Genomic DNA, 60,779 nt, shown 5'->3' with positions numbered 1-60,779 from the left:
AATAGTTGTTTGGAGCACACAGTGCTTCACACTGTTTGAGTGAAAGAGAGATGCGTGCTGGCAGCTAAAAAATATATTTTTTCAGATTTGCGGATAATTACAAAAAATACTAATGTCATCATCTTATTTGGGAAATTCTCCATATCCGTTGTGATACTTGTTTTGTCTGAGTACTCTGCAAACCCATACTTAATTCCCCCTAGTTACGCTCACTTTTTTGGCAGAAACTAGCTACCACTTATTTGTTGCAAAGTTGTTATACTACACTCAGTGCATATTATAAATGTCAGGTTTGAAGATAATCACTATTTAGCTAAAGTTTGTGATGTGAAACTCAGGCTTTCTGAAGCCTTTGGGGCTTTCACCAAATTGTGCCGAAAAACAGTTCATTACTCAGAGCTTTTAATACCCATATTCACATTAGTGACACCTGCTGGTCAGCAATGAAAAGCAGTATATGAAGTTTACATGCAAGTGTAGAAAAGGCTTTAATATTTCCTCACACTTTTTAGTTAACTGTTCCTTTAATTGCACTTTTAGTTAACGGTCCCACCAAGACACTCTAGACCCAAACTGCTACAGACCTGTATCTATCCAACCCTGCCTTTCTAAGGTCTTCGAAAGCCAAGTCAACAAACAGATTACCGACCATTTCGAATCCCACTGTACCTTCTCTACTATGCAATCTGGTTTCAGATTGCACCTCAGCCACGCTCAAGGTCCTAAATGATATCATAACCGCCATCGATAAAAGACAATACTGTGCTGGCAGTATTCGTCTGTAGTCCGGACCGCTGGCAGTCTCTATGGGGGTGCCACAGGGTTCAATTCTTGGGCCGACTCTCTTCTCTGTATACACCAATGATGTCGCTCTTGCTGTAAGTCATGTTTAGACTTTTCATTAAATACTTATTTTCTCTTGTGCCCTACCCAATCTGAATACAATGTCTGACTTTTCTGGAGTCATAAAATGTGCCATTCGTTTATTTCTGTGTTTATGTGACTAATGCTACTACTTTTTGGAAAAATCCAGACAGAAAATATTTACACAAGAAGCAATCTAATATCACCCAGTCAAAACTCTCCATCGTTTAGTGATCCACATCTACGCAGACGACACCATTCTGTATACTTCTGGCCCTTCCTTGGACACTGTTTTAACTAACCTCCAGACGAGCTTCAATGCCATACAACTCTCCAACTGCTCTTAAATGCAAGTAAATTCTTGCATTTAAAAATATCCTTGCCAACAAAGCCAAAGCTTGGCTTCTCCTCTTGGCCTTTCGGCCCAAAATTCAAAACCGGATGAAGCCAACCCTCTTAGCACGGAGCGCCTTGACAAAATTGTCAAAAACTTTTGCACCTTTGACCCCATTCCAGGGAAGCCAAACAACACAGACATTCTTATCAGACATAAAATATGTCTTGGATGACTACCCAAACACTACGGGTACTGAAAGGCTTGGATGGCTACCCAAACACTACGGGTACTGAAAGGCTTTAACTGTTGAATCAAACATTGAATTGACACATGACAAGGTTCATCCGTCTACAACTATATTTTAACATTATAGATTACAGTTACAGTTTTTTGGTTTTCCCTTACATGTAAAACCTGTTTTCAAAATGCCACCAGCTGTCCATCACTACTGTAAATAAAAACACAGCATCTTGTTTACATTCTTTATTGTAACCACAATGTCACAAATCATTTGCATCTACCTTTCCAATTACTTTTAGAGTTTGGGATTTACAAATGTGTGCTTTTCATGTCATTTTTAATTAATTCCAGTTAGGATTTAAGTATAACATTTGAGTGGTGGCTTTAGTGAGAGGTGTGTAATGCTTTAATATTCAATAATATCTGCCCTCCGAATTCATACCGAAGGAGAATTTTTCACGCCCTTATTAGTTACATTGTTTAAGTTTCAACGTGCAGACTGGCACTAAGAACAGCGGGAAAGTTTCCCTAGTCAACGCCATTATTAGCGCAATGCCCTTCCCCATGGGCTAGGTCCATCTTCTGTGCGCGGCTCTGTCGCCCATCCCATACCTCATGCCCCCTACCTTGAACCTTGCGCGCCCACGGCTATTTCAGTGGATACAGCTGGAGAACTGCAAGGCAATCCCATTGTGCGCCACTCGGGAGCCATGACCTATATGACCAATAAATATTGTCCTGCTTATTGTCCTGCTAATAACAGGGTTAATAATATATCTGTGAGAAGATCCAAGGGGCTTTTATATAATTCTAAATTAATAATAATAATAATCACTTTGTTTAAAAAATAATATTTTGGAGATGATTTTGTTTTCAAATAACGTAAAATGAGCAAGAAAAAGGTCATTCTTGAACATGGGGTGAAACATTGTTACTAATTTGTAATTAAATTGTTACTAATTTGTAATTAAAGTCAGTTTGTTATTTAGAATTATTTATTTTGGTTTTTAGAGGGAGAGAAACCAAAAACCTTCAGTCATCTTATGGATCTGCCAGTTGAGGCCGGCATGTGTATTGAACCAGCATCTGTTGCAACACAGCTTGCACTGTGATGCAGTGTCACCATTGTGCCACTAAGGTGCTGTACAATATAACCGGTCGGGAGAGGCCACAGTACTACAGAGACACAGAAGTGCCTTGGGACCCAAAAGCATAATCAGTGTTCTCACTCCCCCTTGGGCTGGTCTGGAGCAATGAAGTAGTGACTCAGGGTACAGTACTAAACCACAAATTACCTCTAAATCCCAGAGAATAGTCACAAAACTTTTAGTGGAGCAACCAACTGTACCAAGCAGTCAAACATAGAAATGGCTTCAATTTTCCCACCATTCATTTTTCCCATAGGGAATTTTAGAAACACTTAAAATAAGGTCTGTGTTTTGTGTAGGTTTACACTGGCTTGACGTTTTGACAACCAATGTAAATCTCTCTCGGACAATATGACTTTTATTATTATATTTGGCTCGATTTACGTTCAGATTCGAAAATGCTAATTTACATCAAAGGAGACATCATGCAAGACTACAAATCCCTGCAATCTCCAGCACATCTTCTCTAGCTGACACCTTTGCTAACAGGTAGTGTCAATTTAAAACTTGCACAAGACAGTTCAAATAATTGTCAATTTAATCCAATGAACCATTGCATTTCTGTTCAAAATGTTGTAACAAGACTGCCCAAATGTGTCTAATTGGTTTTTAAATAACTTTTCAAGTACTCTCCTCAAACAATATCATGGTATTCTTTCACTGTAATAGTGACTGTAAATTGGACAGTGCTGTTAGCTTAAATTATTGTTAATCTTTCTGCCAATATCAGATATGTCTATGTCCTGGGAAATGTTCTTGTTACTTACAACCTCATGCTAATCGCATTACCCTACGTTAGCTCAACTGATCCTGAAGAAATTAAAGAAATGTAGCCAATTTCTTAATTACTACTTTTAACTACCATTAGATAGTTATTCCTTGAGATTCTTACCTTTGCCACGATTTGGAAGTCTCATCCAGATCATCATGGCATTTGTAGCTCTTCATGATAGCCACATTAGCATCTAATTAGCGGTTCATTTTTTTTGTGTGTGTGTGGGGGGGGTAAATACAGGCGAATATATCGCGATTTTAGAGATATACACGGTTATCAAAACGTCTCGCCAGGGTAAGCGTACCTACACGAAACAGCCCTTATTTTAAGTGTTTCTAAAATCCCCTATGGGAAAAACGATTGGAACCACTTCCTTGTTTGACCTCTAGGTTTTATGGGTATTATGACTCATTCTGTGGTACTCTGTTGAGTCTTAACATAGCAATCAATGGTTCAGTACAGTGTATTGATACATACTGTACCATAGATCTGGCAGACGACTGCGATGAAATTTCTCTGGACCGCGACCACAGATTATTTATAGCATGCGTCATTAGATGAGCACAGAAAAAAAAGAAGCAACAACAGTGTTTCGCACTCATACATATTTCTCAGCACATCAAGGTTGTTTATATTATTGTCTGTTTACACGGTGTATACTGGTTTGGGATTTAAAAAGGTACCTTTGCCGTTACATGTAGCCATTGTTAGTTTGTATTAGCAACGTGGAAGAAAAGATTCGGAGCTTCAAAACGAGAGGCCTGCTAGCTACTGTTTGCTTGTTGCAACAATAACCAGCTACAAGAAACCCTCACGAGTTGGTCTTGTTTGAGCAGAAACGTTTTCCACAAATTTCAGGTACGTTAATATTCGTTACGTGTATATCTGAACGTTGTCTTTCGTAACACGTTGTATAACTAGTTAATTAACTTGCATACAGTATCTTAGTACATTAACTATCTACGTGTGTGGTCATAGATTGCTACAGTTGTTACCTCCCCTGTCCATCTGCTAGCTAGCTAACGTGGTCAAGTCAAATAGGGTCTTTGGTCAAATTAACAACCTTAGCTAACCAAGATCAGCAGGTGTGTCAAACACACAGGCCGGTCGGATTTAACTAACTAGTAATGTTATGTGGAGTAAACTGAAACGTAACTGTTCGGTAATTAACTAACTATGTTAGCAGCATGTGTTGGCTAGCTAATGTTAGCGTAGGCAGCAAGTTGTGGTACAATAAATGCAAACAAACTTGCATCAACGGGGTGGAAATCCACGGTTCTCGTAAGACGAACGCCGTTTATTATGACCATGTTTAAATTATCTTCCCCTCTAGTGCTCAATCATCATGGCTGATGACTTTGACATAGAAGCAATGCTCGAGGCTCCATATCGAAAGGTGGGTTTTGGCCTAAGGTATTGTTTGTGATTGTAATGCACTTTATTGTAAATACTGTGGTGGTCTATGTCACTTCTTTGTCCCAGACCCAACATTTCTAGCCTATTCTATGTGTGTTTCTGATGTGATGCTGCAGTACCTTTTCAGACTATGAATAAATGCCCATCTATCTCTTTTTGTAGACTTGCCTAACGATATCTCACCTCTACTTCCATGAATTCCAGTGTGATCTGTCAAAAAATGAAGGTAGTAATTGCCCAATGTATTGCTGTACTGTGGTCCCCTTGGTAACATAATTGTGGTCATTGAATGGCCAGTCTACAAGGCGAATGCAGTGGATGCACAATAACATTTGATTAAGGGACTGGGTTCTTGATCAGGCCTAGTTGGCATTCTCCTTTATCTCAACAACTGGGCTAATGTTTTGTGCATGGACTGTGCCGAACCTGTCAACAAATGCCTAAACCATCTTCTGAGCATGTGGGTGTTAACCAAGAGTTTGACAGCTGTCAAACAATGTCTGTCACATATCTGAGAAGTTTGTCAAAAAGTAGAAAAGTGTTCAGAATAGATTCCATATTTTAGCCTACATGGCAGACGATTGTAGGCCAAACCTTCTGACTGTTTCACCTCACATACAGCCTTTCTGCTTTGTGATAAACTGCAGAACTTTAGCCAGCTTGATTACAAAAACACAAATGCCCATCGGGCCTGGTCGAGAAGCCAGTTCCTTTAATTTAAAAGACATACCATGGAGAGAGTATTCAAATATCTGTATGCATGGTGTGGTTGTTCCACATGATTGACTTTACCCTGCTATTGATTTAAGACCGATAAAGTGAAATCGGCCTCTGTAATGATAAAGGTTTGGTAAGCTGACACATTATTGAAAACATGATTGCATGTCCTTTACTTTCAATACATGAGATGTGTATGGTTAAGTACAGGACGCAGGTATGTTAGTTCACAATGTTCACTCTCATTTCTCATTCTAGTGAGGAAGGAAGTGTGGATTTTGTCGTTACACTGCATTCACCAACAAGTTATACATTTTACATAACCAGTATAACTGAAAATTGCTTTTTCTCCATGGTTGACCAGAATGTAATTTTTTTGCATGCTCATTCACGAGGAGTACATGTTTATTTATTCATAAGTCCATTATATTTGCCACACTTTGATGTAAGGCCTATATTTAATAGAGTACAAACAGTAGGAAACATGGAACTCTTCTATGCTGTCGCGACAGTACCAACTAGGGAGTTTCATATACCTCATCTTATATTTAATCATGACTTTCCTTGGTAGTTGATATTACTAAGCAGTGTGAATCCCTGTTTGCTTCAGGGCGAGATGTGTGACAGAGGTGGCATCGAGCTCTTACAGTCCACGAACGAAAATTGGTGAAGATCACTGGAATGGCATCCCCCCCACTGGAAATCGATCAGTTTTGGGTTGCTAGCATGGCCACGTTGGTCTTAGGCAAAGAATAGCCTTGGAACTGATCTGGATGGGGCTGCTTAAGAAAAATGCACCAGAGATATGACTTTAGATATGGATAATTACTCATAGAACTTGACTAGATGCTAAATGTCTCATCGACAGTATGATTGGAGAGAGAGAGAACAAGTGAATAGACACTATTTAAAAGCCCCTAACTGTAGATCTCAGTCCCCATGTAAACTTTAGCATGAATACTTTTTAAACAATTATTATATTTTCTCTTGTTCCCCCCACCCGTTTATCCTGACAACTTCAAATGTTGCCTCTTCGTCATCATGCTGTTCTTCTATCGACCCTGCTTAGGATGAGATCAAGCACAGTAGTCCAAATGGGCACAAGGAACACAGCAAGAAGTAAGTGAAACAGACATGGTGTAGTAACAAGCAACGCTCACCCAAATCTATTTATTATTTTGACAATTGTTCTAAAATGTTTATTGATCTTTACTTATTCACTGCCTCACATTGAGTCATTCTCTTTCCTCAGGAAAAAAAAGAGCAGGAGTCGAAGCAGAGACAGGAAGAGGAGCAAAAGCCGGGATCGCAAGAAGAGCCATGACCACAAGCGGAGCCGCAGCCACGAGCGAAAGCAGAGCCGCAGCAGGGAGAGGCGCCGGAGCAGAGAGCGCAGCGGCCACTACAGGGATCACAAGACCACCTTGTATGTATGCATGCCTCATCTGGTGTCAGTATTTCCCTTCAGTCTGCATCACCCTAGTTTTAGAGGCTGCTGCCCTATGTACATAGTCATGGGACACTGGTCACTTTAATCATGTTTACATTCTGTTTTACCAACTTCATGTATATACTGTATTCTAGTTGAGGCCTTTCCTATTTTAACTATTGCTGTACATATACTATTCTTCAGATACACTACATATTCTATCCATGTTGTCTTTATATATATATATATATATATATATATATACATACATACATACATACATACATACATACATACATACATACATACATACATACATACATACATACATACATACATACATACATACATACATACATACATACATACATACATACATACATACATACATACATACATACAAAATACTCCCACTCACTCACTCACTCACACTGTAACACTTCACTCACTCACCACTCACCACTCACCCACATTATAAAAGACACCACTCACAGTCACACCACCACCACCACCACCACCACCAATCACCACATACAAGACCACCACCACCACCACCACTCACCACCACCACCACCACTCACCACCACTCACCACTCACTCACCACTCACTCACCACCACCACCACCACCACCACCACCACCACCACCACCACCACCACCACCACCACCACCACCACCACCACCACCACCACCACCACCACCACTCACCACTCACTCACTCACTCACTCACTCACTCACTCACTCACCACATACCACCACATGGGGGTGGAAACACCACTGTTCACCACCACCACCACTCACTCACTCCACTCACTCACTCACTCACTCACTCACTCACTCACTCACTCACTCACTCACTCGGAAGTTTACATTCACTAAGTTGACTGTGCCTTTAAACAGATTGGAAAATTCCAGAAAATTATGTTGTGCCTTTAGAAGCTTCTGATAGGCTAATTGACATAATTTGAGTCAATTGGAGGAGTACCTGTGGAAGTATTTCAAGGCCAACCTTCAAACTCAGTGCCTCTTTGCTTGACATCACGGTAAGGTCAAAAGAAATCATCCAAGACCTCAGAAAAAAATTGTAGACCTCCTCAAGTCTGGTTCATCCTTGGGAGCAATTTACAAATACCTGAAGGTACCACGTTCATCTGTACAAGCAAAAGTACGCAAGTATAAACACCATGGGACCACGCAGCCGACATACCGCTCAGGAAGGAGTCGCGTTCTGTCTCCTAGAGATGAACGTGCTTTGGTGCAAAAAGTGCAGCTCTATCCCAGAACAACAGCAAAGGACCTTGTGAAGATGCTGGAGGAAACAGGTACACAAGTATCTATATCCACAGTAAAACAAGTCCTATATTGACCTAACCTGAAAGAACCCTCAGCAAGGAAGAAGCCACAGCTCCAAAACCGCCATAAAAAAGCCAGACTAGAGTTTGCAACTGCACACTGGGACAAAGATTGTACTTTTTCAAGAAATGTCCTCTGGTCTGATGAAACAAAAATAAGATTGTTGGCCATAATGACCATTGTTATGTTTGGAGGAAGAAGGGGGAGGCTTGCAAGCCGAAGGACACCATCCCAACCGTGAAGCACTGGGGTGGCAGCATCATGTTGTGGGGGTGTTTTGCTGCAGGGGGGACTGGTGCACTTCACAAAATAGATCGCATGATGAGGGAGGAAAAGTATGTGGATATATTGAAGCAACATCTCAAGACATCAGTCAGGAAGCTAAAGCTTGTTCACAAATGGGTCTTCCAAATGGACAATGACCCCAAGCATACTTCCAAAGTTGTGGCAAAATGGCTTAAGGACAACAAAGTCAAGGTATTGGAGTGGCCATCACAAAGCCCTGACCTCAATCCCATAGAAAAGTTTTTGGCCGAACTGAAAAAGCATGTGTGAGCAAGGAGGTCTCCAAACCTGACTCAGTTACACCAGCTCTGTCAGGAGGAATAGGCCAAAATTCACCCAACTTATTGCGGGAAGCTTGTGGAAGGCTACCCAACACATTTGACCCAAGTCAAACAATTTATAGGCAATGCTACCAAATACTAATTGAGTGTAAGTAAACTTCTGATTCCACTGGGAATGTGATGAAAGAAATAAAAGCTGAAATAAGTCATTCTCTCTACTATTATCCTGACATTAAACATTCTTTAAAAAATGTGGTGATTCTAACTGACCTAGACAAGCGATTTTTACAAGTATTAAATATCAGGAATTGTGAATAACTGAGTTTAAATGTATTTGGTTCAGGTGAATGTAAACTTCAGACTTCTACACACACACACACACACACACACACACACACACACACACACACACACACACACACACACACACACACACACACACACACACACACACACACATATATATATATATATATCAAAAGTTTTAGAACACCTACTCATTTAAGGGATGGATTTTCTCCATCTTTGTCTCAGCCATTGATGGAAAGCTATGCCTTTCTGGTCAATTTAAAATCAAGCTGAATGTGAATGAAACTCACATTACCTTGTACAATTTTATTGCTCGCATAAACTTATTTGGTAGATGTTGTTGCGGGTGTAGCAAAATGCTTGTGTTCCTAGCTTCAACAGTGCAGTAATATCTAACAATACACACATCTAAAAATGTTAAGCATGGAATAAAAAAAATAGAAATGTTAAGACGAGGAATGTCCAAGTCCGGAGTATGAATGTATGTCTCATTCAAGGGTTTTTCTTTATTTTTCATATTTTCTACATTGTAGAATAATGGTGACGACATCAAAACTATGAAATAACACATATGGAATCATGTAGTAACCGAAAGTCTATTTATATTTGAGATTCTTCAAAGTAGCCACCCTTTGCCTTCACTGCTTTGCACACTCTTGGCATTCTCTCAACCAGCTTCACCTGGAATGCTTTTCCAAGTTCCCACATATGCTGAGCACTTGTTGGCTGCTTTTCCTTCACTCTGTAGTCCAAACTCATCCCAAACCATCTTTTGGGTTGAGGTCAGGTGATTGTGGTGGTCAGGTCATCTGATGCAGCACTCCATTAAGCTCCTTCTTGGTCAACTAGCCCTTACACAGCCTGGAAGTGTGCTGGGTCATTGGCCTGTTGAAAAACAAATTATAATCCCAGTAAACGCAAGCCAGATGCAGCGTATCGCTGCAGAATGCTGTGGTAGCCATGCTGGTTAAGTGTGCCTTGAATTCTAAATAAATCACAGACAGTATCACAAGCAAAGCACCATCACACCTCCTCCTGCTGGTAACTCTAATAAACATATCCTCTATGCAGAGGTAACTCTGGGTCTTCCTTTCCTGTGGCGGTCCTCATGAGAGCCAGTTTCATCAGTGTGCCTTGAATTCTAAATACATCACAGGCTGTCACCAGCAAAGCATACCCACACCATCACTCCTCTTCGTCCATGCTTCACGGTGGGAACCACCTACTCTGCGTCTCACAAAGACACGGCGGTTGGAACCAAAAATCTAAAATTTGGACGTATCGGACCAAAGGACAGATTTCCACCGGTCTAATGTCCTTTGCTTGTGTTTCTTGGCCCAAGCAAGTATTTTCTTCTTCTCTTCTTATTGGTGTTCTTTAGTAGTGGTTTCTTTTCAGCAATTCGACCATGAACGCTTGATTCACACAGTCTCCTCTGAACAGTTGATGTTGAGATGTGTCTGTTACTTGAACTCTGTGAAGCGTTTATTTGGGCTGCAATTTCTGAGGCAGGTAACTGTAATGAACTTAACCTCTGCACCAGAGGTAACTCTGGGTCTTCCATTCCCGTGGTGCTCCTCATGAGAGCCAGTTTCATCATAGACCTTGATGGTTTTTGAGACTGCACTTGAAGAAACCTTCAAAGTTCTTGAAATGATCCGCATTGACTGACCTTCATGTCTTAAAGTAATGACTCACTGTCGTTTCCCTTTGCTTATTTGAGCTGTTTTTTGTCATAATATGGATGTGGTCTTTTACCAAATAGTGTGATCTTCTGTATATCACCCCTACCTTGTCACAACACAACTGATTGACTCAAATGCATTAAGAAGGAAAGAAATTCCATAAATTAACTTTTAAGACCAGGCAGGCACCACAGGCTAATAGGCATTTAAAAAAAAAAATTTTTACTCTCATCAGACTGAAACTTTACCAGTTGAAATTATACATAAATACAATATGTTATTGTACTACAAGTTTTATTTATAAATGTCTTTTAAATATGCAAATGAGGCAAACCGTCCTTAAATATGTGCTACTTTGCATATTATGAGAATCTGTTTCTCAACACATTGCTTCAAGGCTGAATGTTTCTTGTTTTTATTGTGATAAGACACTCAATGGTCAGACTTTTACAGTTCAATTTATCAAAATATTGCAATTTCATGGAATTGTATGTATGTATGACGGATGCATATTTTGTATATATTTACACATAAAATGACAAAACGACAAGATGTATATATAAAAAAATAATCATAAAAAAATGCCTCTGAAAAAATCTGACTACAAAGACCTAACAATCTGTGGAATAATGTGAATGTACGTCCATTGAAGACTGAGAAAAATAAATTGGCACGCGGAGAACATGTCATTTTGACAAAATGGCTGATTAAAGATAGTTTTGCTGCTCTAGGGATGTAATTATTGTTTAGATAACCTTATTCACTATTATGTATTGATTTACGTATAATTTCATCACTCTTTATGTGGTGTACAATGCAGAGAACGCTGGAAGAATGATCATTTAATTACGATAGTGAATTATTGTAATGTTTGTTTGTGTCAATTAATCCCATAAAAGATGGGTTGGCGGCTTATGTCTGTCGACATTAGTCATAACCGCAGGTCTAAATATTAGCATGTTACCCGTTGTAAATATTAGCATATCTGCATGTAGTTACTTTATTTAAAACTAATTTCTCTCTAATCACATTAGGCCACAGCCCTATGACACTGTGGGCCTATGTGACAGTCTCATTGTATAGGTATGTTTTCCTATCACTCTGTTTTATTAACTTTGAATACATTTTCTGGAGCAAGGAAATAAATATTATTTATACACAGCAAGTCACCTGACTAATGGTCTACTCTCCCTTTTTATTTACCTGTCATTCTCCTGTCATGTCTCTATGAGCTGAGATGCAAGGAAGGAATCCCTTGGACTTATTTTCTTGAGCTGCATAACCAAGTCCAAGTTCGTGGGCTAGAAGAACCATCCTCACATTTCTATCAAATGCCACATCTCCCCTGGAGCACTCCTGCAGCCTGAAGGAAGTGGAAACACATCTCAAATTCATCACGATCACCTTCACAGTCCGCACATTCTATCACGACTGAATCCCTGGTTGGTGGGGTCTATGGTGATTTTTCAGTCCAGTGTTTAGACCCTTAGGGCAAATCAAATTGGTATTTTTGTGACGTGGAATAAAAGACACTGTTGGCTGGCTGATTGCTGCTAGTTGTCATCTTCATCTCGACTAATTTGCGTCTTTCAGTCTCTACTAAGTACACACCCCTGAGGTGCCCCAGTGTTGAGGATAAGTGTGGCAGACGTGCCTTACCACCTTGGGGCGGCCCGTCAAGAAGTCCAGGATCCAGTTGCAGAGGGAGTGTTGAACGCTGAGCTGTAGTCATTAATTGTTTTTATTTAGCTAGGCAAGTCCGTTAACAAATGATTATTTACAATGACAGCCTACCGGGGAACAGTTGGTTAACTACCTTGTTCAGGGGCAGAACAACATATTTTTACCTTGTCAGCTTAGGGATTCGATCCAGCAACCTTTCAGTTACTGGCCCAATGCTCTAACCACGTAGGCTACCTGCCACCTCAAATGAACAGCATTATCAAATGGTTGTTCCTTTTGTCCAGGTGGGAAAGGGCAGTGTGGAGTGTGATTGAGATTGCGTCATCTGTGGATCTTTTGGGGCAGTATGCCAATTGGAGTGGGTCTAGGGTTTCCGGAAGGATGGTGTTGATGTGAGCCATTTTCAGCCTTTCAAAGCACTTCATGGCTACCGACGTGAGTGCTACGGGGCGGTAATCATTTAGGCAGGTTACCTTCGCTTCCATGGGCACAGGGACTATGGTGATCTGCTTGAAACATGTAGGTATTACAGACTCAGTCAGGGATTGGTTGTCAGTAAAGACACTTGCCAGTAGGTCCACTCATGCTTTGAGTACACATCCTAGAAATCCATCTGGCCCAGCGGCTTTGTGAATGTTGACCTGTTTAAAGGTCTTGCTCACATCGGCTACTGAGAGCGTTCTCACACGGTCATTCAGAGCAGCTGGTGCTCTCGTGCATGCTTCAGTGATGCTAGCCCTGAAGCTAGCATAAAAGGCATTTACCTCATCTAGTAGGCTTGCGTCACTGGGCAGCTCGCATCTGGGCTTCCCTTTGTTGTCCGTAATAGTTTTCAAGCCCTCCCACATCCAATGAGCTTTGGAGCCGGTGTAGTAGGATTCAATCTTAATCCTTCATTGACTCTTTGCTTGTTTGATGGTTCATCTGAGGGCATAGCGGGATTTCTTATAAGCGGCCAGATTAGTGTCTCGCTCCTTGAAAGCTGTGGATGTTGCCTGTAATCCATGGCTGCTGGTTTTGGATATGTACGTATTGTATAAACTGCCTTAATTTTGCTGGACCCCAGGAAGAAAGCAGCAGCTTAATGGGGATCCATAATAAATACAAATGCGTACGGTTTCAGGGGGGACGATGTTGTCGATGCACTTATTGATGAAGCCGATGACTGAGGTGGTATACTTCTCAATGCCATTGGATGAATCCCGGAACATATTCCAGTCTGTGCTAGCATAACAGTCCTGTAGTGTAGCATCCACGTCATCTGACCACTTCCGCATTGAGCGACTCTTGTACTTCCTGCTTTAGTTTTGGCTTGTAAGCAGGAATCAGGAGTATAGAATTATGGTCAGATTTGCCAAATGGAGTGCAGGGGAGAGCTTTATATGCATCTCTGTGTGTGGAGTAAAGGTGGAATAGAGCTTTTATTTGATTTATTTTCCCCTCTGGTTGTACTGATTTAAGTTTGCCTGCATTAAAGTCCCTGGCCACTAGGAGTGCCACTTCTGGAAGAACATTTTCTTCTTTTCTTATTTATGGCCTTATAGAGTTGATTGAGTGCGGTCTTCGTGCCAGCATCTGTCTGTGGTGGTAAATAGACAGCTACGAATAATATAGATGAGAGCTCTATTGGTAGATAGTGTGGTCTACAGTTTATCATAAGGTACTCTACCTCAGGTGAGCAATACCTCGAGACATCTTTAATATTAGACATCGCACACCAGCTGTTTTTGACACAAAGACACACACCCCCACCCCTCGTCTTACCAGATGTACAGTTTAAGTCTAAGGTTTACATACAACTTAGCCAAATACATATAAACTCAGTTTTTCACAATTCTTGACATTTAATCCCTGTCTTAGGTCAGTTAGGATCACCACTTTATTTTAAGAATATGAAATGTTAGAATAACAATAGTGATTTATTTCAGCTTTTATTTCTTTCACCACATTCCCAGTGGGTCAGAAGTTTTACATACTCAATTAGTATATGGAAGCATTGCCTTTAAATTGTTTAACTTGGGTCAAACGTTTCAGGTAGCTTTCCACAAGCTTCCCACAATAAGTTGGGTGAAATTTGGCCCATTCCTCCTGACAGAGCTGGTGTAACTGAGTCAGGTTTGTAAGCCTCCTTGCTCGCACACGATTTTTCAATTCTGCCCACAAAATTTATACGGGATTGAGGTCAGGGCTTTGTGATGGCCACTCCGATACCTTGACTTTGTTGTCCTTAAGCCATTTTGCCACAACTTTGGTCGCAAATGTGTCTTCCAAATGGACAATGACCCCAAGCATACTTCCAATCTTTAACTTCCTGACCGATGTTGCTTCAATATACCACACCATGATGCTGCCACCCCCGTGCTTCACGGTTGGGATGGTGTTCTTCGGCTTGCAAGCCTCCCCTTTTTCCACCAAACATAACGCTGGTCATTATGGCCAAACAGTTCTATTTTTGTTTCATCAGCTCCTTCCTGAGCGGTATGACAGCTGCGTGGTCCCATGGTGTTTATACTTGCGTACTTTTGCTTGTACAGATGAACGTGGTACCTTCAGGTATTTGTAAATTGCTCCCAAGGATGAACCAGACTTGTGGAGGTCTACAATTGTTTTTTCTGAGGTCTTGGCTGATTTCTTTTGATTTTCCCATGATGTCAAGCAAAGAGATACTGAGTTTGAAGGTAGGCCTTGAAATACATCCACAGCTCCAATTGACTCAATGATGTCAATTAGCCTATCAGAAGCTTCTAAAGCCATGACATCATATTCTGGAATTTTCCAAGCTGTTTAAAGGCACAGTCAACTTAGTGTATGTAAGCATCTGACCCACTGGAATTGTGATACAGTGAATTATAAGTGAAATAATCTATATGTAAACAATTGTTGGAAAAATTACTTGTGTCATGCACAAAGTAGATGTCCTAACCGACTTGCCAAAACTATAGTTTGTGAACAAGAAATTTGTGGAGTGGTTGAAAAACAAGTTTTAATAACAACAACCTGAGTGTATGTAAACTTCCGACTTCAACTGTAGCTCCTCTGTTCTGCCGGTGCATGGAAAATCCCGCCAGTTCTATATGAGCTGTGTCGTCATTCAGCAATGTCTCGGTGAAACCTAAGATATTACAGTTCTTAATGTCCCGTTGGTAGGGTAATCGTAATCGTAGGTCATCAATTTTATTTTCCAATGACTGCATGTTAGCAAGTAGGACGGATGGCAGTGGGAGTTTACTCGTTCGCGGCGGATTCTCAGAAGGCAGCCCAATCTGTGTCCTCTTATCCTTCGTCTTTTCTTCACGCAAATGACAGAGATTTGGGCCTGTTCCCAGGAGAGCAGTATATCCTTCTCGTCGGACTCGAAGGCATACCTGTTAATCGAAATGCATTCCTGGTGACTACCTCATGAAGCTGGTTAAGAGAATCTCAAAAGTGTGCAAAGCTGTCATCATGGCAAAGGGTTGCTACTTTGAAGAAACTCATATAAAATGTATTTTGATCTGTTTAACACTTTGTTTTGGTTACTACATGATTCCATATGTGTTAAGTATACCATTCATGGGGAGACTGCACATGTGCGGCAAATCTTCCCCAGCTAGTGGGGTGTGTAGGTGCTAATACTGTTGTATGCCTGAGGCAAGAATGCCTTCTGTTGGCATGCAGTGTTTTCTACCAACGCAGTCTGTCGGCTATATAGCAGACTAGTCATTTTTAGCCGGTTACTTTTTAGGCTTCTCTTCAAATCGCTAGTCAGAAAATAGTCTGCAGAGCCCTATCCTGCTAGAATGAACAATATGCATCTTCTAGCGATCTATTGATGGGACAGTCGACCTGTCAGTCACAAAGTGTATTGCAGATAGCTGAGAATAATGCCAATGAAATGGAAGCTTGAAAAAAAGTGCAACTGCCAACCCTACCACTGTGTAGTGAGGTCAAAAACAAGAGCCGCTGTATAGTGGATAGGTATAACAAACGTAGAGGAATTCTTCCTGATCAACCCGTTCTACCTAGAGAGATGTCTATGTTGAACTGAGAGCATGGAGTTCTTTGTGAACTGCCTCTTATAGGCTAGGGTGCTACTCCAAGGCTTTCCAGTCCTCCAGCCTACCATGGGGCTTGAGAGGTCAGAATTTCACTGTGATAGCAGCAAAGGACTTTGTGTCTGTGTCTGCCCTGGTTTTGGGACTTCGCCTGGGTATTAAAAGTCGGCTTTCCGTTCTCCGTCCCCCTTGGTCCGGCGGGACATTGGACCACTCGATGCCGAGTTTGGCCGCGGCTTGCTTGCAAATGTCGATGAGCGTGTAACCTGGGAGGGGTTGGCAACCTTGTTACCGTCTGTGCTCTTGGCTAGGTGCCTGGGGACAGGTGCTGTGCTTGAGAGGGAAGTTGCGGGGGCTCCCCCTCACTTGCTCCATCCTCGGGATCAAAGTTGGAGAAGCTGCTATTAGCTTGAGCCTCCTATCTCCCCTTCTCACAAGATTGTGTCTTTGTTAAATGAGGGAAGATAATTAAGGTTATCCATCTCCTCTGCCCAGCTTTGTACAGACGAGCACTTGTCCCCTATCCTGGGGGGTGGCTCGGATGCGGGGGTGCACAGAGCAGGAACAATCTTTTTTAGTCTCCTTCTCTTGCTAACCTTCGACAGTGTACTGCAGTGCAGACACGACTCTGGGTGGTCTACTGTTTCTTGAGTATGCTTGTGTCCTAAACAGGCAAAGCATAGAGATTGCTCTTTCTCTGAGATGCGAGAGCAACAGGGGGTAGAGCTGGGGCTCAGGTGCCTGTCTTGGGTCATCCTGGCAAGGGTAAGCGGTAGCAATGACTCTGTGGAGAGGTTAATGGCACCCAGTAAGCCGGAGAGCACCGCAAGGTGGAGTTGCTCTGTAGGCTAGCAGTGGTGTAATGTGCTTAATTTAAAATACTTTAAAATACTACGTATCAACTTCTTAGGGCTGAAATCCCATTAACGGGATCGATATGACAACAGCCAGTGGGCGCCAAATTCAAAACAACAGAAATCTCATAATTAAAATTCCTCAAACATACATGTATCTTATACCATTTTAAAGGTTATCTTGTTGTTAGTCCCACCACAGTGTCCGATTTCAAATAGGATTTACAGCGAAAGCACCACAAACGATTATGTTAGGTCAGCCAAAGAGTGGAGTCACAAAAAGCAAAAATAGAGATATAATTAATCACTAACCTTTGAAGATCTTCATCAGATGACACTCATAGGACTTCATGTTACACAATAAATGTATGTTTTGTAAAGTTCACATTTATATAAAAAAATCTCAGTATACATTGAGCGCGTTATGTTCAGTAGTTCCAAAAACATCTGGTCAATTTGTAGAGAGCTACATCAATTTATAGAAATATTCATCATAAATGTTGATGAAAATACAAGTATTATACATGAATTAAAGATATACTTCTCCTTAATGCAACCGCTGTGTCAGATTTAAAAAAGGCAAATCATGCTATAATCTGAGAACGGTGCTCATAGAACAAATACATATACCCGCCATATTGGAGTCAACAGAAGTCAGAAATAACATTATAGATATTCACTTACCTTTGATGACCTTCATCAGAATGCACTCCCAGGAATCCCAGTACCACAATAAATGTTTGATTTGTTCGATAATGTCCATTTATGTCCAAATAGCTACTTTTGTTAGTGCGTTAGGTAAACAAATCAACACTCACGAAGCGCGTTCACTAGTTGCAGACGAAATGTCAAAAAGTTCCATTACAAACCGTAGAAACTTGTCAAACGATGTATGGAATCAATCTTTAGGATGTTTTTAACATAAATCTTCAATAATATTCCAATTGGATAATCCCTTTGTCTTCAGAAAAGCAAAGGAACGGGAGATACCTCTCATGTGAAATGCGTGTGACCAGACCTCTGACTCATTTAGCTCTCATTCGGCCCCACTTCCCAGCAGAAGCATCAAACAATTTTCTAAAGACGGTTGACATCTTGTAGAAGCCTTAGGAAGTGCAAGATGACCAATATCCCACTGTATCTTCGATAGGGGCTGAGTTGAAAATCGAAGAACCTCAGATTTCCCACTTCCTGGTTGGATTATTTTAAGGTTTTTGCCTGCTATGTGAATTATGTTTTACTCACAGACATCATTCAAACAGTTTTAGAAACTTCAGAGTGTTTTCTATCCAAATATAATAATAATAAAATGCATATATTATCAACTGGGACTGAGGAGCAGGCAGTTTACTCTGGGCACCTTATTCATCCAAGCTACTCAATACTGCCCCCCAGCCATAAGAAGTTAAGTAGTTTTTTTTGGTATCTTTACTTTACTATTTATATTTTTGACAACGTACTTTTACCCCACTACATTACTACATTCCTATCCTACGCTCTGCGGTGGAGTCCTTGAGGGTCCACCTGTGAACAGGTAAGTAGTAGAGCAGAGGTCCTAGTCAGTAGCTGAAGAGAATAGAGGCTCTTAATCATATACGTAAGGAAGCCAAAAAGAATGGAAGCTGGGAGCGGACTACGGACCCTAATGTGAAGTGTAGTGGTCCACTATTGGCCGTTGCTCCTGTCTCTCTACGAGAGATGTGTGATTGGATATTCATGGACTCCACTCCTAAAAGCGGACGCTACCCATAATTGAGAGACCTAACGAGTAATTGAAATAGAATTCATTCTAGGTAATGCAATACAACATCAACGTCACACTGGCTTCTTATCTGGTGAGCTCTCATTGGCTATTGCTTACCACCGTTGTCAAAACTTGTCGTTGCACATCTCACTACAAGAGCATTGCATATTTTGTGCTGATAAAATAAAAGGTTGGAAAATATCTGGACGGTTCAAAGACTGGATCAGTGGCACTCAGATTGTGTCTCTGAGTGAGGAGAATTAACGCTTACATAAAACGAGTGTCAGTGACGGCCGCGTGCCTCGAGTAGGCAATGACATGGGGATTTTGTCTTCAATCTCTAAAACTTGTCTGCCAAAAATTTTGTGGTGTACATCTGGCTTAAGGGTTTGGTTCAAGAGAAGAGATACGGAATAAAGAGTTCCAACCCTTGACTAGGCCAAGATAGAAGTGTTTAGAAAGAACAGAGCCATCACATGTTCCCCAATACCCCCCACTCCCACCTACAGTGTATTGACTGGCATACTTTAAGGTCTGGGTGCCTTTTCCCTCTTATGAGATCAGTAGTAGTGGACTGAGATTAACCTTGTTTTCAATTGCAGCTCTGGGCCGAAATTTAATGGTGGTTCCAGAGGGAAGATTGGCCCCCCACCTGTCATCAAGCTAAGGTTTCTATTTCACAACTTTTCTGTTGCTTGTGTGGGTAGTTTTGTGCTGAGTATGTGTGAATGTGATGAAGCAACTCAAATAGATGCTAATGGAACCCTTTCTTTCAGCCGAAGACGTTCCAGAAGCCGAAGCCCTTTGAAGAAAGAGAAGAGTCCTGTGAGGCAAGTGTTCCTTGGGGAGATGACGCAAAAGAGCTCAATCAGGTTGACTTTCCACTTTTAAAGCTTGTGTACCCTTGTTCGACAAAGTAGGCTTACCATTTTGATAATACCTTGTTGATAGACATACAGTGGGGCAAAAAAGTATTTTGTCAGCCAACAATTGTGCAAGTTCTCCCACTTAAAAAGATGAGAGAAGCCTGTAATTTTCATCATATGTACACTTCAACTATGACAGACAAAATGAGAAAAAAAATCCAGAAAATCACTTTGTAGGATTTTTAATTAATTAATTTGCAAATTATGGTGGAAAATAAGTATTTGGTCACCTACAAACAAGCAAGATTTCTGGCTCTCACAGACCTGTAACTTCTTCTTTAAGAGGCTCCTCTGTCCTCCACTCGTTACCTGTATTAATGGCACCTGTTTGAACTTGTTATCAGTATAAAAGACACCTGTCCACAACCTCAAACAGTCACACTCCAAACTCCACTATGGCCAAGACCAAAGAGCTGTCAAAGGACACCAGGAACAAAATTGTAGACCTGCACCAGACTGGGAAGACTGAATCTGCAATAGGTCAGCAGCTTGGTTTGAAGAAATCAAATGTGGGAGCAATTATTAGGAAATGGAAGACATACAAGACCACTGATAATCTCCCTCGATCTGGGGCTCCACGCAAGATCTCACCCTGCGGGGTCAAAATGATCACAAGAACGGTGAGCAAAAGTCCCAGAACCACATGGGGGGACCTAGTGAATGACCTGCAGAGAGCTGGGACCAAAGTAACAAAGCCTACCATCAGTAACACACTACGCCGCCAGGGACTCAAATCCTGCAGAGCCAGATGTGTTCCCCTGCTTAAGCCAGTACATGTCCAGGCCCGTCTGAAGTTTGCTAGAGAGCATTTGGATGATCCAGAAGAAGATTGGGAGAATGTCATATGGTCAGATGAAACCAAAATATAACTTTTTGGTAAAAACTCAACTCGTCGTGTTTGAAGGACAAAGAATGCTGAGTTGCATCCAAAGAACACCATACCTACTGTGAAGCACGGGGGTGGAAACATCATGCTTTGGGGCTGTTATTCTGCCAAGGGACCAGGACGACTGATCTGTGTAAAGGAAAGAATGAATGGGGCCATGTATCGTGAGATTTTGAGTGAAAACCTCCTTCCATCAGCAAGGGCATTAAAGATGAAACATGGCTGGGTCTTTCAGCATGACAATGATCCCAAACACACTGCCCGGGCAACGAAGGAGTGGCTTCGTAAGAAGCATTTCAAAGTCCTGGAGTGGCCAAGCCAGTCTCCAGATCTCAACCCCATAGAACATCTTTGGAGGGAGTTGAAAGTCTGTGTTGCCCAGCAACAGCCCCAAAATATCACTGCTCTAGAGGAGATCTGCATGGAGGAATGGGCCAAAATACCAGCAACAGTGTGAGAACCTTGTGACAACTTACAGAAAACGTTTGACCTCTGTCATTGCCAACAAAGGGTATATAACAAAGTATTGAGATAAACTTTTGTTATTGACCAAATACTTATTTTCCACCATAATTTGCAAATAAGTTCATTAAAAATCCTACAATATGATTTTCTGGATTTTTTATTTTGTCTGTCATAGTTGAAGTGTACCTATGATGAAAATTACAGGCCTCTCATCTTTTTAAGTGGGAAAACTTGCACAATTGGTGGCTGACTAAATACTTTTTTGCCCCACTGTATGTAGCATAAATGGTATCATAACATATGTCACCATACTGGGATTTAGAACGTAGGCCCACAGTAAATTTGACCGAAACTTGCAGACAGGAGCAAGCACAAGATTTTTGTTCTGGGTTATCCAGATTACCATTTTGCTGACAAAATATAGTAAAATAAATACACAAGTGCTTTTACAGTGCTTTTACTACTTTTACAGTGCTGATACAAGATTGGGGCCACTGGAAAACAAAAAATGGCTTTAACACATAAGAGTAATTCAATGCTTTGTTTCTACAGGCAGCCAATAGACAACCTGACTCCAGAGGAAAGGGACGCTCGCACAGTGTTCTGCATGCAGCTGGCAGCCAGAATCCGACCACGTGACCTGGAGGAGTTCTTCTCTGCAGTGGGAAAGGTGAGTGTCTTTACTTGTAATGTCATTGTCATTCTTGCCGAAAAAAAATGTGGCCACCAATTTGCTAAGCATTTGCACCAGGTGAGATGTTTGCTCCAGTTTTTTTCAGAAAGCTATTTAACACCAAAGTAAACATGAAACTTTGCAATTTACTATAGTTTTTTATTTATTTATTCTAACCTTTTAGTTCAAGCCTCAATATTTTATTTAGAAAAGATGGGTGTTAAAAATGTCAATGTATTTTGGTGTTATTCACAGCCAACAAGAGCAATGGATTTAGCAATGTCTTCTCTTCTTATGCTCCATCCATTCTAAAACAGATTATTTTGTTAATTTTCAAGGTGAGAGATGTGCGCATGATCTCTGACAGAAATTCGAGGAGGTCGAAGGGGATTGCTTACATCGAGTTTGTGGAGGCCAACTCGGTGCCACTGGCTATAGGATTGTCTGGCCAGCGACTTCTGGGGGTGCCAATAATTGTTCAGGCCTCACAGGTAATGGTTAGTAATCATCTCACAGAGATTTTATTCTTTCTATTTATTTTAACTAGGGCTGTCAATGTTAACGCGTTAATTACAGTTACATTTTGAAATCTTAATGCCGCAATTAAAAATAACACATTTAAAGAGCAACTGCCTCTCAAAAACAACTTCTCATTTAGAAAACTGCCTATGTGTCATCAATATGAGTCAGAAACATTTATTCTATCAAAATTGACTACAAAGTGTAAATAGAATAATTATATTGAATTCAAAACCGCTACTGGTCTTGACTGCTTCACAACATAAATGAAGGTTGTAATACCTGATCGTAATACCTGTGGTAAATTTGAGTTGACTTTGGATATTCTTATTGGGCTCGTTGGGAACCATTGGCAAATTACACAATGTACATGGGAAAATGTGTTAACTGTAAATTGTAGACATGCCTATACAAATATTAAAAGCATTTAATGAGAACTAAAAGGTGTGCAACATGAAAAGATTGTCTCAAATACATTTTAATTTATTGACAGTCCCTAGCCCCGGAGATGATCTATCCAAAGTTAAATTAATTTTGCCACGGTCACACACCAACCGGCTGAAGCTAATTGGCTAAATAATTTGGCTAACTTGTCCCACCTACGAACACACACATGAGTCACCCACATCAAACCACCCCCTGAATTCAGTCATGGCCACTAACTAGCATTTCTTAATTAACCAAATCTTAAACGAGGCCAAATCATGAAGTGCAGTCACCCTTTAATCACATATCAATTTTTTTAGACCACAGTCTGTTTCCGCACACATTCCTTTGAGCTCACACACTCTTTGCTCTCGACAGCTAGCAACCTTTCTTGTGGTGGAGAGACCATCCATTATGCGTGCAGCTTTCAGCTACAAATGTTAAGGAAAACTTACAGAAAGTTCAACCATAAACACTTTCTCGGGTACTTCTTTAAATCACAGCAAAAACATATTTGCTCAGAAGAAGCTAGTCAGTTATGCTAACATTAGCTAGCTGGCTAACCAAACAAGAATATTTAGAATGCCATGGCTGATTGCCTCTAGATTCAACACTAATTTCCCACAATGATTTGAATTAAAACAGAACTTCAATTCCATTTAGCTATTGTTTTTGTTGTCTCATTTCTAGTACAGTAGCAGCTTGTGACTAGTTCATGTTGGGCATGGATAAGAAGTAGCATAGGCAAGATCTAATAGCTGTATGATATTTTACATTTATATCACACCTGAGGCGAGTTCAACAAGGCTTCTGTTTGTGGTGAACATGTTGCCAGAGTAACAATTTCAGTTGAATGAACATTGCAAAATGTTATGGTGAAGCATCAAACATTTACTTTTTGTAAGGATTACTGTGACTTTTTAGCAACAAATTTTTTTTTCACCTTTATTTAACCAGGTAGGCAAGTTGAGAACAAGTTCTCATTTACAATTGCGACCTGGCCAAGATAAAGCAAAGCAGTTCGATACATACAACGACACAGAGTTACACATGGAGTAAAACAAACATACAGTCAATAATACAGTATAAACAAGTCTATATACGATGTGAGCAAATGAGGTGAGATAAGGGAGGTAAAGGCAAAAAAAGGCCATGGTGGCAAAGTAAATACAATATAGCAAGTAAAACACTGGAATGGTAGATTTGCAATGGAAGAATGTGCAAAGTAGAAATAAAAATAATGGGGTGCAAAGGAGCAAAATAAATAAATAAATTAAATACAGTAAGGAAAGAGGTAGTTGTTTGGGCTAAATTATAGGTGGGCTATGTACAGGTGCAGTAATCTGTGAGCTGCTCTGACAGTTGGTGCTTAAAGCTAGTGAGGGAGATAAGTGTTTCCAGTTTCAGAGATTCAGAGACAATGTTCAAACTGAAAATGACAGCGTAGAAGAGGGGCCTCTTGAACCTAGACTTGACGTTCTGGTACCGCTTGCCATGCGTCGTGCCCTTTTCATGACTGTCTTGGTGTGCTTGGACCATGTTAGTTTGTTGGTGATGTAGATACCAAGGAACTTGAAGCTCTTCACCTGCTCCACTGCAGTCCAGTCGAAGAGAAATGGGGCGTGCTCAATCTTCCTTTTCCTGTAGTCCACAATCATTTATTTTGTCTTGATCACATTGAGGGAAAGGTTGTTGTCCTGGCACCACAAAGCTAGGTCTCTGTCTCGTTGTTGTCAGTGATTAGCCATTTGGCCACTGTTGTGGCCAACTTACAATTTATTTTTTTTTACCTTTATTTAACTAGGCAAGTCGGTTAAGAACAAATTCTTATTTACAATGACTGCCGAGGAACAGTGGGTTAACGGCCTTGTTCAGGGGCAGAACGACAGATTTTTACCTTGGCAGCTCGGGGATTCGATCTTGCAATGTTTCGGTTACCGGCCCAACACTATAACCACTAGGCTACCTGCCGCCCCAACTTAATGATGGTGTTGGAGTCGTGCCTGGCTGTGCAGTCATGAGTGAACAGGGAGTACTGGAGGGGACTGAGCACGCACCCCTGAGCGGCCCAATGAGCGTGGCGGATGTGTTGTTACCCTTACCACCTGGGGATGGCCCGTCAGGAAGTCCAGGATCCAGTATCCAGTTGCAGAGGGAGGTGTTTAGTCCCAGGGTCCTTAGCGTAGTGATGATCTTTGAGGGCACTATGGTGTTGAACGCTGAGCCGTAGTCAATGAATAGCATTCTCACGTAGGTGTTCCTTTTGTCCAGGTGTGAAGGGGCATTACGGAGTGCAATAGAGATTGCATCATCTGTGGATCTGTTGGGGCGGTATGCAAATTGTAGTGGGTCTAGGGTTTCTGGCATAATGGTGTTGATGTGAGCTATGACCAGCCTTGCAAAGCACTTCATGGCTACAGATATAAGTGCTACAGGTCGGTAGTCATTTAGGCAGGCTACCTTAGTCCCTGTGCCCAATAACTTTATGGTGGCTGCTTGAAACATGTTGGTATTACAGACTCAGACATGGAGAGGTTGAAAATGTCAGTGAAGACACTTGCCAATTGGTCAGCGCATGCTTGGAGTACACGTCCTGGTAATCCATCTGGTCCTGCGGCCTTTTGAATGTTGACCTGTTTAATCAATAAAGTAAAAATTTGACGTACGTATCTGATCATCGTGCTTATTACTGGCAGATACAGATGTCAGAATCTCCTTTAAAGAGCCACAGGATGCCGCTTTAGTGGTTCCTTACTAGAAAATCAACCATTGATTAACAAAACATTTGTTGATGATCCTCGGATTCTATGGGGCGCCATCAAAGGTTTTAATAAAAACAACGCAACTGCATTTGCATCTGGGCTGAATCAATCACAGCTAAAGAAGATATCAGAATTGGAAAAGTTGTTAACAACGTTAGAGCATTCTCAACAAACACTTTTTTGGATTAGGTAGCTACTACTCTCTTCAAATTCGTGTCAGAACTAACTCTATTATTAAGACAGAGCGAAATTGCTATCCATCGAGTTGGACTCGCAGTAATGATCAGTTAGCGGATATTGCAACTATTGAATCTGATTCGGGTGAATTTTCAACCAAAGATTTTCCCGTTTCGATAAAGAATACACCTCTGATTGTAAATCCACACCAAGCCAGATATATCTTTTAAAAAATAATTAAGAACTCCTCTTCTCTCAACTGATGAAGCCGGTGTGCTAGGAGCCCAAATCTCTCTCTATGAACTCAAAAGGGCATTTGAAAACATGAATAAAGGCAAATCACCTGGTTGTGACTGTATTCCTCTTGAGGTCGATTTAAAATGTTGGGTTCAATTAGGTCCACTGTTACCTGACATTATTATTATTAGTATTTAACCAGTCAAGTCAGTTAAGAACAAACTCTTATTTACAGTGATGGCCTACCCCGGGCAACACTGGGCCAATTGTGCGCCGTCCTATGGGACTCCCAGTCACGGCCAGATGTGATGCAGCCTGGAGTCGAACCAGGTACTGCAGTGACGCCTCCTGCACTGAGATGCAGTGTCTTAGACCACTGCGCCACTCGGGAGCCCATAACACCACCATTAACAAAGGTTCATTTAGAAGGGCTTAAATACAGCACTAATTTTCGCCCTCTATCTTTGATGAACTTAAACTTTTATTTTTTTATTCTGTTGTCTCGAAGCTTACTTACCCAAATTGATACATCTGGACCAAAGCAGTTTGTTAAAAAAACGTATCCTCAGATAACAACCTTCTATTACATATCTTACATGCTTCATCAGAAACCAAAGCTCCTTGCGCAGTTCTATCTCTCGACGCAGAAAAAGCTTTTGTTAGACTAGATTGGTCGATTTTGGAAAGGTTTTATTGATATGATTAAAATACTGTATATTATGCCAATCCCACAGCCACAGTAATAACATGCAATACCTGCTCTATTAATTTCAGAATAACGAGAGTAAGGTGATCCCATCTTACCACTGCTGTTTTTATTGCCTATGAAGCCATCTCTACAAAACGGAATCCCAATCGGTTCCCATTTTAAATATTTGGGAATAGATATATTTCCTTCCTTTGATAACCATTGCCAGAAAGTTTAACAGCACGCTCAAATCAATTCAATCCGACCTCAGTAGATGGACTAATATCCCAGTTCTTTTACCGGCAGAACATTGTCAAAATAAATTAATCGCCACGGCTGAATTTCTGTTGTCTCCCCCTTCCAGCTATTGGGGTAAAATTCATAGTGCGGTTTCAAAATATATATGGCAAGGTAAGCAAGCCCTGATATAAAATTAACACATTTGAAAAGAGGTAGATGTGTAAGAGGACTATCTGTATCAAACTTGAAATTGTATTTCCAGGCACTAGCATTTCGTCCCATCCCAAATTGGTTTACAAATTATAATTTCGCACCCTGGCTGAGTATAGAGAGAAATATGTTGTCTCCTATTGCCCTGCAAGAGGTGGTCTTCACGAATATATCCCAATGTAAACTACGCTTTGGTCCTATTATTGCTCACACAATGTAACTGGGAATCAAAATTGCATGCCCATACTCCAATATTTCACAATAATGCCTTGCGATCTGGAGGGCAGCCTTTTGCATCCCCCAAATGGTCCATATGTGGAATCCGTACCCATGCCATTATCATGGACAGTATTGGTTTGAGAACATTCCAAGATTTGAAAGACATATACACCATTTCGGACTACAGCATTTTCAGATGGGATGGACTAAAAAGGGGGGGATTATTTATGTAAAATATTCTTTTATGGCATCATGCTCTCTTAGCATCTCTGTCCCCAAGATATGTGAGCTGTTGGTTATAAAAGTGGCCATAAGCCCCCAAAAAACTATCAAACTCCTCATTGATTGACCTTTTCCTGACTAACCGTCACCACTGCCCTATTGTTTGCTTTTGAGATACCAATTTGAAAAACGCTGACCCTCAAATAATTGTGCAGAGAATTAAAAACAAAAAAATGTATTCACCGCTCCAGGCTTTCCTTAATTATCTGTATTATTCAGAGCTTTTTTCTACTAACTACACCCTGTTTTGGAACTTGAATTTTTCTCATCCATTTTTACCTCTGGCTGATAAACATGCCCTGTTCAAAAATCAAACTAACTCTTGGTACTCTCAGACCTCCTCTTGATAAGGAATCAAGCCTGGGCCAAGGCTCAACAAACTGGCTAGTTGCTGATTTGCAGCTATTTAGGCTATTGAGAAATAGGAGCACTGTCTTGGTTAAACAGGCCAAATCATACAACTTCCTTAGCGCTATGACAGACTGTTAGTGATCCCTCTAAATTACATAAAGGGGTGCCCCAATGTTTGATACTCGGCCCACTACTGTTTACAATGTATATCATATACAGTGCCTTCAGAAAGTATTCGGACCACATTTTGTTACTTTACAGCCTTATTCTAAAATTCATTTTCATCAGCAATTGACACACAATACCCCAAAATAGCAAAGAGAAAACAGTTTTTTTTAGAAATGTTTGCATATGTATTAAAATCAAAAACAGAAATACTTATTTTATATAAGTATTCAGACCCTTTGCTATGAGACTCAAAATTGATCTCAGGTGCCTCCTGTTTCCATTGATCATCCTCAAGATGTTTCTACAACTTGATTGGAGTCCCCTGTGGTAAATTCAATTGATTGGACATGATTTGGAAAGGCACACACTTGTCTATATAAGGTCCCACATTTGACAGTGCATGTCAGAGCAAAACCCAAGCCTTAAGGTCGAAGGAATTGTCCGTGGAGCACCAAGACAGGATTGTGTCATGGCACAGATCTGGGGAATGGTACCAAAACATTTCTGCAGCATTAAAGGTCCCCAAGAACACAGTGTCCTCCATCATTCGGATCCACCCCTTTTTTTAAATTTTCACCTGAAATGACATACTCAAATCTAACTGCCTGTAGCTCAGGACCTGAAGCAAGGATATGCATGTTCTTGATACCATTTGAAAGGAAGCATTTTGAAGTTTGTGGAAGTGTGAAATTAATGTAGGAGAATATAACACATTAGATCTGGTAAAAGATAATACAAAGAAAAACACATGCCTTCTTTGAAATGCAAGAGAAAGGCCACAATGAATTATTCTAGCCCAGGCACAATTTAAACTTTGGCCACTAGTTGGCAGTAGTGTGTGTGCAACGTTTAAGACCGATCCAATGAACTATTGCATATCTATTCAAAATGTTGTATCAAGACTGCCCAAATGTGCCTAATTGTGCCACCAAGACTCTTCCTCGAGCTGGATGCCCGACCAAACTGAGCAATCGGAGGAGAAGGGCCTTCGTCAGGGAGGTGACCAAGATCCCAATGGTCACTCTGGCAGAGCTCCAGAGTTCCTCTGTGGAGATGGGAGAACCTTCCAGAAGGACAACCAAGTCTACAGCACTCCATCAATCAGGCCTTTAGGGTAGAGTGGCCAGACGGAAGCCACCCCTCAGTAAAAGGCACATGACAGCCCTCTTGGAATTTTCCAAAAGGCACCTAAAGACTCTCATACCATGAGAAACAAGATTCTCTGGTCTGATGAAACCAAGATTGAACTCTGACCTGAATGCCAAGCGCCACATCCCTTGGAAACCTGGCACCATTCCTGCGGATCAAGGGAAAGATGAACGGAGCAAAGTACAGATAGATCCTTGATGAACACCTGCTCAGGACCTCAGACTGGGGCGAAGGTTCACCTTCCAACAGGACAATGACCCTAAGCACACAGCCAAGACAACGCAGGAGTGGCTTCGGGACAAGTCTCGGAATGTCCTTGAGTGGCCCAGCCAGAGCCCGGACTTGAACCCGATCGAACATCTCTGGAGAGACCTGCAAAAAGCTGTGCAGCAATGCTCTCCATGCAACCTGACAGAGCTTGAGAGGATCTGCAGAGAAGAATAGGAGAAACTCCACAAATACAGGTGTGCAAAGCTTGTAGCGTCACACCCAAGAACACGCGAGGCTTTACTCTCTGCCAAAGGTGCTTCAACAATGGGTCTCAATACTTATGCAAATGTGAAAATTACAAAGCAAATAAAAACGTGTTTTCTTCACCTATAATCAAAATATATTATACCTAATTAGCTTCAAATTTGAACTTGAATTTCTTAAATTTCTTATGATTAATTAATTAAGTTATGATTAATCTCTGCGGTTAACTCTGTTTATTCTTTTAAATAATTTGACAGCCTTTTATTTAAACAGCCTGAGGCAATCTGCACCGTTTCCCTACGTTCACTTTGTGTGTGCTTTCTTTAGGCTGAGAAAAACAGGGCTGCTGCCATGGCCAACAACCTGCAGAAGGGCAACGCTGGCCCGATGAGACTCTACGTCGGATCCTTACACTTTAACATCACAGAGGAGATGCTACGAGGAATATTTGAGCCCTTTGGAAAGGTGAGAGGCGTTGTACAATGTACCATAGGCGTTGCATAAATGTCAAATTTGGGGAAGCTGTTTTTCCACACACACCATATGCATTGCATGCATCCATCACATTTGCAGACTAACATAAGGTAAAATGCCTAATGTGATGAATAGATTTGTGAACCGTAGGCCAAGTAATTGTTATAAGTATATATAACTCAATGAATGTTTGCAAAAATTACTGTTCTGAACAGAATGCAGGTGAGCGATTGCAGGGGTTAAAATTCTCCATCACTGCAATAAAAATCTCTGGGGGGTGGTTTAGAGATGACATAACCTAATCCAGAAGCATGTCTGTTCTACGAAAAATATTCCCAAATATTCCCATATTCTTCTCTGTTAAGCTGTGTGCACTGAACTGACATGCGTGACTGTTACTGACGAACAGCTCTTTGCGCAATACCAAGTGTCGGCTGGAGTGGTGTAAATCTCACCGCCTTTGGACTCTGGAGCAGTGGAAACGCGTTCACTGGATGGTGATGAATCACGCTTCACCATCTGGCAGTCCGACAGATGAATCTGGGTTTGGCGGATGCCAGGAGAATGCTACCTGCCCCAATGCATAGTGCCAACTGTAAAGTTTGGTGGAGGAGGAATAGTGTTTTGGGGCTGTTTTTCATGGTTCGGGCTAGACCCCCAGTGAAGGGAAATCTTTATGCAACAGCATACATTGAAATTCTAGACGATTCTGTGTTTCCAACTTTGTGGCAACAGTTTGGGGACGGTCCGTTCCTGTTTTAGCATGACAATGCCCCCTTGTTCAAAGTGAGGTCCATACAGAACTGGCCTGCACAGAGCCCTTACCTCAATCCCATCGTACACCTTTGGAATGAATTGGAATGCCAGCTGCGAGCCAGGCCTTACTGACACCACGATGTTCAGAAGAAGGGAATGAAATAGTCTATAATGTGGCACTCAACCCAACTGTGTAGCCTACTGCAGCTGCTTGCAAAGCAATTCAAAGCCACTACTTTTAGCATTCAGGTAAGAATGTAACTTTCCAGTGCTACTATTTTTGCCATGTAATGCTGTTATTAAAACAAAATCAGACAACCCCATAGTAGAGTAGTTTACCTATTTACACAGTCGGCTTGTTGTGTGTTCTGTAAGATATATTCCTCTCCAGGCGCATTCAAGTTACAATAGGGAGGCGAACCTGCATTCTGACAAGCAGTTAATGCACAACAATTCTTAATAAATGTACAAAATGATCCTCTTTCCCTAAAAGCATGATAGTCATCATCACTTTCTTACATGGAAGGGGAGGTTAACCCTGCTCCGTGTTTTGCATTGAGCAAACCTAGAGCTGAGCAGAAGCGTTTATTAGGATATGCATGCAGGGCCTGGGAAAAATAAATATTTACCCATTTCATCCAATTCTATGTCATTTCACATGACTGGAGAAATTAGCATCTTTTTAATACCACAACATGACTGAAAAGACAGGCTACCCGACAAACTGAGATAAATAAAAACAACATTGTCTTGAATGCAACCAATTGCGTAGTCCTTCAAAAAGAAGGGGGAGACAGATTATAGGTCTACAATACATCAGTGCTATGTAGACTTTAATCTGTAATCCATTTCCTTCCACCAGATTGAGAGTATTCAGCTCATGATGGATAGTGAGACGGGGAGATCCAAAGGATATGGCTTCATCACTGTAAGTAGCACATTCAATCCAGTCAATGGATGCACACAATACTACGATTATTGTGAATACTCAGAATAATGAAATTGTTCGATTAAAACATTTACATGCTTTGCAAGTAGAACAATTTCCCTTACAATCCGATTTCCATGGACATATATTATAATCTGATGGGAAATAAACGTTATATCACAACGACCATATTGTTAATGACTGGGAATTCCCAGGGATCTCATTATACGATGTTATCACGATAATTAGGTGCGGATACGATATATATTGTGATTCTATATGCATTTCAATTCTATATGTACACTATTTATACAAAAGTATGTGGACACCCCTTCAAATTAGTGTATTTGGCTATTTCAGCCGCACCCCTGGCTGACAGTTGCACACGTGCGATCTCCATAGACAAACATTGGCAGAAGAATGGCCTAACTGAAGAGTTCATTGACTTCGAATATGGCACCGTCATAGGATGCCACCTTTCCAACAAGTTAGTTCATCAAATTCCTGCCCTGCTAGACCTTACCCGGTCAACTGTAAGTGCTGTTATTCTGAAGTAGAAACCTCTAGGAGCAACAACAGCTCTGACCGCGAAGTGGGAGACCATACAAGCTCACAGAACGGGGGTGCTGAAGCGTGTAGCGCATACACATCGTATGACCTTAGTTGCAACACTCACTAACGAGTTCTCAGACTGCCTCTGGAAGCAATGTCAGCACAATTACTGTTCGTCAAGAGCTTAATGAAATGGGTTTCTATGGCCGAGCAGCCATACACAAGCCTAAGATCACCATGCGCAATGCCAAGTGTTGACTGGAGTGGAAACACGTTCTCTGGAGTGATGAATCACGCTTCACCATCTGGCAGTCCAACAGAAGAATCTGGGTTTGGCAGATGCCAGGAGAACGCTACATGCCCCAATGCATAGTGCCAACTGTAAAGTTTGGTGGAGGAGGAATAATAGTCTGGGTGCTGTTCTTCATGGTTCGGGCTAGGCCGCCAGCGAAGGGAAATATTTAAGCTGCAGAATACAACGACATTCTAGACTATTCTGTGCTTCCAACTTTATGGCAACAATTTGGGGAAGGCCCATTCCTGTTTAAGCATACCAATGCCCCTGTGCACAAAGTGAGGTCCATACAGAACTGGCCTGCACAGAGCCCTGACCTCAACCCCATCAAAGACCTTTGGAATTAATTGGAATGCCGGATGCGAGCCAAGCCTAATCGCCCAACATCAGTGCCGACCTCACTAATGCTTTTGTGGCTGAATGGAAGCAAATCCCCGCAGAATTGTTCCAACATCTAGTGGAAAGCCTCCCCAGAAGAGTGGAGGCCATTATAGCGGCAAAGGGGGACCAACTCCATGATTTTGGAATGAGATGTTCGACAAGCAGGTGTCCACATACCTTCGTCATTGCAATTCAATACTGCAGTTTTAGTGCGATTCAGTGTTCCGAACATATTGCTTGTGCTCATTGTGGTTCAACCATGTGCCAACATTATAAGCAAGAAAACATTGAATGTTGGGTTCAACTTGGCTTTCCATGGAATGCGTTCTATTATAACATTAGCTAACGCTACTTGGACAGTGTGTTTGTGTCAGGAGCACCTTCCAGTATAAAAAAAAAACGCCAATAATGCATGTAGTCCATTTTTAGAGCCCACATTATTCTGACATATTTTAGAATGTAGTTATAATGTGGTTGTCAATGCTTAATGCCATTGGGAAGACAATTCATTATTGTTATTGTTAATGCATACTTTTTTGAATGCATTTTTTGGGGAGAGTGCTTTTTCTATATTACTACAATTAAATATAAAATTGAGGTCCTTGAAAATGACAATTAAGTGCTTAAGAAACTCCTTGAATTTGACTCTTCAATGTCTTTATGAATCCTGATTGGTGTGCATGTAAACATAGTCAATTCATTTTCTTTCCAGTTCTCAGACACAGAGTGTGCCAAGAAGGCTTTGGATCAGTTGAACGGCTTTGAGCTGGCTGGCCGGCCGATGAAGGTGGGCCATGTGACTGAGCGCACAGACGCCTCCAACGCCAGCTCCTTCCTGGACAACGACGAGCTGGAGAGGACAGGCATCGACCTGGGCACTACTGGGCGCCTGCAGCTCATGGCCAGACTGGCTGAAGGTAAAGCCAGAGAGAGCCCAGGGCCTGTATTCACAAAGAATTCTGAGGAATCATGTAATGATTGGTTCAAAATGTACAGAATGAGGATCTGCAAGGAAAGGGAGATGGTCATGTCATTTGTAATTGATGAAAGCAATGTCAGCACAACAATAATTTAAACATTTCTCAGTGTTTTAGAATTAGTTGCTTATTAGGCCTGACGCTGCTCCTCATCTCTGATTCTGAGCTGAGCACGCAATATCAAGTGCGCCTTTAGGTATTTAGTGTGGTGTCAATCAAATGATACATAGGCTGTACGAAGTGCATGCTTGGAGAAGCAGAGAGCAAAGTAATATTTTGATGAAAATGAACTTAATTTAGTCATTTGCACTGCTGGTATGGAGTAAATAAAACGAGGCTGCATTACACACTACAATGGATGAGCCCGGACAGCTTTTTTTTTGTGCTGCCGAACCAGTGGCTGTGCAGTGTAGGCAGTTCAGGAGGAGAGACAAAGGCTTTTTCCCCAAATATATAAAATAAATCATTCTAAATGTAATATCGTGCGCGCGGACTAGCCTATATATTCTGTTCAGTTTGAGAAGGAGAGCGCTTTAGATGGTAAGTAGGACCGGAGGTAAACTTTGATAGCGTGCTACTACTATAATTGATATGATTAAAAGCAATGTTTCTTGCTCATGATGTATTTATCAGAGTTATTGACCTCACAATAATCCAGATTCGAGTAACTTACATTGTGGTGCTGAAACTTGAAGTGGCAGCGTGGCGAAATCTAGCGGAAATCGACAGCTCATCAAATCAAATTTTATTGTGCACACACATATTTAGCAGATGTTTTGCTGGTGTAGGGAAATGCATGTGTTCTAGCTTCAAAGGTGTCTAACAATTCACAACAATCACACACATCTAAAAGTAAAAGAATGGAATGAAGAAATATATAAATATTAGGACGAGCAATTTCAGAGGGCATTGAGTAGAATACAGTATATTCATATGAAATTAGTAAACATTATTAAAGTGATTAATGATAACATGTCCTATGTACATTGCATTTGGAAAGTATTCAGACCCCTTGACTTTTTCCCAATTTTGTTACGTTACAGCCTTATTATATGACAGACTGTTAGTGATCCTTCTAAATTACATAAAGGGGTGCCCCAATGTCTGATACTCGGCCCACTACTGTTTACAATGTATATCATATACAGTGCCTTCGGAAAGTATTCGGACCCCTTGACTTATTCCACATTTTGTTAAGTTTACAGCCTTATTATAAAATTGATTAAACACACAATACCCCAATAGCTATTTTCAGGTCTCTCCAGAGATGTTGGTTTGGGTTCAAGTCCGGGCTCTGGCTGGGCCACTCAAGGACATTCAGAGACTTGTCCCAAAGCCTCTCCTCAGTTGTCTTGGCTCTGTGCTTAGGGTCGTTGTACTATTGGAAGCTGAACCTTCGCCCCAGTCTGAGGTCCTGAGTGCTCTGTAGCAGGTTTTCATCAAGGATCTGTCTGTACTTTGCTCCGTTCATCTTTCCCTTGATCCTGACTAGTCCCCCAGTCCCTGCTGCTGAAAAACTCCCCTACAGCATGATGCTGCCACCACCATACTTCACTGTAGGGTTGGTGCCAGGTTTCCTCCAGACGTGACACTTGGCATTCAGGCCAAAGAGTTCAATATTATTTCTCATGGTCTGAGAGTCTTTAGATGCCTTTTGGCAAACTCCAGGAGGGTTTTCATGTGTCTCTTACTGATGAATGGCTTCCGTCTGGCCACTCTACCATAAAGGCCTGATTGGTAGAGTGCTGCAGAGATGGTTGTTCTTTTGGAATATTCTCCCATCTCCACAGAGGAAGTCTAGAGCTCTGTCAGAATGACCGTCAGGTTCTTGGTCACATCCCTGACAAAGGCCCTTCTCCCCTGATTGCTCAGCTTGGCCAGGTGGCCAGCTCGAGGAAGAGTCTTGGTGGTGATATCTCTGAACTCTATGGACAATTCCTTTGAACTCATCGTTTGGTTTTTGCTCTGACATTTACTGTCAGCTGTGGGACATTATATGTGACCAACTGGCTCAAATCAGTGTTATGTAGAGCTACAAAATGGAATAACATACACTGCATTTTTGAGGAACAATGGGAAAGTAATTCTGCTTTGAAAGCTGATAAACTCATATAATCACTTTTGAGAAAATGGCCTTTGAATGTTTTGGTACCTACTGGAGAGCTCTCCTTTGTCTACACCCATTCAGCATTGTTTACACCCTCTTAAGCCAGCCCCACCCATCTCTATAAGGATTCACATGTGAGCTCATGTGCTAAACAGTGAGTAGTATAGTAAAGATTAGGACTAAAAGTGGTAAAAGTAGTAGCCTACAATAAGGAAAGATTCCAGGTAAACAAAGTGTCCAGATAAAAAATATTTTATAGATATCAGATGACGCTTACCCAGACACACTTGTCAAATTTGATGGGTCATGTGAAAGAAATGCTTTAACCTCCAGCCACATTTTGCCAAGTGGATGGGTCTCTACATAAGGTGTAAACGGTACTTGCATCGTAGCAATATCAGAAATAGATGGTGTCAATATAAAAAGAATAATATACAGTATGTACAAGAACAATATCAGTGATAGATGAGGTAGTTATATACTTACAATCACGTGCAAAGTGGCTGAGCAGCAGGATAAAGAAAAAATTGTAGCAGCAACGTATGAAATCCAATATTATTGGTCATATACACGTGTTTAGCAGATGTTATTGCGGGTGAAGCGAAATACTTGTGTTTCTAGCTCAGACAGTGCAGTAATATTTAACAATTTTATAACATATACCCAATAAACACAAATTTAAGTAAAGGAATGAAATTAAGAGTATATAAATATATGGATGAGCAATATCCGAGCGGTACAGACTAAGATACAGTAGAATAGAATACAGTAGACATAAGAGATGAGTAAAGCAGTATGTAAACATTTATTAAAGTGACTAGTGTTTCATTTATTAAAGTGGCCAGTGTATTCAAGTCTATAGGCAGTATATAGGCGGAAGACTAATGTGATAGTGACGTCAAATGTGCTAGTGATGGCCTAGTGGTGTGTGTGTTAGGAGAGAGTCATTTGAATAGAGGCACTGCAGATAGTGCTGATGACGAGTCCCTCCGAACCACACATGATCAAGGGAATCTATTTTTGGAGATCCTGTTTCTGTCCTGCCCATGACTTTGGTGCAGGGCATTTGATGTCCAGATCCTCTTTGTTGCAAAACTCCCTGATCTTCTCAAAAACATAACTATATCTAGCTGTGTCCAGTCCAGGTGGTGCTTGTACAGGCCGATCATCTATGGAAGGATGATCTTGCGCAGCAGCTGAAACCTGGTCCAACTGAGTCGGAACACTCCTTGGTGACAAAAACACCAGACTCCAGAGCATTGACGCTGTAAAACAGGAAATAACCAAAAAAATTAAGACATTACATCCTTGCGCAACATCAATTCACCTCCCAAATTTAAATAACCTCATACAATGCAATGAAAATTATATTCAGCTGAAGTGCTGGTACTGCTTGAACTGTGGCAGCGGCCTGAAGTACGGAGTCAGGTATTGTTGCCAGCAATCTCAGGCAGTGTTCACTGGTCTTTCTGAAGTGCTGCTTGATGCGGCCAAAGCACCAGTCAGGGGGCAAACTTGATGTGGCCTGTGATCAGGAAGTGAAGGTCCAGACTGATGGAGCTTGTGTGTGGTCCGCCAGGCCCAATACCAGAGCACAAACCTGTTCTTGTTTTGGCCACTACAGTTGCGAGGAATTAAAATGTAGATGGGACCTAGCGGTAGAATAGTAGTGCACCTGCAAACAACAAAATTACATTAAGTTAATGAAAAGAAAATGTAATGTAAAACGTAATATTTTTTTATGCAGCATTATCATGTCAGTTTCACTTACCTACAAATGTGCAGACCAGCAGCACTGCATACAGAAACATCTTGTAAACTGGAAGTTAAAATGATAACACACAGCCCGACTACACATACCTCTGGAAAATTACAGAAATAATTTGAGATCAATAAAAGTAGTGCCAATCATGTTGGAGGTCAATTAATTAATCAAAATGTGTCACATGGGATGGCAGCAGCTTTCCACCAAAGTGTTTGTCCTGGGAGGAGAGTCAGGCGTGTTCTACTAATGCTGAAAGATAAATTCCCGATACAAATATTTTGGCATTATTATACAATAGATATCCGTAATCACCGTCAGACACACCTGGCTAACTTGGTGGGTCATCATCTGGCGAAGTGGAGTCTTTTATTTAGACATGCTAGCTAAACAATGAACCATAATCCTAATACATAGAGTACTAGCAAGACAAACCAATTGCCATAGCTGGCTAAAGTTAACCAAATTGGTTCAATTTTTTGGCGATGTTTACTGACACAGACCATATTCAAACGGTGTTGAGCGTTCGTAAATTAATAGGTTATTTTACGCTCAGGTACACAGACGAGAGTGCTCTAAAACAGTTGTTGCAGTGACGGTCTATTGAAATGCATACTTGCATACTGGAGTCTTTTGTTTGGCCCTAATGTGTCTGTTACATCTTCATTTTACCATCACCCACTGTCCTGGCACTACGTCATGTCCCCCCTCGGGTGTTATTCCCCACGCCTCTTTTACTTGTATGCAATAGTTAATAGTTAAGCATTGTGTCACTCATAAAGTGAACGTCTGCTTTTCTCAAACCTAACGTGCCTGGTAGTGACATGGGTCGACCTGTGACGACCCCAAACAGACTCAACCCTGTGGTTTTGTTATGTGTTGCCCGGCCATGCAATCCCTCCTTGATGCATCTTTGAAAGTCTCTCTTTCAAAACTTAATTTGTGCGTTCTACCTGCCCTCTCGATCGAGGATGGTACGGGCAGTGTAGTTGCCAGTTTATGTTCAAAAGACAAGCTACGTCCTGACACACTTTTCCTGTGAAATGAGTGCCTTGGTCGGAATCTAATTGTTTCGGGAAATCCCCATCTGGGAATGATTTCTCAGTCAGAATTTTAGCTGTGTGTTGTGCAGTTCCTTTTTTTGTAGTGTTGGCTTCAACCCATCATGAGAAACGATCAACAACAACCAGCACATCTTCATGTCCTTTACATTTGGGCAGTGTGATTTTGTTAAGCTGTAGATGTCTGAAAGGTCCTGGTGGGGCAGGCGCTCGTCGTGTCTGTACTTTCCCTCGGCCCTTGGTGTTGTTTTCCATACAAATGTTGCAATTCGCCACAACATCCTCAGCCTCTTTCAGCACACCAGGATTCCACCATTTGCCCACAAAACGGTGAACTATCTTGTCCACACCAATGTGTGCCAAAGAGTAGATCTGTGTCACCAAGTAGGGTAAGAGTGCATTTGGCGCTACACATCTCAGGTTGTATTTCCACACACCTTTGTGATTGAGTTTGCACCCTGCAGCCATCCATTCCCACACTTTATCATTTGGTGCACTGCCATTCCTCATAAATATTTTATTTTCCAACATTCTCGATGCCAGAAATCCAGCAATAATGACATACACCAGGTTTCTCTTCTGCTGAATGAATAATGTTGTTGGTTTCAATTAGAACCTGCACAACTCTGATGACAGCAGGTTTATTGTGTTGATTGATGTCTCTGTCCAGTTGTGAAAGCCTGTCGATGATGTTGCCGTAGTTTTGTTTCTCCCAATCAGTAGTTGTGGGAAAAAAAGTTTTTTGAAATCGTTGTGTATGGATTGCACCATCTGATGTGTGATTGCCCATTTTTGGAGGAATTGAGTGCATCTTCATCTTCCATGTCAGGTAACCCTCTGTGTCTAACCACCTCTGCTTTGAACCTTTCTTCAAATTCAGCAAATGGTTGTTTCAGTTTTTGGACACATATCTCCCCAATTGGTGGTTGCATTGGTCAGACCCTTAACTTATTGGTGACAGGGGGCAGTATTTTCACGTCCGGATGAAATGCACGCCCAAATTCAACTGCCTGCTACTCATCCCCAGAAGATAAGATATGCATATTAGTGGTATATTTGGATAGAAAACCCTCTGAAGTTTCTAAAACTGTTTGAATCATATCTGTGAGTATAACAAAACTTATGTAGCAGGCAAAACCCCGAGGACAAACCATTCAGATTTTCTTTTTAGGTCACTTTCTTTTCAATGAGTTGACATTGAGAATCCAGATTTCTCAGGGACCTTCTTGCAGTTCCTATTGCTTCCACTGTATGTCAACAGTCTTTAGAAATTGGTTGAGGTTTTTCCTTTGTGTAATGAAGAAGTATGGCCATCTTGGACGAGGATAACTTGAAGTGTACTGTTAGATAGTGGCGCGTGACCAGAAAGCTAGCTACAGTTTGTTTTCCTCCTGTATTGAACACAGATCATCCCGTCTTCATTTCTATCAATTATTTACATAAAAAAATAACTAAAGTGGTATTACAAAAGTAGTTTCAAATGTTTTGGCAAAGTTTACAGGTAACTTTTGAGATATTTTGTAGTCACGTTGCTCAAGTTGGAACCAGTGTTTTTCTGGATCAAACGCGCCAAATAAATGGACATTTTGGATATATATCGACGGAATTAATCGAACAAAAGGACCATTTGTGATGTTTATGGGACATATTGGAGTGGCAACTAAAGAAGCTCGTCAAACGTAAGGCATGAATTATATTTTTATTTCTGCGCTTTGTGTCGCGACTGCAGGGTTGAAATATGCTTCTCTCTCTTTGTTTACTATGGTGCTCTCCTCAGATAATAGCATCGTTTGCTTTTGCCGAAAATACTTTTTGAAATCTGACATGTTGGCTGGATTCACAACAAGTGTAGCTTGTGTCCCACATATCCCAGAGAGGTTAAGGAAATAATGTATGGCTCTCCATCCATCGGCCAGATCTTGCTCTCCACCACCCACAGCTCTATAAAACTTTACGCCATGTTCACGGTTGTTCAAAACAAAGGCTAATTACTGTAACCCATCATAAGGATGTAAATTGTAGAGTTTCTTATCACTTCAAATGGTCCCACGTCTTCCTACCCACATCTCGTGGATGCTTCAAAGACTTTGACCATTCGTCCAACTGTTTTGGAGATGCTGATTTATGTGTGATTACTGTCACTGGAGGTCTGTCTTCACTTCCTTTAACAGCCTGTGTTCTGGTTGGCCTAAGGCATCGTTCCTCAACGCTGTCAGAATCTGTTGACTCAAAGCCAGGCAGTGCTGACCAGATGCCTGAAACCCGATCTGCCTTGCACAATTCAATGCGAGGGTAGATGGAGGGAACAGAGGACCCACAGGTGGGGTCAAATCTAGCCTTCAATATCGCTTGTTTCATAGACTGCTAAGAATCATGATCTACTTTTACATAATGATGTTCAGTGGCAAAGGTAATAATGCTCTCAAGAGAGCGGCCTTATGTGAGCTTAGGGAGGAGATAGTTGCTTTTCTCTGCGATTGCCGCCACAAGAAAGCCAACACATACAGAATCTAGCATCAGGAGGATTTCTAAGGGATGTGAAAGATTCAGCAGACTGCTGACATTACACCTCTGGCTAAAAGATTACTGTAGCTCTGCTGGAGTCACTTTTATTCATATCTTTGATACCTTCTTGAAGTAGAAGATTCTCTCAAGGAATAACGGAGTCCATCCAAATCATCTTGGCTCCTGGACTCTGTCCACGCATTTCAAGGCTGTGTTGATACAATGACTGGTAAATGATCCAAGACCAGCTCAGTTAATCCCTACCATTGTAACAATGAGTCGTCATAATGCTGCATCAAATGTACATGATCTTAGGGGCATTGGCAAACACAATGTAAGTCATTTAATTTATGTTCCCCTAATTGCACCTAATACGTCTGTTTATTCTACAGCTATTGTAAGCAGTAATCATGAGCCTATAAACCAGAGTTACATTGTTAGCACTGAGGTGGTGTGCAATAGTAAGAAGACCACTCAGTGCAGGCTGAGCTGCATAATCACTCCAATGTAAATAACATGAGTAAGTCTACCTCTGATAAGCTTCCCAGTAAAGCATTAAAAGCAATCAAGCAACCCAGAAAAGTGCTAAAAAAATAGCCCATATTAACATATGTCGCCTAAGAAACAAGGTCCATGAAGTCAATAACTTGCTTGTAACAGATGACATTCATATTCTGACTATCTCTGAAACTCACTTAGGTAATACATTTGATGATACAGTGGTAGCAATACATGGTTATAACATCTACCAAAAAGACAGTAGGCGGTGTTGCGGTCTATATTCAGAACCACATTCCTGTAAAGCTTAGAGATGATCTAATGTTATATACAGTTGAAGTAATATGGCTATAGGTTAATTTACCTTACCTAAAGCCCATTTTGGTGGAAGCTACTATAGACCACGAAGTGCTAACAGTCAGTATCTGGATAATGTGTGTGAAATGCTTGATAATGTATGTGATATCAACAGAAGTATATTTTCTGGGTGATTTAAATATTGACTGGCTAACATCAAGCTGCCCACTCAGGAAAAAACGTCAAACTGTAACCATTGCTTGCAACCTGGATCAGGTTGTCAAGTCAACCTACCAGGGTAGTTACAAACAGCACAGGAATTCAATCATCAACATATATTGATCACATTTTTACTAACGCCGCAAGTATTTGCTTTAAAGCAGTATCCAAATCCATAGGATGTAGTGATCTCAATATAATAGCCATATCTAGGAAAACCAAAGTTCCATAGGCTGGGCCAAATACAGAGAATAAGAGGTCATACAAGAAGTTTTGTAGTGATTCATACACTGCTCAAACAAATTAAGGGAACACTAAAATAACACATCCTAGATCTGAATGAATGAAATATTCTTATTAAATACTTTTTTCTTTACATAGTTGAATGTGCTGACAACAAAATCACACAAAAATGATAAATGGAAATCAAATTTATCAAACCATGGAGGTCTGGATTTGGAGTCACACTCAAAATTAAAGTGGAAAACCACACTACAGGAACTGAGAAGTGGTCTGTGGTCACCACCTGCTGAACCACTCCTTTATTGGGGGTGTCTTGCTAATTGCCTATAATTTCCACCTGTTGTCTATTACATTTGCACACCAGCATGTGAAATTTATTGTCAATCAGTGTTGCTTCCTAAGTGGACAGTTTGATTTCACAGAAGTGTGATTGACTTGGAGTTACATTGTGTTGTTTAAGTGTTCCCTTTATTTTTTTGAGCAGTGTATGTTGATGATGTAAAGAATATTTGAATGAAGAGCAACCAGACACTGCACTTGACACATTTATGAAACTACTTATTCCAGTTACTAATAAGCACCCACCCATTAAGAAAATTACTATAAAAACTGTTCAATCCCCCTGGATTGATAAGGACTTGAAAAATGGTATGATTGAGAGGGATGAGGCAAAATGTATGGCAATTAAGTCTGGCAGCCCAACTGATTGACAAACCTACTGCAAATTAAGAAATCATGTGACTAAACTAAAAAAAAGAAAGTACACTATGAAACAAAGATAAATTATATAAAGAATGATAGTAAAAAGCTTTGGGGCATCTTGAATGAAATTTTTTGGGGAGAAAGCCAACTCGGCTGCTTCATTCGTTGAATCAGATGGCTCATTCATCACAAATCCCACTGATATTGCAAACTACTTAAATGCCTTTTTCATTGGCAAGATAAGCAAACTTAGGGATCACATGCCAGCAACAAACGCTGACACTACACATCCAAGTATATCTGACCAAATTATGAAAGACAAGAATTGTACTTTTGAATTCCGTAAAGTCAGTGTGGAAGAGGTGAAAAAATGATTGTTGTCTATCAACAATGACAAGCCACCAGGGTCTGACAATCTGGATGGAAAATTACTGAGGATGCTGGCAGACGATTTTGCAACTCCTATTTGCCACATCTTCAATTAACAACACTGTCATCTCACGTTTGGCTAAGAAAAAACCCAGAAAATTCAGTCATTACAATGCCAAACTTTTTTCCAAATTAACTCCATAATATCGACAGAAACATGGCAAAGGTTGTTTAGAATCAATCCTCAAGGTGTTTTTCACATATCTATTCGATGATAAATAATTTGTGGCAGTTGCCTTTCTCCTCTGAAGCAAATGGTAAAATGCACGCAGCTAGAGATTACGCAATAATTTCGACAGAGGACACCAAGCGGGCCCCTGGTAAATGTAGTCTCTTATGGTCAATCTTCCAATGATATGCCTACAAATACGTCACAATGCTGCAGACACCTTGGGGAAATGACAGAAAGTGTAGGATCGTTCCTGGCACATTCACAGCCATATAAGGAGACATTGGAACACAGCTCCCTCAAAATCTGGGCCATTTCCTGTTTGAAATTTCATCTTGGTTTCACCTGTAGCATAAGTTCTGTGGCACTCACAGAAAATATCTTTGCAGTTTTGGAAACGTCAGAGTGTTTTCTTTCCAAAGCTGTCAATTATATGCATAGTCGAGCATCTTTTCGTGACAAAATATCTTGTTTAAAACGGGAACGTTTTTTTATCCAAAAATTAAAAGAGCGCCCCCTATATCGAAGAAGTTAATTAGCACAACAATTTTCAGCTGTGCTGTCATAATTACAAAAGGGTTTTCTAATGATCAATTAGCCTTTTATAATGATAAACGTGGATTAGCTAACACAACTTGCCACTGGAACACAGGAGTGATGGTTGCTGATAATGGGCCTCTGTACGCCTATGTAGATATTCAATACAAAAATCTGCCATTTCCAGCTACAATAGTTATTTACAACATTAACAAAGTCTACACTTTCTGATCAATTTGATGTTAATTTTAATGGGAAAATTGTTGCTTTTCTTTCAAAAACAAGGACATTTCTAAGTGACCCCAAACTTTTGAACAGTAGTGTATGTGGATACCAAAATATGTTTCAATTGCAATAGTTTTCTGGAAGAAATTGGGCATTATTTGAAAAAAGTGCAAGGGTGCCAATATCTTTTCAACAGAAAATAAATCTTGTCTTGGTCAGATTTGAATTGAGCTAGCTAGCCCAGTTTGAATGCAAATCCGAGGTTCAGTAATTTTGGGCTGGTTTCTAAGGTTATTTTGGTGTGGCAGGTATCCTAGTGGTTAGAGCTTTGGGCCAGTAACCGTACGGTTGCTGGATCGAATCCCAGAGCTGACGAGGTAAAAATGTGTCATTCTGCACCTGAACAAGGCAGTTAACCCACTGTTACCCCAGTAGGCACTCATTGTAAATAAGAATTTGTTCTTAACTGACCTGCCTAGTTCAATGAAGGTTAAAAAATATTAATAATGTTTTCCGTTTTTGCCTGTTGGCTCTCCAAAGTTCCCAATTTCTTTGGGTTTGATTGCGCAGCTGCTATAACTGTAAGCTATACACTAGCGAAAGCGAAGACTCTATGGCCCAAATATATTAAATTGTGTCAGCTGAGCTCATAGTGGAACTCATCATTCATTACGTTATTCAGTATGTGCAGCACTAAATCTGGTGGGAATACTGACCCGACAGGGAAAATGATTGGAGCGGTTTCCAGGCAGGCTGGTGGGGCAAAATTATCACAGACTTATTATAGCTTTTGAGCATTAAAAAAAACTAAAAGCTACATAATTCAGCTTTAAGACCGTATCATAAAGTGTGAACAAGGATGAATGTCAAGTCTTCTGTCTTTCAGGCACGGGACTGCAGATTCCCCCAGCAGCACAGCAAGCCCTGCAGATGGGTGGGGCCATTGCTATTGGTGCCATGGCCGCTGTATCAGGTAATAAAATGATGATTAATTGGACAAGCCTATCTGACTGCCATTATTGCTTTTCTCTGAGCTATTTGGAGAAGGCTAATATCATCCAGCATTGATCAAATCTGTTGGTTTGCAGGTAAGACACTGATTGGTTGATTTGGTGTGAGGAGCTGGTCTGTTGTGAGACTCGTGTCAGAATTAGGCTGGATTGAACATAAATAAATAATAAGGAACATTAATAAATGTAACATTTCTAGCACATAGTTTAGTTATTTTAATGTGATATGATGCATTTTTACACTTTTTAAAAAAAACTTTTAGCTGCCATGAATCCTGCCATGAATATGAACATGAATACAGCTATGAACCTACCCTCACAGCCACTTGCTACACACTGTTTCCAGCTCTCTAACATGTTCAACCCTCGGTCGTAAGTATTTAACATTTAATCAAGTTGTTCAATCTAGCATATTCGTATCTCAAGGAGGCCAGCTGATGAAAGTACACAAACTTAAGACTTCTTAGACCTTAAGATGTTATTTGTTCCCATAGACTGGTTCCCAATCACTAGTCCTTTGTGGGTGATAATTTCCCATCTGATTTTACAGTGAAGATAACCCAGGCTGGGATGTTGACATTCAGCATGATGTCATTGAGGAATGCAACAAACATGGAGGAGTTGTGCACATATACGTTGACAAGAATTCCACTGAAGTAAGACTTTTAAGTGTATTTGAATGGTTTTGAAATGGTTGCTGTCTTAAATAGCAACTCAATAAAGTTATAATTTTTTTAGGGCAACGTGTATGTGAAATGTCCATCCGTTCCTGCTGCCATGGCTGCAGTAAACGCATTACATGGTCGATATTTTGCAGGTAAGAGGGACTGACTAAAGAATGTGGTACTCAATTATGAATTGTCATTGACGCAGTCATTTAAAAATATATATGTTTTTTTCTAAACTGTCATAATATCCTTAACATTTTCTTCACAGGTAAAATGATCACAGCGGCATACGTCCCTCTCCCAACATATCACAACCTTTTCCCTGACTCTGTGAAGGCTACCCAGCTCCTGATCCCTCTTACTCACTGATGATCTCTCACAGCAAGACACGAAAAACCCAGATTGGTGGGACACTGTATAATAGATTTTTTTCCCCTTTAATTTTCTCTCTTTAAAAGTTTGACATTTTACAGTCTGTGGTCATTTTTTCATTCCTGCAAGTTATGGCAGTATGTTTTTATTTTATGTTAGTAGATGAAGTAAAATCTTCTTTTTTTTGGCTTTCCATATGCAAAAAATAATCATAGCTTTACTTGCATAGCCACGTCCAAACATGTGTTGGGCATTGAGGGTGGAGTTTCAGCCAGTCTAAGAGTTTATTGGTTAATCTGGACAATTTACCATTTTATATTTTGTGAAGCTTATTCTTGTTCATACATTCTTGTGCTTGAAAGCTTTGATGGGCATGTTTTCCCTGATGAAGTGTACAACTTACAGTTGAAATCGGAAGTTTACATACACTTAGATTGGAGTCATTAAAACTTGTTTTTCAACCACTCCACAAATTTCTTGTTAACAAATGTAAAAATTATAGACCTCCACATGTCTGGTTCATATTTGGGAGCAATTTCCAAACGCCTGAAGGTAACACGTTAATCTGTACAAACAATAGTACGCAAGTATAAACACCATGGGACCACATAGCCATCATACCGCTCAGGAAGGAGACGCGTTCTGTCTCCTAGAGATGAACGTACTTTGGTGTGAAAAGTGCACATCAATCCCAGAACAACACCAAAGGACCTTGTGAAGATGCTGGAGGAAACGGGTACAAAAATATCCACAGTAAAACGAGTCCTATATCGACATAACATGAAAGGCTGCTCAGCTAGGAAGAAGCCACTGCTCCAAAACCGCCATTGAAAAGCCAGACTACGGTTTGCAACTGCACATGGGGACAAAGATCATACATTTTGGAGAAATGTCCTCTGGTCTGATGAAACAAAAATAGAACTGTTAGACCTTAATGAGTATCGTTATGTTTGGAGGACAAAGGGGGGAGGCTTGCAAGCCGAAGAACACCATCCCAACTGTGAAGCACGGGTGTGGCAGCATCATGTTGTGGGGGTGCTTTGCTACAGGAGGATCGTGTGCACTTCACAAAATAGAGGTAGGAAAAGTATGTGGATATATTGTAGCAACATCTCAAGACATCAGTCAGGAAGTTAATGATTGGATGCAAATGGGTCTTCCAAATGGACAATGACCCCAAGCATACTTCCAAAGTTGTGGCAAAATGGCTTAAGGACAACAAAGTATTGGAGTGGCCATCACAAAGCCCTGAACTCAACCCTATAGAAAATTTGTGGGCAGAACTGAAAAAGCGTGTGTGAGCAAGGAGAACTGCAAACCTGACTCTGTGACACCAGCTCTGTCAGGAGTAATGGGCCAAAATTCACCCAACTTCTTGTGGGAGGCTACCTGAAACGTTTGACCCGAGTTAAACCATTTAAAGGCAATGCTACCAAATACTAATTGAGTGTATGTAAACTTTTCACCCACTGGGAATGTGATGAAAGAAATAAAGCTGAAATAAATCATTCTCTCTACTATTATTCTGACATTGCACATTCTTAAAATAAAGTGGTGATCATAACTGACCTAAAACAGGGAATTTTTACTAGAATTAAATGTCAGGAATTGTATAAACTGAGTTTAAATGTATTTGGCTAAGGTGTATGTAAACTTCCAACTTCAACTGTAGATACCCAGACATAAGAAAAGAGGATGTTGAATCTTTTTGGAAATCAAAAATAAAATTCAAACATTGCAGTTTTGTTTATACATCAGAATATTTTTGGCCATTGTGGAGAGGTTGGAGTCTGTTTGATTTAGCTCCATGAGCTCTGGAAACGTAATGACTGATTTCATTTGTGGTCGTTTAGAGACCATTTGGTTTTTCAGTATATGTTTACTAATCAAGATTAGATTTTATAAAGACCTTGATTAAAATGTATTTTAGTTACACTCAAGTAGTTTCTTTCCTTGCTCAATACTGTCTGTAGCACATCATTCTATGATCCTCCCATTTGGTATAAGCATACATAATATACCCACAAAATATATACACTTCTAAGAAAATCCAAAACTTAATTGGAAAAAATGTCAATGCTGATGAGACATAGAATCCCAAAACTCGGGATTTACTGGTCAGCCGAACAGGCAATATCGATATGTTATTAAAAATCTTCTGTAGGCAACAGACTAATGTAAAGGTTGCTTTAAAGGGGCCATCTGTGAATATAACTTAGCTTAGTTCAACTGTCATGCCCCATCTCTCATCTCTTTACCAAAACAGTGGTGGGGTGAAACATTTTGTGTGAGGAAAAAGAACTTGTGAAAAATCAATATCCGGCTAAACAGTTAAAACATGTTTAAACATTTTAAGATTTTCGGCAAAAAATTTACTGTTTATTTCAAAGTAACAAACATTTAGGTATTACGAACAACGTCCATTACCAACTTATCTGAGATCCTACTGTAATTAAGCTTTGGTATGAATTTGGAGCAAAACTGGACTCTGTGTAGGCCGTCATAGTAAATAAGAATTTGTTTTTAACTGAATTGCCTAGTTAAATAAAGGTTCAATAAATAATAATAATAAAAATATATATACAGTGGGGAGATTTGATACACTGCCGATTTTGCAGGTTTTTCTACCTACAAGCACGTAGAGGTCTGTAATTTTTATCATAGGTGCACTTCAACTGTGAGAGACGGAATCTAAAACAAAAATCCAGAAAATCAGATTGTATGGTTTTTAAGTAATAATTTGCATTTTATTGCATGACATAAGTATTTGATCACCTACCAACCAGTATGAATTCCGGCTCTCACAGACCTGTTAGTTTTTCTTTAAGAAGCCCACCCATCATCACTCATTACCTGTATTAACTGCACCTGTTTGAACTCGTTACCTGTATAAAAGACACCTGTCTACACACTCAATCAAATAGACTCCAACCTCTCCACAATGGCCAAGACCAGAGAGCTGTGTAAGGACATCAGGGCTAAAATTGTAGACCAGCACAAGGCTGGGATGGGCTACAGGACAATAGGCAAGCAGTTTGGTGAGAAGGCAACAACTGTTGGCGCAATTATTAGAAAATGGAAGAAGTTCAAGATGACGGTCAATCACCCTCGGTCTGGGGCTCCATGCAAGATCTCACCTCGTGGGGCATCAATGATCATGAGGAAGGTGAGGGATCAGCCCAGAACTACACGGCAGGACCTGGTCAATGACCTGAAGAGAGCTGGGACCACAGTCTCAAAGAAACCCATTAGTAACACACTATTAAAATCCTGCAGCTTACGCAAGGTCCCCATGCTCAAGCCAGCGCATGTCCAGGCCCGTCTGAAGTTTGCCAATGACCATCTGGATGATCCAGAGAAGAAATGGGAGAAGGTCATGTGGTCTGATGAGACAAAAATAGAGTTTTTTGGTCTAAACTCCACCTGCCGTGTTTGGAGGAAGAAGAAGGATGAGTACAACCCCAAGAACACCATCCCAACCGTGAAGCATGGAGGTGGAAACATTCTTTGGGGATGCTTTTCTGCAAAGGGAACAGGATGACTGCACCGTATTGAGGGGGGAATGGATGGGGCCATGTATCGCGAGATCTTGGCCAACAACCTCCTTCCCTCAGTAAGAGTATTGAAGATGGGTCATAGCTGGGTCTTCCAGCATGACAACGACCCAAAACACAGCCAGGGCAACTAAGGAGTGGCTCCATCAGAAGCATCTCAAGGTCCTGGAGTGGCCTAGCCAGTCTCCAGACCTGAACCCAATAGAACATCTTTGGAGGGAGCTGAAAGTCCATATTGCCCAGTGACAGCCCCGAAACCTGAAGGATCTGGAGAAGGTCTGTATGGAGGAGTGGACCAAAATCCCTGCTGCAGTGTGTGCAAACCTGGTCAAGAACTACACAAAACGTATGATCTCTGTAATTGCAAACAAAGGTTTCTGTACCAAATATTAATTTCTGCTTTTCTGATGTATCAAATACTTATTTCATGCAATAAAATGCAAATTAATTACTTAAATCATACAATGTGATTTTCTGGATTTTTGTTTTATATTCCGTCTCTCACAGTTGAAGTGTACCTATGATACAAATTAGAGACCTCTACATGTAGGAAAACCTGAAAAATCAGCAGTGTATCAAATACTTTTTCTCCCCAATGTGTATATCTTAACAAACCTAGCGCAATGGTCAATTTTACTGCAGCACTGTCGAGTTGTGGGTGTCAAATATATTTGCTATTTTCAAAGCGGGTTAATAATGGGCGCAATAGTTAGTTTGACGATTGCTTGACCACTTCCAGGCCAATGAACGTCCTCTATGTCTTACAGTTTTTTTATCACTTTGGTGCAATTTTCACAACTCTTAACAAAAAACTCAAAACAGATTATTGAAAAGGCAGTTGCTTAAAACTCTAAGCACATTTTCAATTGACTAAGTACATCAAACTAAACCATAGTCACTTTTTCACAACTTAATCAGTGTTTCATCTAGAAATACATGTTTCACATTGCAATACATGATCCTATACAGTAATTGCCTCAAATGTACTACTATGATGATTGCTATGATGATTTAACTTCACAGTAAATGTTTTTAAAAAATTGGATATTGAAAAGATTAGAGATGCACTGGATGTAACAAATTAAATCAAAGTTCATTGGTTACATACAGCGATTAGCTGATGTTGCGAAATGCTTGTGTTTCTAGCTCATTCAGTGCAGTAACACAATATCAATACGCAAATAATCCAAAAATTCCACACTGCTTTCCTAAAATAGATTTGGCCAATACAGTACTGTAATACTGTAATATATGCAATTTACTTAGCAGACACATTTATCCAAATGACAACAATCCACCATTGTGGTATGTGACCCCAGTTGGGTTGGATTGGATTCAAACCCACAACTCTGGTTTTGCTCGTGCCATGCTCTTATCAAATGAGTCACAAACAGACCACAACAATACATGCAGTGTCTTCAGAAAGTATTCATACCCCTTGACTTATTCCACATTTTCTTGTGTTACAGCCTGAATTCAAAATGGATTAAATATATTTTTGTTTCTCCACCCATCTACACACTATCCCATAATGACAAAGTGAAAACATGTTTTTATAAATGTTAGCAAATTTATTGAGAATGAAATAGAGAAATATCGAATTTACATAGAGTAACAGTCAGTCTTTCTTTATTTTGACTATTTTCTACATTGTAGAATAATAGTGAAGACATCCAAACTATGAAATAACACATATGGAATCATGTAGTAACCACAAAAGTGTTAAACAAATCAAAATATATTCAAAGTAGCCACCATGTGCCTTGATGACAACTTTGTACACTCTTGGCATTCTCTCAACCAGCTTTGCCTTCTTAAAATTTAATTTGTAAAATGTATTTCATTCTTAATATGTTTGAGCCAATCAGATCTGTTGTGACCAGGTAGGGGTGGTATACCGAAGATAGCCCTGTTTGGTAAAATACCAAGTCCATATTATAGCAAGAACAGCGAAATGACATTCCATCATTATTTTAAGACATGAAGGTTAGTCAATCTGGAAAATTTGAAGAACTGTAAAAGTTTCTTCAAGTGCAGTTGCAAAAATCAAATCAAATCACATGGTTAGCAGATGTTAATGCGAGTGTAGCGAAATGCTTGTGCTTCTAGTTCCGACAATGCAGTAATAACCAACAAGTAATCTAACTAACAATTCCTAATCTACTGTTTTATACACAGTGTAAGGGGATAACGAATATGTACATAAGGATATATGAGTGAGTGATGGTACAGAGCAGCATAGGCAAGATACAGTAGATGGTATCGAGTACAGTATATACATGTGAGATGAGTATGTAAACAAAGTGGCATAGTTAAAGTGGCTAGTGATACATGTATTACATAAGGATGCAGTCGATGATATAGAGTACAGTATATAAGTATGCATATGAGATGAATAATGTAGGGTAAATAACATTATATAAGGTAGCATTGTTTAAAGTGGCTAGTGATATATTTACAACATTTCCCATCAATTCCCATTATTAAAGTGGCTGGAGTTGAGTCAGTGTCAGTGTGTAGGCAGCAGCCACTCAATGTTAGTGGTGGCTGTTCAACAGTCTGATGGCCTTGAGATAGAAGCTGTTTTTCAGTCTCTCGGTCCCAGCTTTGATGCACCTGTACTGACCTCGCCTTCTGGATGATAGCGGGGTGAACAGGCAGTGGCTCGGGTGGTAGATGTCCTTGATGATCTTTATGGCCTTCCTGTAACATCGGGTGGTGTAGGTGTCCTGGAGGGCAGGTAGTTTGCCCCCGATGATGCGTTGTGCAGACCTCACTACCCTCTGGAGAGCCTTACGGTTGAGGGCGGAGCAGTTGCCGTACCAGGCGGTGATACAGGCCGCCAGGATGCTCTCGATTGTGCCTCTAGAAGTTTGTGAGTGCTTTTGGTGACAAGCCGAATTTCTTCAGCCTCCTGAGGTTGAAGAGGCGCTGCTGTGCCTTCTTCACGATGCTGTCTGTGTGAGTGGACCAATTCAGATGTGTATGCCGAGGAACTTAAAACTTGCTACTCCCTCCACTACTGTTCCATCGATGTGGATAGGGGGGTGTTCCCTCTGCTGTTTCCTGAAGTCCACAATCATCTCCTTAGTTTTGTTGACGTTGAGTGTGAGGTTATTTTCCTGACACCACACTCCGAGGGCCCTCACCTCCTCCCTGTAGGCCGTCTCGTCGTTGTTGGTAATCAAGCCTACCACTGTTGTGTCGTCCGCAAACTTGATGATTGAGTTGGATGCGTGCGTGGCCACGCAGTCGTGGGTGAACAGGGAGTACAGGAGAGGGCTCAGAACGCACCCTTGTGGGGCCCCAGTGTTGAGGATCAGCGGGGAGGAGATGTTGTTACCTACCCTCACCACCTGGGGGCGGCCCGTCAGGAAGTCCAGTACCCAGTTGCACAGGGCGGGGTCGAGACCCAGGGTCTCGAGCTTGATGACGAGCTTGGAGGGTACTATGGTGTTGAATGCCGAGCTGTAGTCGATGAACAGCATTCTCACATAGGTATTCCTCTTGTCCAGATGGGTTAGGGCAGTGTGCAGTGTGGTTGAGATTGCATCGTCTGTGGACCTATTTGAGCGGTAAGCAAATTGGAGTGGGTCTAGGGAGTCAGGTAGGGTGGAGGTGATAAGGTCCTTGACTAGTCTCTCAAAGCACTTCATGATGACGGAAGTGAGTGCTACGGGGCGGTAGTCGTTTAGCTCAGTTACCTTAGCTTTCTTGGGAACAGGAACGATGGTGGCCCTCTTGAAGCATGTGGGAACAGCAGACTGGTATAGGGATTGATTGAATATGTCCGTAAACACACCAGCCAGCTGGTCTGCACATGCTCTGAGGGTGCGGCTGGGGATGCCGTCTGGGCCTGCAGCCTTGCGAGGGTTAACACGTTTAAATGTTTTACTCACCTCGGCTGCAGTGAAGGAGAGACCGCATTTTTCCGTTGCAGGCAGTGTCAGTGGCACTGTATTGTCCTCAAAGCGGGCAAAAAAGTTATTTAGTCTGCCTGGGAGCAAGACATCCTGGTCCGTGACTGGGCTGGATTTCTTCCTGTAGTCCGTGATTGACTGTAGACCCTGCCACATGCCTCTTGTGTCTGAGCCGTTGAATTGGGATTCTACTTTGTCTCTGTACTGACGCTTAGCTTGTTTGATAGCCTTACGGAGGGAATAGCATTGTTTGTATTCAGTCATGTTACCAGACACCTTGCCCTGATTGAAAGCAGTGGTTCGTGCTTTCAGTTTCACACGAATGCTGCCATCAATCCAAGGTTTCTGGTTAGGGAATGTTTTAATCGTTGCTATGGGAACGACATCTTCAACGCACGTTCTAATGAACTCGCACACCGAATCAGCGTATTCGTCAATGTTGTTATTTGACGCAATACGAAACATGTCCCAGTCTACGTGATGGAAGCAGTCTTGGAGTGTGGAGTCAGCTTGGTCGGACCAGCGTTGGACAGACCTCAGCGTGGGAGCTTCTTTTTTTAGCTTTTGTCTGTAGGCAGGTATCAGCAAAATGGAGTTGTGGTCAGCTTTTCCGAAAGGGGGGCGGGGCAGGGCCTTATATGCGTCGCGGAAGTTAGAGTAACAGTGATCCAAGGTTTTTCCGCCCCTGGTAGCGCAACCGATATGCTGATAAAATTTAGGGAGTCTTGTTTTCAGATTAGCCTTGTTAACTCTTGAAACTCCCCATCCCGGATCCGGGATTGTGACTAAGCCTCAGGCTCATTAGCATAACGCAACGTTAACGATTTCTGGAAATCGCAAATAAAATTAAAATAATGCGTTTGCTCTCAAGCTTAGCCTTTTCTTAACAACACTGTCATCTCAGATTTTCAAAATATGCTTTTGAACCATAGAAATTGACTAATTTGTGTAAGAGTATGCAAAGCTAGCATAGCATTTTGTGTAGCATGTAGCACGCAACATTTTCACAAAAGCCAGATAACCAAATAAATAAAATCATTTACCTTTGAAGAGCTTCTGATGTTTTCAATGAGGAGACTCCCAGCCACATACCAGATGCGCAGTGTTTCCTGAAAGCGTCTGTGTGTAGGAGAAATCGTTCCGTTTTCTACATTGCGCCTGGCTACCGAAACGAACCGAAAATGCAGTCACCTACAACGTGAAACTTTTTCCGGATTAACTACATAATATCGACTGAAACATGGCAAACGTTGTTTGGAATCAATCCTCAAGGTGTTTTTTCACATATCTCTTCATTGACATGCAGTTCGTGGAAGCTTGCTTCCCTCTCTGTGTCCCATGGAAAAATACTGGCAGGTGACTTTTGCGCACCAATTTCGGCGCAGGACACCAGGCGGACACGTGGTAAATGTGGTCTCTTATGGTCAATCTTCCAATGATCTGCCTACAAATACGTCACAATGCTGCAGACACCTTGGGGAAACGACAGAAAGGGCAGACTCATTCCTCTTGCGTTCACAGCCATATAAGGAGATCATGAAAGACAGAGCCTCAAAAATCCTTGTCATTTCCTGGATGCCATGTCATCTTGGTTTTGCCTGAAGCTCACGTTAAAGGGCACGCACAGAGAAGATATTTGTATTTCTGGACACGTCAGAGTGTTTTCTTTCGAACAGTAGCAATTATATGCATAGTCGAGCATCTTTTTGTGACAAAATATCTTGTTTAAAACGGGAACGTTTTTCTTCCAAAAATGAAATAGCGCCACCATAGGTGTAAGAGGTTAAAATCCCCAACAACGATGAATGCAGCCTCCGGATAAATGGTTTCCAGTTTGCAAAGAGTTAAATAAAGTTCGTTCAGAGCCATCGATGTGTCTGCTTGGGGGGGGATATATACGGCTGTGATTATAATCGAAGATAATTCTCTTGGTAGGTAATGCGGTCTATATTTGATTGTGAGGAATTCTAAATCAGGTGAACAGAAGGATTTGAGTTCCTGTATGTTTCTTTCATCGCACCATGCCTCGTTAGCCATAAGGCATACACCCCCACCCCTCTTCTTACCAGAAAGGTGTTTGTTTCTGTCGGCGCGATGCGTGGAGAAACCCGTTGGCTGCACCGCATCGGATAGCGTCTCTCCAGTGAGCCATGTTTCCGTGAAGCACAGAACGTTACAGTCTCTGATGTCCCTCTGGAATGCTACCCTTGCTCGGATTTCATCAACCTTGTTGTCAAGAGACTGGACATTGGCAAGAAGAATGCTAGGAAGTGGGGCACGATGTGCCCGTCTCCGTAGTCTAACCAGAAGACCGCTTCGTTTCCCTCTTTTTCGGAGTCGTGTTTTGGGGTCGCTGCATGCGATCCATTCCGTTGTCCTGTTTGTAAGGCAGAACACAGGATCCGCGTCGCGAAAAACATATTCTTGGTCGTACTGATGGTGAGTTGACGCTGATCTTATATACAGTAGTTTTTCTCGGCTGTATGTAATGAAACCTAAGATGACCTGAGGTACTAATGTAAGAAATAACACATAACAAAAACAAAAAACTACATAGTTTCCTAGGAACGCGAAGCGAGGCGGCCATCTCTGTCGGCGCCGGAAGTACAAGACCTTCAAGCACTATGATGAAACTGGCACCAATGAGAACTGCCACAGGAAAGGAAGACACAGAGTTACCTCTGCTGCAGAGGATAAGTTCATTAGAGTTACCAGCCTCAGAAATTTCAGCCAAATAAATGCCTCACAGAGTTCAAATAACAGACACATCTCAACATCAACTGTTCCAAGGAGACTGCGTGAATCAGGCCTTCATGGTCGAATTGCTGCAAAGAAACCACTACTAAAGGACACCAATAAGAAGAGACTTGCTTGGTCCAAGAAACACAAGTAATGGACATTATTCCCAAGGCAATCTGTCCTTGGGTCTGGAGTCCAAATTTGAGATATTTGGTTCCAACCGCCTTGTCTTTGTGAGACGCAGAGTTGATGAATGGATGATGGTGATCTTAGCTAGACAACCATTTTCAGGTCTTGCCTTAGATTTGTAGATAGATTTAAGTCAAAACTGTAACTCGGCCACTCAGGTACATTCACTGTCTTCTTGGTAAGCAACTCCAGTGTAGATTTAGCCTTGTGTTTTAGGTTGTTGTCCTACAGAAAGATGAATTCATCTCCCAGTGTCTGGCAGACTGAACCAGGTTTTCCTCTAGGATTTTACATGTGCTTTGCTCCATTCTGTTTTTTTTATCCTGAAGCACTCTCCAGTTCTTAACGAATACAAGCATACCCATAACATGATACAGCCCCCAAACAGATGTGTTATGGCTTTACACCCCCTGCTATAATGTGGCTAATGAGTTACTTTTCTAACAGAACACAGAGGGTGTTCTTTAATGGAAGCGCCTCAAATATAATCCAGTTAGAATCAGGAATTCCCCAGGGTAGCTGTTTAGGCCCCTTGCTTTTTTCAATTTTTACTAATGACATGCCACTGACTTTGAGCAAAGCCAGAGTTTCTATGTATGCGGATGACTTAGCACTATACACGTCAGCTACTACAGCAACTGTAATGTCTGCAAAGCTCAACAAAGAGCTGCAGTTAGTTTCAGAGTGGGTGGCAAGGAATAAGTTAGCCCTAAATATTTCCAAAACTAAAAGCATTGTATTTGGAACAAAACACTGACTACACCCTAAACCTCAATAAATATTGTAATAAATAATGTGGAATTTGAGCAAGTTGAGATGACTAAACTGCTTGGAGTAACACCAGATTGTAAACTGTCATGGTCAAAAAATATTGATGCAGTAGTAGTAAGATGGGAGAAGTCTGTCTATAATAAAGTGATGCTTTGCCGCCTTAACATCACTATCAACAAGGCAGGTCCTACAGGCCCTAGTTTTGTCGCACCTTGACTACTGTTCAGTGATGTGGTAAGGTGTCACAAAAAAGGACGTAGGAAAATTGCAATTGGCTCAGAATAGGGCAGCACAGCAGGCCCTTGGGTGTACACAGAGAGCTAATATTAATAATATGCATGTCAATCTCTCCTGGCTGAAAGTGGAGGAGAGATTGACTTCATCACTACTTTTATTTATGAGATGTATTGATATGTTGAGTGCACCGAGCTGTCTGTCTAAACTACTAGCACATAGCTCGGACACCCATGCATACCCCACAAGACATGCCACAAGAGGTCTCTTCACAGTCCCCAAGTCCAGAACAGACTATTGGAGGCACATAGTACTACATAGAGCCATGATTACATGGAACTCTATTCCACATCAAGTAACTGACACAAGCAGTAAAATTTGATTTAAAAAACAGATTAAAAAAAAAACTTTTGAAACAGCGGGGACTGTGAAGCAACACAATCACTGGCACGGACACATGCATATACACACACACACACACACATAGTAACATATGCACTATACATACACATGGATTTAGTAATATAGATATATGGTAGTGGTGGAGTAGGGGCTTTGGCAGCAGCTAATGGGGATCCATAATAAATACAAATACAGATGAAGTAGTCATTCAAAAAGCATGTTAAACACTATTATTGCACACAGAGTGAGTCCATTAGTGACTTGTTAAGTACATTTTTACTCCTGAACTTATTTAGGCTTGCCATAACAACTTACTTATTGACTCGGGACATTTCAGCTTTAAATTGTTATTAATTTGTAAAAAGGAAAAACATAATTCCACTTTGGTTTTGTATGTAGGCCATTGACAAAAAAAACTCAATTTTATCCATTTTAAATTCAGGCTGTAACACAACAAATTGTGGAAAAAGTTTTAGGGGCTCCCGAGTGGCGCAGTGGTCTAAGGCACTGCATCTCAGTCCTAGAGGTGTCACTACAGACCCTGCTTTGATTCCAGGCTGTTTCACAACTGGCCGTGATTGGGAGTTCAATAGGACGGCACACAATTGTCCCAGCATCATCCGGGTTACGGTTTGGCCGTGGCAGGCCGTCACTGTAAATAGGAATTTGTTCTTAACGTACTTACCTAGTTAAAATAAAGGTTAAATAAACATTGTCTGAATACTTTCTGAAGGCACTGTAAGTGCAATATTGTAAGATACAATACACGATTACAAGACGGAATGTATTCGGATCCCTTGACTTTCTCCACATTTTGTTACATTACAGCCTTATTATAAAATTTATTAAATTTTTTTTTTTAAAGCCTCGTCAATCTCCACACAATACCCCATAATGAAAAAGCAAAAACTGACTTTTAGAAATGTTTGCAAATGTGTTTTTTTAAACAGATACCTTATTTACATAAGTATTTAGACGCAAAATTGAGCTCAGCTGCATCCTGTTTCCATTGATCAGCTTTTTGATCAGCCTAGAAACATTCCATTGATGTTTCTAAAACTTGATTGGAGTCCACCTGTGATAAATTTGAATGATTGGACATTATTTGGAAAGGCACACACCTGTCTAAAAAGTTTTACAGAGTTGACCGTGCATGTCAGAGCAAAAAACAAGCTATGAGGTAAAAGGAATTGTCCGTAGAGCTCAGAGACAGAATTGTATCGAGGCACAGATCTGGGGAAGGGTATCAGAAAATGTCTGCAGCATTGAAAGTCCCCAAAAACACAGTGGCCTCCATCATTCTTAAATGGAAGATGTTTGAACCACTAAAAAAGACTCTTCCTAGAGCTGGCGACCCAGCCAAACTGAGCAAACGAGGGAGGAGCACCAATAACCTGATGGTCACTCTGACAGAACTCCAGAGTTCCTCTGTGGAGATGGGAGAATCTTCCGGAAGGACAACCATCTCTGCAGGACTCCACCAATCAGGTCTTTATGGTAGTAGAGTGGCCAGACAGAAGCCGCTCCTCAGTAAAAGGCACATGACAGCCAACTTGGAGTTTGCCAAAAGGCACAAGATTCTCTGCTCTGATGAAACCAACTCTTTGGCCTGAATGCCAAGGACTGGGAGATTAGTCAGGATCAAGGGAAAGATGAACGGAGCAAAGTACAGAGAGGTCCTTCATGAAAACCTTCTCCAGAGCACTCAGGACTTCAGACTGGGGAGAAGTTTCACCTTCCAACAGGACAATGACCCAGGAATGGCTTCAGGAAAAGTCTCAATGTCCTTGAGTGGCC

At 41.1% G+C, this 60,779-nt stretch overlaps 1 protein-coding gene across 6 annotated transcripts; it reads left to right on the top strand.

The window, feature by feature from the left end:
- The first annotated feature begins 3,729 nt into the window (after positions 1-3,729).
- On the top strand, positions 3,730-49,108 carry rbm39a (RNA binding motif protein 39a). 6 transcript variants are annotated; one of them, XM_064969273.1, is made up of 17 exons: positions 3,732-4,222; positions 4,698-4,760; positions 4,943-5,006; positions 6,567-6,616; positions 6,750-6,923; positions 19,757-19,822; positions 19,931-20,026; positions 21,984-22,101; positions 22,443-22,601; positions 30,334-30,471; positions 32,099-32,164; positions 34,105-34,309; positions 46,010-46,096; positions 46,397-46,505; positions 46,684-46,789; positions 46,872-46,950; positions 47,070-49,108. In XM_064969273.1, exons 3-17 carry the CDS (start codon positions 4,974-4,976, stop codon positions 47,168-47,170), a joined length of 1,587 nt encoding a protein of 528 aa, XP_064825345.1. In that variant the 5' UTR covers positions 3,732-4,222; positions 4,698-4,760; positions 4,943-4,973; the 3' UTR covers positions 47,171-49,108. The 6 variants fall into 6 exon arrangements, 5 of the variants coding, with proteins under 5 accessions (XP_064825347.1, XP_064825346.1, XP_064825343.1 ...); XM_064969275.1 differs by lacking the exon at positions 4,943-5,006 and having other exon boundaries at positions 3,730-4,222; positions 19,931-19,988; positions 21,988-22,101; positions 22,443-22,595; XM_064969274.1 differs by lacking the exon at positions 4,943-5,006 and having other exon boundaries at positions 3,731-4,222; positions 19,931-19,988; positions 21,988-22,101.
- Positions 49,109-60,779: the final 11,671 nt, after the last annotated feature.

Source organism: Oncorhynchus masou, chromosome 6, assembly GCF_036934945.1.
Source record: "Oncorhynchus masou masou isolate Uvic2021 chromosome 6, UVic_Omas_1.1, whole genome shotgun sequence".
NCBI lineage: Eukaryota > Metazoa > Chordata > Actinopteri > Salmoniformes > Salmonidae > Oncorhynchus > Oncorhynchus masou.
This window is presented reverse-complemented; position numbering and strand designations above follow the sequence as displayed.

Excerpts from the sequence above, each read along its gene's own strand:
- rbm39a (XM_064969270.1), top strand. The coding sequence starts at position 4,710 with ATGGCTGATGACTTTGACATAGAAGCAATGCTCGAGGCTCCATATCGA. Across the intron at positions 4,761-6,566 it reads TCGAGGCTCCATATCGAAAG|GATGAGATCAAGCACAGTAG; the intron begins GTGGGTTTTGGC and ends GACCCTGCTTAG. Across the intron at positions 46,790-46,871 it reads TTGACAAGAATTCCACTGAA|GGCAACGTGTATGTGAAATG; the intron begins GTAAGACTTTTA and ends TAATTTTTTTAG.